Below are 72,089 nucleotides of genomic sequence, written 5' to 3'. Positions count from 1 at the left end.
AGAGAGTATGTTTGAGATTCTCTCCCTCTGCCCCTACCCCCTCCCATGCTCATGCATTTTCTCTCTCTATCTCAAATAAATATATAAATCTTATTAAAAAATACATAAGTGGGGCGCCTGGGTGGTTCAGTGGGTTAAAGCCTCTGCTTTTGGCTCAGGTCATGATCCCAGGGTCCTGGGATCGAACCCCACATCAGGCTCTCTGCTCAGCAAGGGAGCCTGGTTCCTCTTCTCTCTCTGCCTGCCTCTCTGCTTACTTGTGATCTCTGTCTGTCAAATAAATAAATAAAATCTTAAAAAAAAATAAGTAAGTAAAACATAGCAAGGAGAACATTATTAGTTAAATTTAAATGAACAAATTTAATAAAGAGTCTTCACTATGTTTGACAGAGAACAACCTAACACTTAATCACTAACACCATTAAATGTAAAACAAAACAAAACAGGGGCGCCTGGGTGGCTCAGTGGGTTAAAGCCTCTGCCTTCGGCTCAGGTCATGATCCCAAGGTCCTGGGATTGAGCCCCACATCGGGCTCTCTGCTCTTCGGGGAGCCTTCTTCCTCCTCTCTCTCTCTCTGCCTGCCTCTCTGTCTACTTGTGATCTCTGTCTGTCAAATTAAAAAAAAACAAAACAAAACAAAACAAAAAAAGACAAAAAACAAAAAAAAACAAAATAAAAATCACCATTACTGAAAAGAATGTACTTAGAATATCCGGACTGCTAGTTTCCTGAATTAATCACAAGAAATAGAAAATGACTCTGGTTCCAAACCACATACACTCAAGTTTTTCAGGGACAGATGAAAGCAAAGGAAGAATTTTATCCCTTTCTTAATGTACTACCTAAAGTAATATCGAGTTAAATGTCCTAGATGAAGATAATAACATCAAATTCAAAAATATTATTAAAACTCATTACTCCTAAATCCCACCTAAACATAAGTGGAATGAAGTAAAATAGAACTAGGTTTTCCATTTTCTAAACTTAATGAATATATAAGCATTTCCATTAAGCATCAATAGGTAATTATATTATCTTAATAATTGTTTCTTATCATAAATTTTGGCATATTGTAGAGTGCCCTCATTACAATCCATAATCCCTTTAAGAACAAAAATGCAGTTTTTCATAGCATTAGATTCTAAGAAAAATATGGTCATTTCTAGTTTTCTTCCACATAAACTGTAACACCTTTTAGGTTTCACTGTCAAAATATACAATCTAAATTTGTTTTGTTTTGCTTTCTTCCATGTCCCACCATACTTGACTTATGTTTCCAATTATTTTAAAAATTATTTTTATAATTACTTTCCAATTATTTTAAAAATACCTTCTATTTTGGCCATTTATATGCATTTTTGTCTTACTTCTATGCACATTTTAAAATCAATAAAGGCAAAGTGCTTGCCTAGTTTTTTTGTGTTTTTTTTGCATTTCTAACAACATTTATCCTATACATTAACAGCTACTCAGTAAATGCCAAATAAAATAAAATTTAGGTCACTCACGTAAAACCTGATGTGCAAAATCTGTTACTTGAAGACACAAAATTCTATTCTTTACTACCAGTATCACCTTCAGGAAAACAGAGCCTTTCAGAACCTCAGGCTCATCGTCTATAACATCTATATTATAGATTCCCACTCTGTCTGTATGGGTGCATAAGTGAGTTAAAGCTTGTGAAAACACTAGGGAATCATAAATCACTGTGTAATTATAAGAATTATCCAGTCCTAACAGCTCTATATATTACTGATGTTTTTTAAGTTTTTATTTATTTTCCAGTAAGTTAATATATAGTGTAATATTAGTTTCAGATGTACAATATAGTGATTCCACACTTCATATAACACCCAGTGCTCATCACCTCTTCTTTATCCATTCATCAGTCAACAGACACTTGGGTTGTTTCCCATAATTTGGCTATTGTAAATGATTCTATAAATATCAGGGTCCATGTATCACTTTGAACTAGTATTTTTGTATTCTTTGGGTAAATACCTAGCAGTGCAATTGCTGGATCATAAGGGAGTTTCCTTTTTAACTTTTTGAGGAACCTCCATACTGCTTTCCAGAGTGGCTGCACCAGTTTGCATTACCACCAACAGTGCAAACTTGAAAAAGTAAAGCAAGGCTAGAGGCATCACAATTCTGGACTTTAAGTTATATTATAAAGCTGAAATGATCAAAACAGTACAGTATTGGCACAAAAATAGACACAAGATCAATGGAACAGAAAAGAAAACCCAGAAATGAACCCATACCTATATTGGTTAATTAATCTTTGACAAAACAGGAAAGAATATCCAATAGAAAGTCTCTTCAACAAAAGGTATTGGGAAAACTGGAAAGCCACATGCAAAAGAATGAAACTGGACCACCTCCTGATACCATACACAAAAATAAATACAAAATGGAGTAAAGACCTAAATGTGAAGAGAACACAAGCACTAACCTCCTTTTTGACATCAGCTAGAGCAACTTCCTTTTATATAGGTCTCCTGAGGCAAGGGAAACAAAAGCAAAAATAAACTATTGGGACTTCATCAAAATAAGAAGTTTCTACACAGAGAAGGAAACAACAAAACCGAAAGGCAACCCATGGAATGAGAGAAGATATTTGCAAATGATCTATCTGATAAAGGGTTAATATCTAAAATATATAAAGAACTTACCAAACTCAATACCCAAAAAACAATCCAATGATAAAATGGGCAGAAAACTTGAATAGACATTTTTCCAAAGAAGACACCCAGATATCCAAAGACACATGAAAATATGCTCAACACCACTGATAGCCAGGGAAATACAAATGAAAACTACAATGAGATATCACCTCACATCCATCAGAATGGCTAAAATCAATAACACAAGAAACAACAGGTGTTGGTGAGGGTGTAGAGAAGGGAACCCTCAGACATTATCGATTTTTAGTAAAAACTAATACCTGGTTCTGCTAAACATTTATTCATGTATCTATCTTTCCAATAAAAACTTAAGACCAAATATATACATTTATCAACCAGAATGTGAAGTTAGTAGTTATTAATAAGAAATTTATATTTTAGGGGTACCTAGGTACCTCAGATGGTTAAGGGTCTGCCTTAGGCTCAGGTCATGATCTCAAGGTCCTAAGATTGAGCCCCACATGGCCTCCCTGCTCAACCAGGAGTCTGCTTCTCTCTCCCCACTCCTGCTCTCTCTCTCTCTCTCTCTCCCCTCAAATAAATAAATAAATATTAAAAAAAAATAAACTTAGGGGCACCTGGGTGGCTCAGGTCATGATCCCAGGGTCCTAAGATCAAGCCCCACATCGGGCTCCCTTCTCAGCAGGGAAGCCTGCTTCCCCCTCTCTCTTTCTGCCTGCCTCTCTGCCTACTTGTGATCTCTGTCTGTCAAATAAATAACATAAAAACCTTTAAAACAATTTATATTTTATAGTAAAAAGAACAGACAACTTGAAATTAAAAGTTTTAATCATCATCACTCGGCATCAGGGAAATACAAATCAAAACCATAATGAGATACCACCTCACACCAGTCAGAATGGCTAAAATTAGCAAGTCAGGAAATGACAGATGCTGGTGAGGATGTGGAGAAGGGGGAACCCTCCTACACTGTTGGTGGGAATGCAAGTTGTTGCAACCACTCTGGAAAACAGCATGGAGGTTCCTCAAAAAGTTAAAAATAGAGCTACCCTACAACCCAGCAATCGCACTACTGGATATTTACCCTAAAGATACAAATATAGTGATCCAAAGGGGCACGTGAACCTGAATGTTTATAGCAGCAATGTCCACAATATCCAAACTATGGAAAGAACCTAGATGTCCATCAACAGATGAATGGATAAAGAATATGTGATAAACACACACACACACACACACACACACACACACACACAATGGAATACTATGCAGCCATCAAAAGAAATGAAATCTTGCCTTTTGCAATGACATGAATAGAACTAGAGGGTATTATTCTGAGCAAAATAAGTTAATCAGAGAAAGACAATTATCATGTGATCTCCCCGGTATGAAGAATTTGAGAGGCAACATGGGGGGTGTGGGGAGTTTGGGGGGTAGGGAAGGAAAAAATGAAACAAGATGTGATCGGGACTGAGACAAACCATAAGAGATTCTTAATCTCACAAAACAAAGTGAGGGTTGCTGGGGGAGGGGGATAGGGAGAGGGGGTTGGGTTATGGACATTGGGGAGGGTATGTGTTATAGTGAGTGCTGTGAAGTGTGTAAACCTGGCAATTCACAGACCTGTACCCCTGGGGCTAATAATACATTATATCTTAATAAACAATATTTAAAAAAAAAAAAGGAAATTAGAAGTTTAGGTTCACATTTTTACTTCATCATTTATTAGCCATATCAATGAACCTTCCTGAGTTTTAACTCCCTCAGTTAAATATAGGAGATGTTAATAATAATAGTAAGATTTCTCTCAGAAATTTAAGATGAAAGATTAATTATGTTATATATGAAAGTGCTCCATCAACTAGAAGGCATTACAAAAAAGGTGACATTATTAACCTTTGATAGTTACTCAATGTAGAATCAGTAATCATAATAGCCTTCACTAACATAGTGACTACAATGTGCAAGACACTAAAATGTTTTATGCATATTTTTTTTAATTTTCAAAACGACTGTAAAAGATAAGTACTAGTGTTCTCATTTTACAAAGGAGAAAGCTAAGGCTCAAAACACTTAAAAAACTGATCCAAGTATACATAATGTTGCAGTGGGAGAATTTGAACTGAGGATTATGGATACCAAAGCCTATGTCTTTTCCACCATCTGAGACTTTCAAAATAGACTTCAGGCACCTACCACTGGATGTCAGTTAATACTAAGCTCCTGAAGGGGCACCTGGGTGGCTCAGTGGGTTCATCCTCTGCCTTCGGCTCAGGTCACGGTCCCAGGGTCCTGGGGTCAAGCCCCACATCAGGCTCTCTGCTCGGCGGGGAGCCTGCTTCCCTCTCTCTCTGCCTGCCTCTCTGCCTACTTGTGATCTCTCTCTGTCAAATAAATAAAATAAAAAATTAAAAAAAAAAAAAACTAAGCTCCTGAAAATCAGACACAAAAAAGATAACCAGTATTTTTTTTTCTGCTGCATTAAATAGGAAATATTAGTATGTGTTCCACATTAACCCCAATATGCAATATTTCATAAAACACAGTAAAACTGTAAGTGGCAAACTATCGTAGTAGCATAAGAACCACTTAAAACATTGATTCTGATTTCCAGGTGATTAATACAACAGTTAGCAAATAGCTGATTTGGATGCAATATCATGGCCCCTTAGCATCAGCCACACTCAAGAAATACATCACTTCTTTTATCATGTTTTGTGAAGGGGATGAACCTGATTCTGATATTCTAACAATTATATCCAGGTCTTTCTCAAAAATCATGTGTCAAGTTTAGATAAATATAAATTTTTCCTATGTAAACATAAGCTAAAAGTGTATATGAAGACTATGCAAAAGTCCTCAGCATCTGAGAGTTGATTAACCATGCACTAAAGATACATTAAGCTGGGAAATATTTAACAAGGAGTGCCTTTAATGTCATACATCACTACAAAAAGTCCGTTGTCATTAAGTAATGCACCAACAGAAAACTGAATGAACTAACTTCTGTTTAAAGTCAAGGGCAAAATGACACATTTAGACTTTTGTCAAAAATAAAGTATGTAACATTTAAAACACATACAGGCTATGAAATCCTGTATTATCCAAGTCATGGTTTCTATAAGCAACCATAAGTTAATAGATAGAAAATAAAGACTGCCAAACAACATTCATGTTATCACATAAATTTTATGATTACTTAAAATGTTGTAAAGTATCTATTGGATTCTCTGCTTATTTAAGGGAAAAAAGTAAATGTCTGCCCCAGAAAGATGAACAACACAGTAAAATTTCCTTTTGGAAAAAAAAAATGTTCAATTGGAAACACTGCAAGCATACTTTATACACTTCTACCTCACAATTAAAGACTTAGTAGATTTCTGCCTTTACCCTAGGTAACACAGATAATGATCTAAAGACTGCCAGTGTTTTTAATTGTCTTCTTTACATAAGCTAAATTTCATTGAAATTACCTTTTTTTTTCCTTTAACATGGTAAAAAAGAAAAAAGAAAAGAAAAAGTACCTACTTAATAAAGGGGATGAAGTATTTCAGCCAACAGAAAACAAGTCAGTGGCTTTAATTTATACCTTTTTTTTTTTAACTCTGATGCAGGATGAGACCATGAGAAAACTTTTTTTCTTTGATAATGTAAACAAACTACACATGAGGCAGCATCACAACTGTGAGAAGATTACCAAATGGGAAAATAGCATCACATATGAGATTTGGGAGGAACCAAAGTAGGTGACAGTTTTGAGGCAGATCAGGAGTTGAATTAAGAAAGTCATTCCTCACAATAAGGAGGCCACTTACTTGGTCCACCTCATTCCTGTGAATAAAAATGCAAAATCATCTAAGTGAAACCTAAAAAATTAAAGTCAAAAGCACCCCTCCAAAATTATAAGCTAACAAACATAATTAATTATGAATCAGTTAGACCCAACATAAAATTCTTTAACTTATGGGGGCTGATGGAGTCAAAAATATAAAACTGTATCATTTAATTTGCCAGATTATATAAAGGAAGCTGTGCTAAGGATGGTCCTTCTCTCTGTCTTTAAGCACTATTTTTACATTGCTGCTTAATAGCAGCAATATGCCAAAGTTTCATTATATTCATATAAAATATCAGCCAATAGGTTTTATAATTCCATTTTTAGTAAAATGAGGAAGACTCTAGTCCTTAGATGCTTAATAAATGTTTATACAGTGATTACAGAAAGAAAATATACATTTCACTTTTTGAATATTCAAGAACACAGTGTCTACTGCCTACTCTTCAAGAATTATTTAGCCAAATTATGTGTGCTTTGAATTTAAAAATACATTTTTAAATCACCAATCAAAAAAATTTTGTCATTAAAATTGTCCACAGAACTGGTAATGCTGCTTATAGCATTTCTATTCTAGAAGAATTTGGTATAGCTGAGATTCATATATGTGCAAGTAATGTCTAGATCCTACCCTTTTCATTTCATTTCAACATCATGCATGTATTAATTGTTATTTCCTGAAGATTTTTACAGATTATGCAAAGGGATCCCAGGTGTTTAAAAATCACTGTAATTAGTAATTAAATTACATAAAATGACTGTTTACCTAAAAAATAGTCTAAAAGCTAGACCAGTATTAATTATAGGTAATCAGGATGATTTTCCCTTTACTGTTTATTCATAACACCCAGTTATACACCTTGAACTTTTCCCATACATAACATTTGTCACGAGGAAACCTTTAATAGATTTTTTACCAATATTTCAAAAACTAGTTCCAATTTGTGTATGAATCATATTTAAATTACACTGTAAATAAAATTGTACAATAACTAGGAAATGTACATTGGTGACTTAAATCATATTTATGACAATCCAATTATGAATTGTTGAGGTACAGAAAATGGAAGAATATAGGTAAGAAACACAGAAAAAGAATAAAGAGGACAGAAGTCAGCTCCTTCTCCTAAATTAGGAAATTCTTAAAGACAATCTAGGGCAGAAAACAGCCCAATTTTTCCCCATTAGCACTATCCCCAGATGATGATATGATCATAGGGGAGAACAAAAGAACCCTTAGTCTCACTCACTCTCAACAGCAAAAAGACCACAGAAAGTTTTTCGCTTTCCTTTAAGTGTTTTTAAAGACGATACACTTTTATTATTATTAAAGTAATACATAGTTCATAGTTATTTTAGGAAATCTGGAAATTACAGAGTAGCACCAATGAAAAAATGTAAATTGCCTATAATTCTAGAATCTAGAGACAAATACTGTGGGCACTTTGGTATATCTTCTTCCAGCCTTTTTTTCTATACATATGTACATGAATTTTAACCTACTCTGCACTGTACTTTGAGTACAATTGGCATTCCGCTTTTTCACTTAACACACCAGACATTTCCTTATGGTATTTTAAGTACCCTTTGAATGTATCATGTTTAAGATCTAAATAATACTCCAAAATATGGCTTCCCCATAACTTATTTAAAAGTTCCCCCATTGTAGGAATTTAGGTTGTTTTTAATTTTATGTTTACATATTTAATAATGGACGTAATTTTGAAGATTTATCTATAGTTTTATCCATACCTCTATTCTCCTCCTGTAGAAAAAATTTCTAAAATTAGAGGTCTAAGTCAGAGGCATCAACTTCTATTGATATGTATTACCAAACTACCTGATCAAAAGACAAAAAAAATACATTTTTTTTATTTGACTCTGCAGTTTATGAAGGTAATTCCTTTTCCACTTCTAGCTTTATGCTTCAAGAATGTGGTGACTTCAATACAAACTTGTGAAGCATTTCTAATTCCTTTATAATTTACTATTCTAATATTTTGTTTAAATGCTATGAACTGAAAAGCTTCAGAGAACATTTCAAAATGTATTTACACTTAAATTACTTGTAATCCACAGTTTAAAAAGTTGTGACTGTCTTCACCAAATTTTACCATAATACCACCTGGATCAGAACTCAGAAAAGAAAAAAATTAGATTAAGCAATGATATCTTAGAAAGAGTGTGAGATTTTGAGCCATATAAACCTGAAGAAGAAAAAGAATATTGCACCTAATGAGATATGTAACCTTGAAAAACTGTTTTATCCCATTTGACTCTGTTTCTTCAAATCTAAAAGTGGGAATCATATCTACTTTTCTGGGTTGTTACACCGTGTGTGTGTGTGTGTGTGTGTGTGTGTGATTGGGTACTAAAAATGAAAAAGATTGCTTGTCACCATTCTACACATTCTATAGTTAAGCTCATCAGGAAACAAATTCCACCTAAGAAGCATACAGTTATTAGCGTTTAGTATTTCATTCTTAAAATAGTCCTTTAGAGATTATTAAATATGTGAGGAATGCTTCTAACATAAAGGAGAGTAAAACCAAATAAATAAATAAATAGATAGATAAAAATAAAATGAAGAAAGGGGGAATCAAAAGGAAACAGACTGTGCAGAGTAAAAATTATGTTGACAAAATATAGTGTACCCTAAAACAAGAACTGCATACCATAAAATAGGAATGATCACAGAATAAAAAGTTCTTAAAAGTTATAAAAATTATAATTAAAGAAATTTTAAAAAACACCAGAAACAAAAAGAAATGGAAAGTAACAAGAAAAAAAAAGAAAAATATCAGAAAATTAATCCAGGATAACTAGCATTTTTTTTCCAATAGGAGTTGCAAAAATAGAGAGAGAAATCAGAGGAAAGGAAATCACAATAATAATATAACAAAGACAATAATAAAAAGAACAAAAAAATTACCAAACTTAAAGACAAGTTTGAAAAAGCAAACAGGTCCCCAAAAAAGAGATCGTAAAATTTCCTACGAATAGCAGCACCAACCATCAGAATGGCCTCTGACATCCCAACAGAAACACTACAAGATAACATAGGCTTGAAAATTCTGAGAGGAAGCTGCCTATGTCCACCAAAACTACCAATCAAGCATGAAAAGAGAGTAAAGATATTTCAGATAAGTAAGCAGTCAAAAAACTTTCCCAAGCACCCTTTCTGAGAAAGCCACAGGAGGCAGGAATGAGATAAAGGTAACATAGGATCCTAAAATCAAAAGCAGGAGAGAAAAGTTGCAGGATTACAGTGTACAGGGCCCGGAAACAACAGTGAAAACCGATGCAGGAGGATGAAGGGACACAACAGGAATATTTCCAAGACAAAAACAAAAACAGTTTAGTGTAGCTAATAGATTATTTCATGAGTTCTGCCTAAATCCATTCCCTTCTTCACTCCCAACCTTTCTCTGTCACCATCAAGCTCAAGAGGAATTTACTTTGTTGGTGTTTTAGAAGAACACTTTTCCTAGTTTCCTCTGGGTTCCATCACTACTCTCATTTCCTAAGGTAAGGACCAAATTCTTCACTTGGGCTTCTGCTTTCAATAATAAAGGCATTAAAGGGAACGTTTTCCTAAGAACAACAACAAAAAATCATTTTAAAATGGTATCGATAGCCTTTTAATAGATCTGTCATAGAACACTGGGGAACAAATACCAACAGATACAAAGAAAAGATAGAAAAAAAAAATGTGAGAAAGAAAAAAACGAAAAACAATCTTCCTACATGTACTGGTTCAGAAATAAATGATACTCAGTAATTATAAATGTAAAAACCAATAATTTAACAAACAACTCTGATGTAACTTTGTATTTAAAATGGAGGATAATTTGGATGGCTGGGATATGATCTTAGAGAAATACAGCCTCAACTAACAAAACAAGAAGTCAATGGATAATAACAATTTATAAATTAAGTCAATGGATAATAACAATTTATAGATTAACTATATAAGCATAGAACTATCAGAAGAAAAAATTAGAACAGTAGAAACTCATCTCTTAGAGAAGTAGGAAGGAAGAGAAGTATTAGAAGATTGCTATTTTTCTTTCATTTTAAGCCTATATAATTTTTTAAAAAATTTTATTTATTTATTGACACAGAAAGAGAGATCACAAGTAGGCAGAGAGGCAGGCAGAGAAAGAGAGGGAAGCAGGCTCCCTGCTGAGCAGAGAGCCCGAAGCAGGACTTGATTCCAGGACCCTGAGATCATGACCTGAGCTGAAGGCAGAGGCTTAACCCATGGAGCCAATCAGGCACCCCAAGCCTATATAATTTTAAAACTGTTTAGATAATACTTACATAAAATGATTAATTAAAAAAATAATTTAACAAAATTCACCCTAAAATTTTGTTCTTTTAGAAGGAAAACATGGAAAGAGATGACAGAGAAAGAGAGATAAGGGACAGAAAGAGAAAGGGAGAGGGAGAGAATGAAAAGCAAAAAACAGACATTATATTGAGAGGACCTATAAAACACCTTGGAAAATAGCTTTCTCAAAATGTTTTTCATTAAATGCAAAAGAAGTAATCAAAGTAATTTAACCTGATTGCTAATTGCTATCTCTGGAATGTGTTAATTATTGTACTATATTTGTAAATAAGAAATAAGCATCAGTAAAATATAGTTTAATTACTTACACTGTATTTCTTCATTCATTCCCCCAACATACCCACACACAGCCTACTCTTCTTGTACACAGATATCCACAACTCTCCTAGCCAACCATTCTGCCTCTAATCCCAGCCTAGGTTCCCTTCACAGAAGACCTGTCTTCATAATGACACTCCCAGACCAAGAACTTGACAGGGTCCATTGTTTAGATTTAAAGGGCTGTGCCTGGCTGTGAAGACCTTGACCCTACCTACTTCTCCTCAAATCCAGTAACTGTCCAGGACAAATCCTCTGTTCCAGTCACTAAGATCTGCTTCTTGCATTACCATTCTCCCTAACCTTACTTGCAAAGGATTTTTATACTTCACACTGTTGGTCACCCCAGCAAGGTTTCTATTTACCTCTTTCATCTACCCAAATTCTCCCCATCTGTCACAGTCCAGTCAAGCCATATTGGCTCTAACATGCCTTCTCTGAAAATTCCACAGCACACATATTTAACCCTTCTCTAAGGACATTGATAAACATGCTTTCACCTCAAATTAGCACTTATTTAAATATGCTCTTATTCCCTAATTGTATCCTATTTTTTTCAGTGCCAATTTTGTTTTCCTACAATTGTAGACAGTTCTGCAGCAGGACACATATTTAACTCTACATTCCATAATACCTAAAATCATAAATGGAGTCCAGTACAGCTTTTTGAATGCTTAAAAATACATTTCATAGCACCCCATGCATTTTTATACACATGCCACATAATCAGGATATGCTGAATGGCTGATTGATTAACCCACTTTAAATTTACCAAGTAAACATATTTTACTTTTACAGTTGTCAAGTCCCTAAACTATTAACCTTTATGCTACTTAATTATTGCCTTTCATCTTTTTGACCTGAATCTGGGCTTTAGCATATATCAATCAATGTTGGCATACGTTTGAATTTTCTAATTTAGAAGAAATTAGACCAGTATGTTAAAATTTAACAAAAGATTACTCAGATATATGGTAATCAAAAATAATCTATTATAAAATTCTTCACTAAATCCTCTTCATAATTTTTAATTTACTTCATTCTGACTTAAAATTAAATGGATTTTAAAACAAATGGAATGTGGAGCATGGTATAAATGATATTGAGAAGAAGCCTCTGAAAGTTTTCTTTGAAATTTATGTTACCTGAAGTTTAATATTTTAGGAACAAATATTCAATAAGAGTTTGGAATTAGAGTGATAGAGTAATGTGAGAAAAGTTTCGGTTCTACTGTGTGCAAAACCCTCCTTCCAATAGAACAAAATGTGTCCCAGAAAGAAACCACATTATTCCTGTTTTGAGAGAAGTTTTATTTTAATTCTCCCCTTCCATCTCCATATGGCAAATGGCACATAGATGGGTCACAATCACTAAAAGAAGAAAATTCTATTGAATTTTCTATAGAAAAAAATCAAAATACCTATTATTAAGAAAACTCACATGTGATATCCCTAGTATCCAGGCAACAGGTTGTCATGAGTCCTGCTGTATTGCTGGGAAAAGGCTTTATCTTAACACACACACACACACACACACACCTGCTTTTGTCTCAGTTCCTGAAAATCTGCATAGCTATATTAATGAAAAAGAGAAGCCAAATTGAGCATATTAGCATGAACAGCCGTTCAATAAACAGCAATGGAATGGAGGAGATTTACAACCCTTTGCTGAGACAATTAAAAACAATTAAAGTTTTCCTTGTCAACAGCCGGCTTTTAATATCGTGTGTAAAATTCACAAGAGGTCTTCCTGCCAGTGGGATGTGTGACTATCAATAGCTTCCACAGAAGACTGTTTTGTTTTGTCCTGCTTGCTCTGCAAGGTTTTATAACAACTGCCTTTGGTAACTTAAAGACAACATTTGGCACAGAGACTTTGTTAACATGTACATAAGGCTGCCTGCCAAGGTAATGGTATATAGAACAGGTGCTGTCGGAGTTGGAAGGTGGAAGTGAAAGAAGGAAACCAATAGACAGAGCGAGCTTAGGAAATGACCCCGAAACCCAGCCGCCTGTGCTTCGGGCTATTACCCCAGCCTGGCCCTGCCAGAAGCCACCCTCCGGCCACAGGTCCAGCTTGAGGTTGTTTACACATCCCCCTGGCAGGCCTGGCTACATCTTCTGCCTTTTTATTCCCTCTTAGTAGAAGAAATTCTATTTTGTGAACTTTGTATTTCATTCCCTATTCTGAATATATAAGGAGTTGGTAATTTTTCTGATCTGTTTGATCTCTTATTTTACAGCCAAGGAAATCATCATTTTTGTCTTATCAGAAATTCTTATTTGTTGTTAAAAGTGATATAGATATATACACATACCTCTCTCTACATAAAATAAGGTATTATGGATAGGGGGCTGACATCTTTGGGCTCTTTTTTTACATTAAAGAAAGCACAGATGATCCCTGACCTACTACTAAGTCTCAACTTATAATATTTCAACTTTAGGATGGTATGTGAAAGCAAGCCATACACGTTCAATAGAAACCATACTTCAGATTTTGATTTCTAATTTTCTTCCAGGCTAACGATATGCTGTATGCTACTCCCTTCTGATTCTGGGCAGGCACAGCAAGCCACAGCTTCTAGTCAGACACGCGATCATGAGGGTAAACAATCCATACACTTAACAACCATTTTCTACCCATATGGCCATTCTGTTTTTCACTTTCAGTATTTAATGAATTACATAAGACATTCGACACTTTATTATAGAATAGGCTTTAGTTAGATTATTTCACCCAAATATAGATTAATGTAAGTGTTCTGAGTACATTTAAAGCAGGCTAAGCTCAGCTACGATGTTTAGTAGGTAAGGTGTATTAAACACCTTTTGAACTTAGGATATTTTCCAACTTATTGATAGGTTTGTTGGGATGTAAACCCATCCTAAGTAGAACCGTAACTCAATCTTTATTTTATATATTAGAAACCTATTAAAGACAGAGGATCACTTTTGCTTAAAAATCAAAACAAAACAACAACAACAACAACAAAACACATTTTAGAGGCATTATGAGGACATTTAGAATGCCTTTGTGGTTCACCTTTAACTTCCTCATTGTTAGTATATTTCACTTAGACCAGGTTTAGACCAGAGGCAGGACTGCTAAACTGAGATCAGGTTACAAAAATTACCTTAGATCAAGTGCTGACCGAGGAAGTGTGGAGAAGAAATTCCTACGCTAAACACTCCTAAAGTGGAATCCATAATACTTGTGTCTGTGTGCTATGAAGCCCAAGGCCTCAACTGTAGGGAAGGAAGTCTTTTGCCCTCTACACGTCTGAACTTGGGGGCCAGGGCCCTGTAAATGAGGCTGACAAAAGAGAGATCAAGAAAAGAAAACCAAGAAAATTCCTTTAGCATGTGCATTGGGTGTACACAAGGGAACACTCAGAGATGAGTAACTCAAAGGGGAGGTTAGAACTTGAGGTCTATATACTTAACTCATGTAGGGAAAAGGAGGGGGAGAAAGGTCTGCTATGGAAAAGCAAATCATTTTTTGGAAAAATAAAAGGGCCTTAAGGAATATAAATGGAGGGAGGATATGATAGTATTGTGGTAATATCTGTTTGGGTGTGGTAAGCTTAGAGTGGCTTTGTAGAAAGGGATTTAATGACTTTTGAGTTCTTTCAGAAGGCTCTGCTTTTAGGCAGATAAGAGATTTCAGGAACTCAAATACCTTCAGCTCAAATTCTTATGCCAAAGAGGCAAATTTAGGGACAGCATATTCTGATCCCCTTCACAACATTTCCAGTTTTATTGCTCTCATTTCTGTTTCTTTTCTACTCATTTACTTTTCTCCTTTCAATTTCTACTCTTCATTTTATTTGTTTTAATGTGGCTATTTTTAACGTATATTTTGACTGATAGCAAGCCAGATGAATGTCCACTATTCCATAACACTAGGCAGCATTTCTTTGAGAACTGCCTCTTCCTCATTCTGTAAAATACCGCCATTACCTCATGGACAACAGATTATACTAAGGTTGACACTTTGTAAATGCAACCTGGTATCCTTGTTTATATTTTCTTTATCCCTTAAATATCCTATATAATAAGGTTTTGTATTTTTTAAAGTTTTTTTTTTCATTTTGGAAAAAAAATAATTTAAATGTCCTGCCAAAATTATTGGATTTATTGAAACTACCAGCTTGTATTTCTTTATCCTTAGGACACCAAAAGACATGAAAGCTGATCTCCTAATCTGTGCAGCTTTGCATGAGTGTTCACAGTCCTTCCAGAATTAGATGTGGTCACAAGCAAAAAAATTCTCAGAAATGCTCCACTGGTCACAAGGACAATCTAGCAGAAAAAGGACCATAAGACAGCACACTTAAAGGAATAATGCCAGAAAAGCTGGTCAAAGAAAAGTGTCTAAAAGTGGTAAGAAATACAGAATCTACTTTTATAACTGAACGCAAAATATCCATACTATACAATAATATACAGTTGAGCCTTGAACAACATACGTTTGAAATGGCTCACTTATATGCAGTACTGTAAATATATTCTCTTCCTTATAATTTTAATAACCCTTTATTTTATATAGTTTACTTTATTCTAAGAATAATGTACATAATACATATACAAAATATGTGGTAATAGACTTTACAGTATCTGTAAGGCTTTCAGTCAATAGCAGGTTATTAGTAGTTAAGTTTTGGGAGAGTTTAAAGTTACACACATATTTTCAACTGTTTGAGGTTTGACTCCCCTAGGCCAACTTCACACTATTAAAGTAATTGTGTGATTTGTTAATTGACATATTTTTTAAAATTATTTACTTAAGTAATCTCTATACCCAACGTGGAGCTCAAACTCATGACCCTGAGATCAAGAGTTGCATGCTCTTCCTACCAGGCCAGCCACGTGCCCTAATCACCATAATTTTTAAAGTCCCCTCATTAAATTATTTTTGCTTACATAGGAAGTGAAATTTATCTTCTTGATACATTATCTTACAATATATGATTCATAAAATTATAATTACCATTTCATCTCTCTCATTCCAAAAGAAAGCTTTTTAATGTATTTATTTTGACTATGTATTTTCTAGAGTTAAAAATATAAATAAATAAAAATTGGATATATTGTTATTTCTTTTACTAAAAATCATTGTCTTCACTTATTCTTACTTTCCTCCAAACCTTTTTTAGTTTAAAGAGAATTTATTGACATATTTTTTACTTACAAGTTGACATGTTGTTTATTGTAAAAATTGTTTTTTATATTGATTTACTTTGATCGAGTCTCTTATTCTAAATCTAAAAATAAGGAGGAGATGTGGAAAAGAATTCTGCCATTTATGACAAGTGATCAGGGAAAAAAGAGGATATGATCATAAGTAGTCAGTCTTTGCTGGAAGCCTCTGGTAGATCAACTTGTCCATTTTCCAGACTTTTACATTCAATTCTGTTATCCTACATCATAAATATTGACAGCCCACTACGTGAAAACCACTACAATAGATACTGAGAAAACAAGGTGAATTAACCCAGGTTCTCATTCATCAAGACCTTATATTCTAGGAAATATATTTTATTTATATAGGTGTGAAGTTGGAAGAATGGCCTGCCCTCCTTTATTATAAATAATAAGCCAGTGCTGTGAGAATTTGACCAGCCTGATTTGAAGAGAATGTCTAATATGAGATGAAGTCTTTCTAGTCTAACTGCCACTATTCACAACTGTATCTAAATTCCTAAGTATGGGTCATGAGGACATTCATGATCTGCCTCTTCCTTAATTCTTCAGACATAGCTCCCTATCTTAAACACTATACTTCAGACATCACAACTGCCCTGCAACTAAAATGTAAAACTCCTCCCCCTTCTACTGCCACATCACTCCCTGAAAATTCAGCCCTAGTCAGGGTTAGATGTTCACTTCATTTCTCCTACTATACTTCATGCTTTTCCCTATTGTTTTCATTCATCACACTACATTGTACCTGTCTATTTTTTGACAGCTACTACCTCTTAAGGTCTTGAGAATTACATACATATTCTTCACCATCATGTCTTCAATGTAAAGGGCACATAATAGGTGTTCAATAAATATTTGTTAAATGAATGATTACTTCAACTTCTATTTTCCAAGAGAAACAGAATAATTGGTCCATTCCATGACCTTTCAAGTAGAAAGCTAAATAATCTCAAATGACGGCACAATCTATAACTAATTATACTGATTAAAATCTCTTAAAGTATAATTATATGAAGATTTACTTTCCTTTAATTTAATATCCATAATAAAAAATGCTGCTAGCAATTCCTAATTAGTTGCTTTTTTTTCCAAATCCATATTAACTTAGGATTCAAGTACCACTGATACATTTATATAAGATAATTTGTATAATTGCTTAGCACAGTATGTGGCTCAGAATAAGACCTCATTGAGGTTAGCATGATGGCAGTAGTGCCAGTGGACTGTTTTATGGTTATGGAAATAATGAATGTATATCAATAATGTTATATAAAAATCATATAAAGGACATACATATCCAAGATAATATAAAAATCTAGACATCTATTTCAAAATATGGGAAATGCATAACCATATATCTTCTTTAAAAGTAATCTGGTTATTAGCATTATTATTAGATAAGCATGATAACAACAAACCATTGTACTGAAGAAGAGAATGTGAAATATATTTGCATAATTTTACAGTGCTTTGTAATGCATGGAATAATTCTCTGCAGTGTTCAAAAGTGTAAGTAAACGATATTGACATCTGAATACTTTTTGACAAAAACAGCGGTTACAGAGAGAAAGAGGGGGAGAGGTTTTTATATTCTCTAACTGTTCAGTTTTACTAATATTTGTAAAAGGTCACCAATAGAGGGCTTACCTGGGGTCAAATGAGTGAAGACCTAAACCATCAAAAGTTATTTCCAATGTCCAGCTGGGAGATCTAAAACAGAGAATAACAAAGACAGTCTGTGACAAAGCTGACACACAGTATTCTGGAAGGAGTGAAATCAATTGTGACATTTTTCATTTATTTGTAAATGCCTCTTTGGCAGTACACTCACTCAAAACGACAGTTGCTTCTTATAGAACAGGGGAGGCAATGGTAAAATAGAAGAATCCTGACAGTTGCTTTAATAAGATTCTGCATTAGGACTACTCTAACACTTCCCCCAACAAGGAGCTTGCCCTTCATTTTCAATATCATAATTCAGTAATTTGGAAAATGTTATCTCTATGAAAAACTAAACCAGCCCAGTTCTTAATAGCTACTGCCAAGTTTATTCTCCTCTATCTTTCAATTAGAAAAAAAAATTGCAAAGGAAGCATCTAAATAAATGTCAGCCATACAGATCAATTATGTCTTTTTATTAAAAGAGTATTGTTTTTATCAAAAACAGCAATATGGAGTATGACTGAACAAGTCAAGGTACACTCTCCAATAACTCAAAATTTGTTTGATGATATTAGGGAGTGCCATTTAAGCTACATCTTAAAAGTCTGTAATTTTAATGTTTTAAGTTCTTAAGAGAAAGGAAATTATCAGCAAAGTAGTTCCACTAGTCCTTATAATTTGAGCAACTCTAAACTAAGTAGTCTAAAGATTCCATTTCATTTATCCATTCAATGGTTCTTTGATCATATGCACAGTACTTAGCATAGCTGCAAAGCAACTGGAAAAATACTTACTTCTTAAAAAAAGAAATGTAAATTATAATGTGCAGGGAAAACTCAATCCAATCCAGGGCTACCCAGCATCTATTACCTACTAGTCAACTAACAGGTATTTACTGAACTGGGAAGCTGTACAAAATCAAATCTCTGTGAACAGCAAAATAAAAAGAACATGCATTTTGGCATTTTATATGCCAGTGCAACCCACGGCATCATGGATTCAAATTCTAGATTCCAGAGAAGTTAACTAATTAAGAGACACACTGGAGAAGTAACAAGCTTTCATTTCCAATTTTGTTATCCCTAAAGTAGTTAATAATATTTATAGCATGTGATTGTTGCTATGATTAACAAATGTTTGGGGAAGGGATAAAGCACTTAGCACAGTTCCTGGCTCACACATAGTAAGTTGTCAATAAATGGTATACCTATTATAATTATGATGTAATTGTATCATACAAATGTACCTTTCTCAAATACAAGAACATAAGTAGTAACACTAAATAGGAATAATAAACTGGCTATAAGGATACTATTGTAAGAACTTTAGTTCTACCTCTTCCACTAATAGCCTCTTGGCAACTCAGTTCTCTCATCACAAAAATGGGACTGACATTCCTAAATAAAATTAGCTTGACTAGGAAAGCTATCTGGGTACTTTAAGTACCCAAACCGTATACATTATTGGAATATGGCAGAGAGCACCATTTAAGGTTCGCAAATTAACTGTGGTCTAAGATTTCGGAATGGTAATTTTACCCAGCTGGACAATGTTTAATTTTCAGATAATGTTCAAGAAAGCCAAAAAGCGGCTTGAGCAGATCAATGTATACATAGACTCATGAAAGTTTCTGTCTCTTTACTCCATCTTCAGTTTGCCTATAGCACGGGTTCCCAAACTTAGCTATACATTAAAATCACCAGGGGCATTTTTTAAATGCTAGTATCTATGTGTAACCCAGACCAATTAATACAAAATATTTTTTAAAAGCTTCCTAGGTAATTCTAATGTGCACCCAGGATTTAGAAGCACTGGCCTAGAGCTGGATACTGTTTCTCCAGAAGACTCTGTTAGCTTTTTTCCCATTTTTCCTCTTTTTTGCTAAGCAAAGCCTTTGATTCACCTTAGGTGTCTTTTTCCTAAGAAACTCTGAAGAGGATGCTTATGCCTAGATTCAGCACAATCTTGATTTAGGCTCAGTGAATCACAGTGGTGCTAATTGCTTTGCCAGTGATTGATTTACGGGTATATATAAAATTATCCATATCTAGCCAAAGACTGAAAGAAAGGTGTTCTGGGACCTAGCAAAGTTTCCATCCTCCTAACAAAATGTTCTTTTCCCTGCTGTTATATATGGATATGATGCTTAGAACTGATGTAGTCATCTTGTAGGAACGAAGGAAGTTAGTCTGACGACAAAGCCAACATCTTGAGGATGGCAGAGCAGAAGGATAGAAAGAAACAGAGCCTATGATAATGTCATTCAGCTGCTGAATTAACTTGTCCCACTTCTCGACCTGTTATGTGAAATAAATTCAAGAAGCATCAAAGCACTGTAAACTTACATAGCATCGCAAACAGTATGAAACAAACAAAAAGAGGCATATCCCAAGCCTGTTTAGGTAAAAAATTTCTTTCATTGCTTATATTTTGAAATATTTTATGAGCTAAACCAACTGGTGAAAAACGTCCCAATTTTTCTTACAAACTAGACAATTCTTAGTTTTATTTAAACAGCTTTATAACATTTATTTTTACCAAGAAATAACTGTGTAACATGTGATATAAGAAATTTTTTTAAATTTCTTTTCAGCGTAACAGAATTCATTGTTTTTGCACCACACCCAGTGCTCTGATAGAAGAAATTTAATAGCAGATCTTGTCAAACACTTTTTTCAAAAGTATTAATTTGTTCTAGTTTTTTATACACAAACTATGTACAAAATTAAAATATATTTTTCTGCGGCACATCTGTATAAATACGTGCATGTGTTTGCTTTTTTAAATTGTTGCCAACCATATGGTGTTTAAAGTGGAGAAAAAATGTTTTTTAATATCCAACCACAACAATCACATGATTTCCTAATAACTGTTTTTTCTTTTAATTGATTCTATATGTAGCTTTCTTTTTTTTTAGCTTGTATTTTTTGAATGTAGTACATCTTATTATTAAATGTCCAGATCATAATTTTGGTTTCAAAATGTCCTCTCTTTTTCTAAAGTAGTAATTTCTTGACCCAGAAAATACTAGGGATACTTTAGAATGATGCTTTACTGTCAACCACACAGTTGGAACAAGATTAAAAGGGATTTGTTCCAAAATCTACTATGAAGGTCTAAAGTGCCATATACTATAATCACTATGCTTCAGTTTGACATTTTAAATCTGGATGCTTCCAAAATCTCTAAGTTCCTTTGTGTTGCTTCTCCCTCTCTCCATCCCATCTGCAATTTCTGTATTATTTATTCAACAATATGAAAAAATCACCAGCAATCTTGTGGGGAAGGGGAACCAGACTCTTCTCGGTAGTCTTTGCTAGACAGAGAAGAAAACAACATATTAGGAATTTGAACTTCGGGGAGCCGTCAGAAATGATGAGACAGCAGAAAACAGGAAGTGGAGCTGATAGAAGTCTCCATGATGTGATCTCTTCCCATATAACCCACCAAATCTTCAATTAAGTTTACATTTATAATTGCCATGGCATGTATAATGTGATGAATTTCTTGCAAAAGTCAATGGGGGTTATAGTTTGGTGCAGGACCAATTAAGTGTAAAAATGGTGAAACTAAGTGGGTTCAGTGAAAAAGGGAAAGAGTACTGGAAAAAAAGAAGGGAGAAATTCTGAGAACATTCCCTCCCTCAGAATAGATTACAGTGTGAAACGTGTTCAAGCCATTTTTCCCTCAGTACAGTCTGAGAAATCTTAGTGTATAGTTTTGTCTCCCTCACAATTCTATGAGCTCCTAAGTACAATGCTATCTTGTACTCTTCGAATTGTAATAGAACTCAATAAATGACTGAATTTGATTCAAGTGGGAAAGCTCCACCAAAAAAAGGTATTTTTGCCTACTACTACTTCAAAATTTAGGCAATCTCTATATTCAACTGTCCTTTCCTACAGAAAATTTTAATAAGACTGACTTCTCAATAGTGTTAAGAACTTGGCAGAACTGAAAAATCTCATGGGCAAGTTTGATTTGGGGTCATCCCCAGATCACTTACTGCTTAGCAGAGGCCCTAGAAGAGCAAGTACATATTGTTTAGTGTTTTTATTTCTATTATAACTATCCTTAGATAATAATTTCATTTACTTTTTGGACCACTAAAGGACAACCATTAGAATCAGACATTTCATTTCAGAAGTATAAAATTAGCATTGGTTTAAAAGTTTCTACAAATGTTGTAAGAGGAATTTAATATTTTGTAGTTTATTTCTGGAGGCAAGCCCTTATTTCTTGTGAATCCCATTTCATTCATAGAAATATATGAGATGTCTTAAGAACCATTGGTATTTCAATTGTAAATATTAAGGAAAGCTGCATTACAATGCAGACAGGTAATCCTGAGGCCCAGCAGAGCAATAATGATTAATAACACACTCTACAGGGAGTATAAATTTTAATACTATCTCTCATAAAATCCATGTTTCAAAGGTTACAAAACAGAATCAAGTTTACCAAAAAGTAAATAAATCACCTTGCTTTGGGGTTTCTTCTTTCATCTCTGATTTTTAAATAATCAGCACCATCTCCCCAGAGCAGATAAACTATACTTACCTACAAATGAACTAGAAGAAGTTCTGAAATCCTTACAGAGGACTAACTCTCATCAGATTCTGCTTCTAGTAAATTCCACTCCCAGTGTTTATTCAAATTTACATTTAAAAAGAGAAAGGAGACTTTAGGGAAGTGGCCTTCATAAGGGTTTTATTTGCTGATTATAATGATGATCCACAATGCCTCTTCACAAGATTGCAGGGTTAGAGGGTAATCCCACTATCACTTGGGCACTGATGAGAGCTCTGTTTGAGTTCTGATCTCACATCTGGTCTCCAAACTAAGACAGAACTAAAAGAATCCAAAAACTATGCAAAGAGTCACAGAAATTGTGACTAAAAAACGCTAGAACTAAATGAGCAAAAGTGAAAGAGTATGTGATGAAAATTGTGATGAATTCTGAGAAAAAAGCAACCCAGCATACAAACATAAGGCCAAATAAGCACAAACATCAATAGCTTTATTTTTAATGATGCTATTGGGAACTAACTAGATGACGTTCATGATAGCTTATTTGTTTCATTGCTTCTTAATACCCATAATTTTATTCTTTTCATAAATTTACTTCTTTTCAAGTCACAAAAATTGTCTAAGTCAACGTGCTTAACTTCAGTAAATTGCTTCAACAAATCAGTTAATAGTTTCACAAAATAATGTGATCATATGAGAGATGAATCAATTGTCCCATTCAATATATTAATAGCCACATTTTCTATTTCCTATGTTTGTAATATTTTATCTTCTATAAAGATATTCCTACAATGCTAAACATGCTAAAGGAATTTAAAATATAAATGAAAGGAAAAGAATAACAAATGAAACAACACACATTTTCAGTCAACACAGCTGATGCTTTTAGTAAAGTCTAGTGAGGACAGGTAATCTTCCCCACTGAGAAAGTATGAAACTTCAAGTTGAAATAAACTCTCATGGGTGTATTTAGATCTGCCTACTTTACAGATTAGCAAACTTTTTTTGGCAAATGTTCAGATAGTAAATATTTTTGGCTTCGCTGGCCTTCTCCGTTGCAACTATTCAGCTTTGCTGCTCCAGTGTGAAAAAGCCATAGACAATATGTAAGAGGATGGCTGTGTGTGTTCCAACAAAACTTTATGAGAACAGCTGGAGGGCCAGATGTGGGCTGGGGAACGTAGCTTGACAATCCCTAGTTAATTCATTATTTTAAGAAGTGATGGATCCCATTTTCAATATGAAACAGAAAGCAAGAAAAGAACTGAGATCAGTTAGAATTTTCACTGATACACCCTTAAATCCCAGAGCATCAAAAACACTTATATTTAAGTATAATTTTTTTTAAAAAACCTAATGGATATTTTCATTGGCTATTGTTTTATATTAACCAAACAAATTCCTCCCGCCAGTAGGACAGATTCCTTAGAAGCCACCAATAGATAAAACTCTTCCTGTTGTCGAATTTCCTTGGCAACCGAAATAACTTTGACAAGTCCACACATCAAATTTTGACAATTAAAAGCTTATGTACACTTAAAAAGATAAAAATAAAAGATGTTTTTGTATCACTCACATGTGCCCCAATTTTCTACCTCTTTCCTAGAAATCCAGATATTTCACTACATCAGAAAGTAGAACAGAACAAAATTATTATTAATCAAGTACAAGTATCCTTAAGCATCATGAAAACTTCTTCCTTTCAATCCACCTTCAATCACAACACACTCAACTTCTGAACAGAAAATGTTAGTAATTATACTATAGTTCTCAATTATTCCAGGGATAAGCTGCTTAATAAAAATATCAATGTTATAAAATCCAACTAGTACACACTAGTTTTTAAAAACTCAGACTACTAAGGGGCACCTGGGTGGCTCAGTGGGTTAAAGCCTCTGCCTTTGGCTCAGGTCAGGATCTCAAGGTCCTGGGATCGAGCCCCGCATTGGGCTCTCTGCTCTGTGGGGAGCCTGCTTCCCCCTCTCTCTCTGCCTACTTGTGATCTCTGTCAAATAAATAAGTAAAATCTTAAAAAAACAAAAAAACAAAAAACAAAAAAACTCAGCCTACTAAGACTTACTTCTCTATTGTTTCCTACAGAAAAGTTATAAAAAAAGATCATGATCCAGTTTTCACAAATAACAATAACAGTAATAAATATTGATAAATTATTATAGCCCAGGCAGTATTTCAAGTACTATATACTCTTAAATCATTTAATACTCAAATCAATCCTCTATAATGCAGATAGCATTATTATTCTCATTATACAATAAGGAAAAAACTGCCAAAGAGAGGTTCTATAGCTTGTCCAAAATCATATGGCTACTAAGCAGCAAAGCTAGGATTTGAAAGCAAGTGTTCTAGGCTCCAAATGTTAATGAGGTCAAGGCCATGATTCAGTGTCCAAAGGAAGGCTAATATACTGGCACAACCGGTATGCTCTACACTCTAGAAAATGTCACTACTGGGAAAGATGATGAAACGAGAACTGGAGGTAAACGCAGCAAAGTACAAGCTAAAAGTGGATGGCGAGAAAGAACCTCATGAAAGCTTTTAACTGGAGACCCAAAATCATTTATCCAACAAATACTATGAGTCAATAATTCTCCTTGACATGACAAACACATTTATTTCTGGATTTAGAATCAGGCTGTTTAAATCCTAATTCCACACTACTTACTAGGCCATTTTTTCTTTTATTATTTATAATTTATGAAACTCAGACTCCTCCTATGTAAAATAAGGATAAAAATCGGAATTGTTTTTCAGGGATGTTATGAAGATTAAATAAGCTAATAGGGGCCTTCCCTCCCGCCATCTGCTTACTTCCAGTTTAAAGCAACTTCCTTCTTCCATTTTCCCCAAAGTGCCATAGAAATTATTATCATTTATCACTGTCTATGTGTACACCAATGATAGAAAAGAATTGTATTACTGAATGTCATCTGATATATTTGTGATTAAATAAGGAGGTGGTGACAAACATATTTTAAGGTAGCTAAATCATATGCTACTAAAATTTTTAACATGATATTAATGATGTAACATTGGACACAATCACAAAGAAGATCATATTTCAAAGAACTTTCGTTAATTCAAAAGAGAGGAAAAAATAGAAAGACATGCATATGAACAAAAAAAGGAATAAAGAGACCAATCATATTCATGGAAACAAAGTCTTTTTGTTTTGTCATTTTCTCTTATCAGAATGTCCAAATAGATAATTTTCCAAAGAATATGTGCAAATGACCATGGCCAACAAGCACATGACAAGAGGCTCAACATCACTAATAATTACGAAATGCATATCAAAACACAGTGAGATTATCACCCCAATCCTGTTAAAATGGCTATTATCTAAAAGACAATAAATATGTGTTGGTATTTGAAGAAATAGGGAGAAATAGTAAATGGAGAAAAGGGAACTCTTACACATTGCTGCTGAGAAGGAAAATTGGTGTAGCTACTATGGAAAGCAGTGTGGAAGTTCCTCAAAAGATTAAAAGTGGAACTATAATACAATCAACATTTTATCCAAAGAAAATGAAAACACTAATTTGAAATGACATATGCACCCCCCACGTTCACTTTAGCATTTATTTATAATACCTAAGACCAGGAAACAACCGAAATGTCCATACATAGATGATAAATGGGTAAAGAAATATACATATATACACAGACACACAATGGAATATTTTTTAGCCATAAAAAAGAGTGAAATCTTGCCATTTGCAACAACATGTATTGACCTTCAGGGCATTATGCCAACTGAATTAAGTCAGACAGAAAAAGATCAATGCCATTTGACCTCATTTATATATGGACTCTTAAACAAACAAACAATCAAAAACAAGGTTTCAAATATAGAGAATAGATCAGTGGTTGCCTAAGGTAAGGAGTAGGAAAATGGGTGAAGGGGGTTAAAAGGTACAAACTTCCACTTCTGAAATAAGTAAGTCATAGGGATGTAATATACATCATGGTGACTACAGTAAATAATACTGTATTGCATACTTGGAAGTAGCTAGGAGAGTGGATTGTGAAAGTTCTCATAACAAGAATAAAGAATTTTGTAACTACGTATGGTGATGGATGTTAACTGGATTTACTGTGGTGATCATTTTGCAATATACCAAAATGTCAAATCATTACCTTGTACATCTGAAACTAATATAAAGTTGTGCCAATTATATCTCAATACAGAGAGAACGAAGTACATATTGTTCTTTTTCTATTCTGTCCCCAAACTAACTTTGAAAAGAGAGAAAAGTAAAATAATGGTATAGAATCATACCATAATGATGTCTAAAATAATAAGAACATAATGATATTGTTATATTTAAGCCCAAGTTGGCAGTGATCTGTCAACATAAGAGTAGCAGAGTCATAAATAAAGAATATCCCATAGATGAGATAAATAGGCAGCATAAAGCTTCAGGTGGGTTAGAGTTAATGTGATTAGTTCCGGCGCACAGCAAAATCCCATAAGACAGAATTTGTCTTTCATCTGTTTTCAATTCATCCAGCCAGCACTAAGCAGTTATTCTTCCTGTCACTCCATTTTTGTCATCATTTTTAGGTTCTGTTTTTAAACTTAAACCAACATGTTCTATATCTTTGTTACTGGATAGCTTAAACAAAGTACATTTGCACAGAGAGAGGTAGACAAAAATTCCAGGATACTTCATTAGGTGACCATCAATGATCTCCACCTTTAGGGAGGTTATTTTTGATGCGCATTAAGCCAAAATTATACTAAAATGATGGAATATGAGTTATGACTATAAAAAATTGAATTTATTAGGTATAACCAGGATTTATGTATATGAATTGTTTGTTTTCCTCATGGGACTCTACATTGATCCCAATGGTACTGCTATTGTCAAAGCATTTTTTTTTTGTCAAAGCAGTTTTAAAAAAGCAAATGAGTTTGTTAAATATCAATCTCATCACCTAACAGAGCTAGTTGCCTCTAAGTTCACAATTAGTGTGATGTGACTACAAAAACAGTCCATCCATTCAAACTCTGGCTATATTAATATCAGGACAAAGTAGAGGACACATAATAATTCCACTGCATTCTATGGGACACATAGAATGCCACTGTACATGGCATTTTTTGAAAAGGATACTGAAAACAGGCAGGTAAGAGACAGACAATGAAAGAAAGACAGGAAACAGAAAAAGAAACAAACAAAACCTGTCATAAATTCACAAAATTTCAACAACTTGCCAAGGGCTAATCTTGATCTTAATGTTGAAAATTCTGGATGATCTTGTTTCAATAATTTATAAGGAAATTATTTCCTTTGAAAATGTTATTCTTATGTTTAAAAATGTACAATCTTTAAGCTCTCTCTCCAATTGTTGGGGTAAGCCATGATTATTGATCCTAATCAAACTGTCATTAATATATCTCTGTCAATTTGTTGGTGGGTTGTGTGGTATGTGTGAGAGAGACAGAAACAGATAACAAAGAGAAGAAGAGAGCTACCTTGCTAACTCAAAGAAATTATGATATACCTTTGTAGAGTCAGAGATTTTCCTACTCGGATAATTCAAATCACTAAGACTTTGCCTTAAAAAACCCAGAATACAAAGAGACTTGTCATGTAAGGACTGCTTTCTTAAAATGTCTGCCTCTTAAAAAGATGTCCAGCTTCTGGTCTTTGAAAGAGCAACTGGGACAATCATGTGCTCAACTTTTTTAATCAAGTACTGAACTTTTTTAATGTTTTATCTATCCTCTCCCTTTGCACAACAATTTGCTACAGAATGGGTACAGAAAAGAGGCCTAGGTTAGACAACTACATTTATAAAGACCTATTAACAAAAGAAAACATAAAAATTGATGGAATTCAATCTGAAACATGGAATATTGAAGAGGAATGGCAAGAGATGAAGTTAGACATGTAATCAAAAATCAGAAAATAAAGTGCCCTGCAAGTCATGTTAAAGTGATTAAATTTATGCAGAGGTCAATGGAGAATACTTGAAAGATCTGAAGTAGGACTGTGATTTACTTTACAGTTAGGCCATTTCTCTGTTTCAAGTGTGAAGAGTGGATCTGGAAAGACTACAAGCAGAGATAGCAGTTAGGAAACAGTGGCATTAAACAGATGAAATAGGATGGTGGGCTTAACAGAAGTAGCTGAGATAGATGGGGGGATGGATGTCAACTCTGGAAATGGATATCAGAGCAAACAGATATGAAAGATACTAAGAAGACAGAATTAGCTAGATATGTTGATTAACTAGTTTTGAGGAATAAGGATAGCACAACACATTAGAGGCTCAAAAAAAGAAAATGGACTTGGAGATGTTGAAGGAAGAGAGAGATGGTCTCTAACTGGCCGGCCATCCAACCTACCAAACTTGGGCCTGGTTTATATTTAGATAAGTTTTAAAAGTTGGTAATCAAATGTGTTTTTAAGGGAGGCTGGGTGGCTCAGTCGTTAGGTGTCTGCCTTCAGCACAGGTTGTGGCCCCAGGGTCCTGGGATCCAGCACTCCCTTGGGCTCCCTGCTCTGTAGGAAGTGTGCTTCTCCCTCTCCCACTCCCTGTGCTTGTGTTGCCTCTCTCATGGTCTGTCTCTGTCAAATAAATAGGGTCTTTTAAAAAAAAAATGTTTTTAAAAATCACTTTGCATGAAAAAAAAAAACCAAGCCTAAACCATTATTAGATGGAAAGTCTTATTTTTAAAGACAAATCTTTAAATGAGAGATTCAAAAGCAATTAGTTCATAGGTAGTTGACGTGCCAAACAGCATTTGTACATAGAGTATTTTTTGAAAATGTTTTGCCAAAATTTAAAAATCAGGAAATTACACACACACACACGGAGAGAGATTTTTAGCTTCTCTATTTAATTGGAAGATTTGACAACTGTTTACCCACACAGTAAACCCTGGCTGAAGCTTGTTAGTGATTATTTCCCCTAAATAGAGCATCTATTCTCCAGTTTTCTAGAGATTCCCCACAACTCCTCACTTACTCACCAGCATGAGGTTCTGTGTTAGTTACCAGAGATCATCTTTACACTTCATTCATCTATTTTAATTCCATGGCTTCTACAGACATCTGAGTTTAGTTATTTTTTAAATGATAATTCTAGTTTCAGGAGGAAATCAGTGAGTGACAGAAACATACTGGGAAGTTCTAAAAAGAAACATGTACAAGGATGTGAGCAAGACAATGGAATAATAATCCACTGGACCATCAATTAAAGTATAATCAAAAAGCATTTATTTTAGGGGCGCCTGGGTGGCTCAGTGGGTTAAGCCTCTGCCTTCAGCTCAGGTCATGATCCCAGAGTCCTGGGATCAAGCCCCACATCGGGCTCTCTGCTCAGTGGAGAGCCTGCTTCCTCCTCTCTCTCTGCCTGCCTCTCTGCCTACTTGTGATCTCTGTCTGTCAAATAAATAAATAAAATATTTAAAAAAAAAAAAAAAAAAGCATTTATTTTAGCTTGGTGCCACATATCACTTTGTGCCAATCTGGTCTTATAACCAAATCAAGTTTCCCTTCAAGAAAGAAAAAAACAATTCAAAAAATTTCAACTGGAATTTAAAGCTTCTCAAAACTAATCAAAAGCAAAATCAGCTATTCATTAGCTAAGTGGCTTATCTAGACTTTCTTTAGGTATAATGTTTTAAAACTAAGAAAAAAGAAAGAATATCCAACATAAAAGCAGAAACACTTGCCATATTATATTCCCTTACTAGAAAAAAAAATCCTAATATATGTATCAACACTTATTTTCAATTAAATTTAGAAAGCAAACATAATTTCAAGAATATGAAAAGGAACTGCTAGGATAATTGTTTCAGAAGTACTGCAATTAAAGATGAAAATCATATTGCTTTAAGGTTTTATTTATTTATTTGACAGAGAGAGACACAGCAAGAGGGAACACAAGCAGTGGGAGTGGAAGAGGAAGAAGCAGGCTTCATACTGAGCAGGGAGCCTGTTGCAGGGCTCTATCCCAGGATCCTGGAACCATGACCTGAGCTGAAGGTAGACGCTTAACCACTGAGCCACCCAGGTGCCCCATATTGCTTCTTTTTGACAAAATGTTTCACTGGCATAAATGAGCAGTCCCTTTTGTAATATATACTAATGAGCAGATGATAACTCCCCCAAAAAAGAACAAAAATCCAAGTCTTACTTGGAATGTGAAATTTTGTTCATTTTCTCTAATAATACACTAAGTAAAACAGAAAGCAATCTTCAGGTTGAAAAACTCCACATCATAATCAACATTGAAAGCATATGCACTTTACTATAAGAAAGGTACATTCATTTAAAAATAAATTTTAAAAGTAACCACAGCAAGGGAGCTTTTTCCCAATTCTTAGCTAATATGTACATTTAAAAATATACATTAAAAAAAACCTACAGAATAATTTAGAAGTTGTAATACTATTATCAAATACTAGGTTTTTAAATTCATTAATTTCTTGTTTTTTTTTCAAATTTTGTGACTTTTTTTTCAAATTTCAAAAAGAAGTTACTATTAAGTATATAACATTTATAAAAATGACTTAAGTTTGAATTTCATTCTCATTAAGTATAAAAAAACTGTTTCATAATTTTCTCCTTTCATCAAGTGAAAAATTAGTAGAAATACAGCAAATAGAGAACTCTGTATCATAAGGGTTGTTCCCAAACTATACATACCCGTGATTTAAAAGAAAGGTAATAGAAAAATAAACCACTTTTATTAGACAACAGTACATAGATCAATTTTAATCATTTTTGTTCAATAAATAGTTTCCTAGGAAGTCTTTCAAATTAATCCGAATGAATTCTATTAAGATATATATTGAGTGAGGTGGTTCTCCTAGGGCAACTCTAAGAAATGAGTTGTTTGTTCCAGTCATTCTGTAAAGGGCTGATAGGCCCTAACTCTTGGTTAGTAAAGTAGAATTATCAGGTAGGACTGAAGTGTCTGCAAACTGAAGGTGAGCTAATATGTTCTGATGTCAGAGAAGTAATTTCCTTTCTCCACAGGAAGAAAAAAATAGAGTCTGAGGGTGGGTAGTATTCTCTTTGATATATGTAGCAGTGGAGGAAATGGACAGATTCATAACTGATGTCTGAATACATACAATTTTTAAAATATATTAACAGCCTATAACTAAGATTACTATCAGAATACTGACAAGAAGCATGGGGATGGGGGAAGACAATATTTTAAAAGTACCTGCTCCTGGAATGTAATATTTACAAAGTTCCAAGAGAAAACAAAGGGAGACAATATATAAAGCATGATCACAAATATATTTTCATTTGTCAATATTGCAGATTAGTATGAAATCAATAATAAATGTTCTATGGTATTTTGATAACAAAAGTGGTACTTGGATCGACCTGCCTTTTTGTTAAATTTTTTATTTGAGTATAGTTGACACACAATATTACATAAGTTTCAGGTGCACAACATAGTGATTCAACTTCTCCATAGAGTATGCTAGGCACACCACAAGTGTGACTACCATCTGTCACCACACAATGCTATTACCAAACATTAACTATATTCCCTATGCTGTGCCTTTCATTTCTGTGACTTATTCATTCCATAACTGGAGGCCTCTATCTTCCCTACCCCTTCACCTATTTTGCTTATCCCCCTACACTCTCCCCTCTGGCAAACATGAGTTTGTTCTCTTTATATATAGTTCTGGTCTGCTTTTTTATTCATTTGTTTTGTTTTATAGATTCCACATGCATAAAATCATATGGTATTTGTCTTTCTCAGTCTCACTTATTTTACTTAGCATAATACCCTCTCGGTCCATCCATGTTGTTGCAAATGGCAAAAATCTCATCCTTTATTTATGGTTGCATAATACTTGTGTGTGAGTGTGTGTGTGTGTGTGTGTGTGTGTGTATTTCTTCTTTATCTATTCATCTATCGATGGGATTGCTTCCACATCTTAACCATTATAAATAATGCTGCAATAAGCATATAGGTGTATATATCTCTTCAAAGTAGTGGTTTTGTTTTCTTTCGGTAAATATCCAGTAGTGGAACTATAAGATCATATGGTATTCTGGTTTTTAATTTTTTAAGAAATCGCCATATTGTTTTCCACAGTAGCTGTACCAATTTACATTCCCACCCACAGTGCCTGAGTCCTTTTTCTCCACATCCTGGTCAACACATTATTATTTTTTTTTTTTTTTTTAGCCATATCTTATTGTGGTTTGGATTTGCATTACTTGATGATTAGCGATGTTGAGCATCATTTTATGTGCCTGATGGTCATCTGTATTTCTTCTTTGGAAAAATGTCTTTTCAGGTCCTCTGCCTATTTTTTAATTGGGTTGTTCATTTTTTGTGTTAAGTTATATAAGTTCTTTATATATTATTGATATTAACCCCACATTGAATATGGCATTTGCAAATATCTTCTCCCATTCAGTAGAATGTCTTTGCATTTTGTTCATTTCCTTCAATGCTTCAGTTCCAAAGTCTATTTAGAGTACTAAGTTTGAACTCATTTGTAAACATTATTTCTAATAATTTCTAAGTAATTTTACACGTGACTATTTTATGACCTCAGCTAGATACTAACATTCTTGGAAATAGGAAACCACTATTTCTTCTGACTAACCTGATGGTACCTAGTATAGCAATTTACAAATGAGGACATACAAGCAATTATTTGGGGAGTAAAAATCCACACAATAGTAATATTACTGAATAAAAAAGTAGTACTGTTATTTTCCAAACTATAATTTATTCTGTCCAGCAGTTGATAATAAAACATAATATAAGCAAATAAAAAATAACATTTATATAATTTTGAAAAAACAATAAGCAATAAGGTGATAGCAAACATCTCTCTTATGAAAAAAGAGTCCAAGTTTGAAACCATTTCAATGAATAAAATATAGACAATATAACCTCTTTATGCATACAACTCATTGTAATCTCCCTAAAAAAGATTACTGAATAACAACTTAGTAACTAACCAATTCTATTAATAATCAAACAAATTAAAATGTAGATAATCCTCAATTAAATCCATGGGTATAAATGAATATATGCATTTCGTATTAGATGTTTTGAATCAGAAACTTTATGTTGCAATTGGCTATATACTGAAGATATTTTTCATATGGCTCTTCGCATGATTATTTTCTTATGAAACACACAAGACTATGATTAAGGTAGAAGCATCTGGAGTGCCACCACATCCATCAAATCTCCTAGGTATAATATACATCTTCAATTTTAAAAAATTAAAATAGAAATATAAAGCATCATTTTACAAATGCAGTGAGATGAAAAATTCATTATCTTAACAGTGGGCACCAGAATTTAGAAATAAATAATTGATGATTCACTTTGGGTAGAAGCAACCAAAGGGTCTAGTACAGTACATTCTAATACAGCTAAAGAGAAAGCTTAATATTTTTGCAACATATTAGAATTTTAAAGGTGGGTGCATAGAGAGACAAGAGCTGAGAAAAGAAAGAGAAAAGGAGACATTAACAAGACTTAATTAGGCAAAGATGGGGCATGGGGTTAAAAACAGTGGTAAAATAAAATTCTGATGCTGAGGTAATAGACTTTTAAAAACAGGGATGTCTCATATTTTATGTGAAATTGTTTGGATTATGACATCACAATGCTGGTCCTCCAAATCCAGACATCCAATAAAATGTAATCTCATATGCCCTATGTGAATGGATTTTGTAAGTGAAATTGAGTCTCACATCTGGGTCAGTACAGCAGAGCATAAACTAGAAGGCACAAGATGACAAGAAGATCTCTGAACCGATTTTATTCAATAAAAGCAGGAGCTCATAGAAAACAATAGTGACAATATGAAACACTACTTTTACTCTACCTCTGCAAGGGATTATGGGCTTCCACAGGACATGATTTGGGGCTCTAGCTGATCTTACCAATATTTTAAAAAAAAAAGACAAAAAAACAAAAACAAGATATATCCTAAGAAACATCAGAAATTAAATGATGTTAGAAGCATGCTAATTGCATAATTATAAAACTAAATATAACTGAAATATAGATTCATTAAAAGTAGATAAAATAATTAAGTTGATGAGGCATTGGTGACAAACAAATAAATATAAAGGTAGATACTTAGAATGAATAATCCAGAAACAGAAGGAGGTATATATATCAACATATCACTGGAATTCAAGTTCATATTTTGGAACTGTATACTCTGTTCAAAATAAATTCTAGGCATCCACTTCAGTAAAGATGAAGTAACAAAAGCCAGACTTACACTTTAAACAAGAAAACCAGAATAAATATATGAAAACACTGTTTTCAGACATGAACAACAGTAACACTGGACTATGACTTCTAAGAGAGAGGGAACAAGAATGATGAGTCCTAGGTTTGCCCCAGTTGTTACTTGAAAGCAGTTTCCAAGAAGTAGCTTGGAAGGAAAAGGCCAAATACACGGCAACTGTTTCACTGTGTTAAGGAAATAGATTGGAGTTTGGGAAGGCCAAGGCAGCTGATCTGTGGGAAAGACCACCAAGGATACCGACACTGCATAGATAGAGAAAGCTCTAAAAATCTGCATGGAGGTCTCCCTCAGGAGTTAGGTGGCTACTGATCTGCCCTATTTGAGTAGAAATCACTTGAGGCCAGGGAACGAATCACTGGAAAACAGTAGAATAAACAATTCTCAGAGCTCACAGCATTTGGGAGAAAGATTTCCACCATTTATAAATGAGAGACATCAAAGAATACTGAAGGACATCCAGAAGGAACTCCAAAAAGTCTGGCTTTGGTGAAAGCAGTCGGGGGTGGGAGGTGGGAAGACATCCTTAACTACAGAACAAAGATGAGATTTATAGCCAACTTCTCATCAGAAACTGGCAGAACACAATGGCAGATACTTCCAAGCACTGAAATTAAAAAAAAAAAAAAAACAGAAACAAAAAAACACACAAACAATAAATCCATCAATTTTGAAATCTAAGCCTAATGAAAATGTTTTTCAATAATTAAACTGAATAAATACTTTTTCAAATAAAATTGAAAGAATTCTTCACCAGCACTTAAGAAATATAAAAGAAGTTCTTGAGGTAGAAGTAAAATGATATAAGTGGAAATGTATATCTACATAAAAGATGAAGAGTTATGAAAATGGTAAATTTTACTATTTACTATAGGGGTAGAGTATAATATTTCCTATTTTAATCATTTTAAAAGATAATCATTTAAGGCAAAAATAATAGTGCATTATTAAAAAGTTTATAACATATGGAGAGGTAACATTATAAAAGCAAAAGAACAAGAAGGAATGGGGAAATGGAAGTTTATTTTTACATGGTTCTTACATTTTACATGAAGCAACACAATATTTTATAGCTAACCAGTAAGTTAAAAATAATGCAGACTTTGGAGAAACCACTAAACAAATAAAACAAAAAGGTACAGATGGGAAAAACAGTGAACACAAAATGGAATCATAAAATATATTCACTTTATCGAAAAAAAGGAGGAAAGAGGGGGAAAAGTACCAAAGAACAGATAACAAGTAGAAAACAGGGGCACCTGGGTGGCTCAGTGGGTTCAAGCCTCTGCCTTCAGCTCAGGTCATGACCAGGGTCCTGGGATCAAGCTCCAGATCCGGCTCTCTGCTCAGCAGGGAGCCTGCTTCCCCCTCTCTCTCTCTGCCTGCCTCTCTGCCTACTTGTGATCTCTGTCAAATAAATAAATAAAATCTTTAAAAAAAAAAAAAAAGAAGAAGAAGAAGAAGTAGAAAACAAGTATCAAGATGGCTGATTTAAGCAAAAAAAAAGGTTGATCTAAACCAAACACAGGAGGGGCCTGGGTGGCTCAGTCAGTTAGGTATCTACCTAGGGTTCAGGTCATGATCTCAGGGTCCTGGGATTGGGCCCCACATCCTCAGGCTCCCAGCTCACCCAGGAGTCTGCTTCTCCCTCTCTCTCTGTCTCTCCCCTGTTTGAGTTCTCTTTCTCTCTCAAATAAATTAAAAAAATATTTTTAAAACATAAAGTAAATCCATTATAGTTATTATAGGAATAATAACTTAGAATGTTCTGAAAGTGGTCTGAAAAGTCTAAAAGGTAGAGATTGGACAGTAACTATATACCACATACCAACAAAAATTACTCTAAATATGAAAACACATGGATTAAAATTTCAAAGACAGAAAAAGAAGTAACATGCAAACACTAATCAAAAGAAAGCTAGAATGACTAAATCAACACCAGAAAAGAAGATCTGAAACCAATGGATTAAAATTAGGATGAAAAGGATAATTACATAGTGTAAAACGGCTAAATTCAACAAGAAGACATACATTCCTAAAGGTTTATGCATTCAATAGAAGTTCTTTAAAAACATGAAATAAAAACTGATGGAACTTAGAGATAACCAGAAAAATATCAATTATAGAATATATTTCAAAATGTCTTTCTCAATAATTGATAGAACAAGTACAGAAAAAAGTAAGTATAGAGACTTGATAGTATCAACTGACTTGACCTAATTAACATTTGTAGTACATTTCATACTTTTTTAAAGTGCATGTAGAACAATCACCATGAAGAACCATATTCTAGGTCGTAAGGCAAATCTTAGTAATAGTTAAAAAGATTGAAATCATACAAAGTATGATACCACAATGGAATTAAATGAGAAATGAGTAACAAAAATGTATCAAGAAGTTCCAAAATATCAGACACTATTATTACTCTAATAATAATGCTCTTCTAAACAACACATAGGTCAAAAGGGAAAAAATCATAATAGATTAAGAAATATATGAGTTGAAAGAAAATGAAAACACCCTATATCATAATTTGTAGATATAACTACAATAGTGCTTCAAAGGAAATGTGCAGCATCAAATACTTGTATTAGAAAAGAAGGAAACTGTTAAATCATTTTCCTTAAGCTTCTACTTTAAGGAACTAAAAAAAGAATAAAAAAGGAAATTAAACACAAAATAAACAGAAGGAAGAAAATAATAAAGGTAAAAGTAGATATTTATGAAATAGAAGATATACAAACAATAGAGAAAAACAATGGAACCAAAAGCTAGTTATTTGAAAGAATGAATAAAATAGACAAAACTCCAGGGGCCCTGGGTGGCTCAGTCAGTTAAGCTCTGACTCTTGATTTCAGCTCAGGTCATGATCTCAAGTTGGTGAGACAAGGCCCCATATCAGGCACCATGCTCAGTGTGGAGTCTGCTTGTCCCTCTCCCTCTACTCCTCCCCCAACTTGCATTCTCTCTCTTTCTCAAAAAATAAATAAAAATAAATATTTAAAAAGTTGATAAAGCTCCAAACAGACTGATCAAGGAAAAGAGAGAAATGACACAAATGACACAAATTGACACAATTTGCCAATATTAGGGATGAAAGAAAGGACATTACTCAGATTATACACAAATTAAGTCCATAAGGAAATAAAATTATGAACAATCATATGGCAATAGATTCAAAAATTTAGATGAAAACAAAATCCTTGAAAGATATGACTCGGCATGAAATAGATAACTCAAATAGTCCTTTATCAAAGAAACACATTAAATTCAAATTTAAAACTTTTCCAAAGGAAAATTTCAGGCCAAGACATCATCACTAGGAATTCTATCAAATATTTAGGTAAAAAATAGTATCAATTCTATGTAAGTTCTTTCATAAAATAGAAGATGAAGGAAAATCTCCCAATTCGCACGATGAGGCCAATATTATCTTAATCCAAAACCAAACAGACATTACAAGAAAACTAAACTGATCTTTTATGATCACAGACATGAAAATAAGTCCCTAACAAAATTTAAGCAAATTTAGTTCTCTAATATTTAAAATATATAATATGTAAATTAGACATAAATGCATACAATAAACAAAAGTCCTAAAGAGCAATATATGAAAGGCATACAAAATGTGACCAAGTAATGCAAAGTGGGTTTAACATTCAAAAAATGAATTACGAGATTTCTCCATACTAATGTATTTTAAAAAAAGAAAACATATGATCATCCCAAGGATGCCAAAAAGCATTTCACAAAATTCAGCACCTATTCATGATAAATATTTTAAGCTAATTAGAAATAAAAGGGAAGCTTTCAGGTGCCTGGGTGTCTCAGTTGGTTAAGCGACTGCCTTCAGCTCAGGTCATGATTCTGCAGTCCCAGGATAGAGTCCCGCATCGGGCTCCCTGCTCAGCAGGGAGCCTGCTTCTCCCTCTGACCTTCTCCCCTCTCGTGCTCTCTCTCTCTCATTCTCTCTCTCAAATAAATAAATAAAATCTTTAAAAAAAAAAAGGGGGGGGGGGACTTTTTAATCTGATACAGGATCTATGTTATGGTCTCAACTGTGTTTCTCCAAAATTCATTTGTTGAAGCTCCAACCCCTAATATGACTGTATTTGGAGAAAGGACCTTTAATGAGATAATTAAGATTAAATGAAGTCATGAGTGGAGCCCTAATCCAATAAGACTAGTAACATATTTCTCTCTCTCTTTTTCCCTTACCCTCCTCACTCCCTCCTTCTATTCTTTCCTCCTCCCTCCCCTCTCTGTCTCTCTGCCTGGCCCCTTAGACAGAGAAGAGGCCAAGTGAGGACACAGCAAGAAAACAGTCATCTGCAAGCCAGGAAAAGAACCCTCACCAGAAACCAAATCTAACAGCACCTTGATGTTGGACTCCTATCCTGCAGAACTGTGAGAAAATACATTTCTGCTGTTTGAGCCATCCAGTCTGTGGTATTTGATTATGGCAGTCCAAGCAGACTAATATGGCATCTTTGAAAAACCTATAGCTAACATCATTCTTATATGGTGAAATAATGAAAACACTGAATGCTTTCCCTTTAAGATCAAGAACAAAAAAGTGGCAACTGCTTTTACCATGCATACATCAATATTGTACTGAACATCTAAGCTAGCAAAATAAAGCTAAAACAAGAAATAAAGGCATACAATTTGAAAAAGAAAAAAGAAAAACTTTTTTTTTTTCCAAAACGAAAAAAGGGGGGCACCTGGTTGGTTCAGTGGGTTAAGCCACTGCCTTCAGCTCAGTCATGATCTCAGGGACCTGGGATCCAGCCCCACATCAGGCTCTCTCCTCAGCAGGGAGCCTGCTTCCCCTTCTCTCTCTGCCTGCTTGTGATCTCTCTCTCTGTCAAATAAATAAAATCTTTAAAAAAAAGTTCATGTGGAAAATCCTGAGAAATCTACACAAAACTATTAGAACTAATAAATGAGTTAACAAATATGTAGAATAAACTAAATATACAAAAGTTAATTGCATTTTTACACGAGCAATAAAAATTAGAGATTTAAATTTTAGTGTGTCTTCAAAGAACATCAAAATATGAAATATGGGGGTGCCTGGGTGGCTCAGTGGGTTAAGCCACTGCCTTCGGCTCAGGTCGTGATCTCAGGGTCCTGGGATCGAGCCCCGCGTCGGGCTCTCTGCTCAGCAGGGAGCCTGCTTCCCCCCTCTCTCTCTGCCTGCCTCTCTGCCTACTTGTGATCTCTCTCTCTCTCTCTCTCTCTCAAATAAATAAATAAAATCTTTAAAAAGAAATATGTAGGGATAATATTTTCAATTTTGTAAAACTCACACTCTGCCAACTATAAAACTTTGTTGAAATAAGTTAAAGACTTAAATTAATAAAAACATAAACCATGTTCATAAACAGGTTCAATGTTATTCATTGTCAACTATCTCCAAATTTATTCAACAAAATCAAAATTAAGATTTTAGCAGGTTTTTTTGTAGAAGTTGGTAAACTGCTTCTATAAGTTCTATTGAAATGCAAAGGACATTAGCCATTAAGGAAATGCAAACTAAAACCACAAATGAGATACCACTACTCACCCAGTGGAATGGCAAAATTAAAGAGACTGACCCTACTAAGTATTGGCAAGCATATAAAACAATTACAATTCTCATATATTGCACGTGCGAAAGAAAAATGGTACAGACACTTAAGAAAACCATTTGGCAGTTTCTTACAAAAATCACATACACACAATTCAACCCAGTAATCCCAGTCTTAGGTATTTACTCTAGAGAGATAAAACTTATGTCTATACATAGACCTGTATAAGAATTTTCATAGTAACTATACTGATGATAGCCAAAAACTCAGCTATATCCATGATGCCCAGATATCTGTAAGTGGATAAACAAATTGTAGTATATCTATATAATTGAATACTACACATGATTAAAAAGGAATAAACTACTCAAGCACAAACAACATAGATGAATCTCACAAATATAATGCTGAGTGGAAAAAACAGACATAAAAGACTACCTGTTAGATTGCTTGATTTCTATGAACTCTTAGAAAAAACTATGTGTAGAAAGCAGACCAATAGTTGTCAGAGGCCAGAGGATCAACTACAAAGGCCAGATGGAGGTTTGTTATGGTGATGGAAACATTCTCTATCTTGAATGTAGTCACAGCATAAACAAATTTATTGATTATATGTATTATACAGTACGTACACTTATTGTACTTCAATAAAGTTTATATTCAAAAATTAAGAAGAAACTGCACATCTGTAACTACATATGATAATGGATGTTAACTAGAGTTAGTGTGGTAATTCTACAATATTTACAAATATCAAATCACTATACTGTATATTTGAAATTAATATAATGTTATATGTCAATTGTACCTCAGTAAAAAAAAGAAACTGCATTAAAATATGGAAAGAATTAGAAAAAATTCACAGATATTTCAATGAAGATGTAAGGAAGGTAAGAAGAGAATGCCAGTTACTTAGTTTTCCAGATCTTGAACAACATTCCCTAAGAGCACATCATGGAATGCCTAAAACTCCTCAGAAGACAGTGATAAACATGTGTTATGACAACTGAGGCATTCCAAATCAATAGGGAAGAATGGGCTATTCATGAAGTTGTATTATGTCAATAGCCTAGCTATTTGGGAATAAAATAAGCAAGACTCTTGTCTCAAATCATACCTAAGATCAAATTCCTTATGGAATAAACATTAAACATAAAAAAGTAACAGAGGAAAATTTTAAGTAATTAGTCATATAGCTTCATGTAGGACAAGCTTTTGTAAGCATGGCTCTACAGACGGAAGATACTGGAGGAAATACAAATAAAATTAGAATTGACAATATAGAAAAAATTTTAAATAGTTGAGATAAGACTAATATCCTTTAAAAATATATTTATTATTAAACAGTCATAAGAAAAAGACTATACTAATGGGGGAAAAGGCAAGAAATGAACAAGAAATTCACAAAAAGTGTAATGGCTACTAAATATTTGAAAATATACTCAACATCACTAATAAACATACAAAAACAATACTGAGATATCAAAGTTCACCTACCCAACTAAAGAATACCCTTGTAACAATGTAGTGCTACTGGAAGGACATACTTCCATTTCTCTAGAGCATTTTGCAGTAAGCGTCATATGTCTACATCGTCATCATTTCAGTTTTAAATCAGATCAATCTTTTTATTTTTTAAATTTTTTTGTGTGTGTTCCAAAATTCATTGTTTATGCACCACACCCAGTGCTCCATGCAATACGTGCCCTCCTTAATACCCACCACCAGGCTCACCCAACCCCCTTACCTCCCACCCCTCTAAAACCCTCAGTTTGTTTCTCAGAGTCCATAGTCTCTCATGGTTTGTCTCTGATTTAACAAATCAGATTATTTCAATATCTAATATATATAAGAAGTTGTATTTATTTCAGAATTATTTATATGGTAGAAAGCTATTCTAAATGTCCATCAATATCAGATGATACAAACACAGTCTGAAGCCATCAAAAATAAAAATGCAACCAATAATTACTGACATTGAAAGATACCCATGGTGAGGTGCTAGGTAAAATATGAGTATGCCTTCTTTGTGAGCTCATTTAAAACAAAAAAATCTATCTTCTAGGACACATGCATGGCTCAGTTGGTTAAGCATCTGCCTTTGGCTCAGGTCCTTGCTCAGCAAGAAGCCTGCTTCTCCCTCTACCTGCCGCTCCCCCTGCTTGTGCGCTCTCTTTCTCACACACAAATAAATACAATCTTAAAAAAAAACAAAAACAAAAACAAAAACAAAAAAACCCTATCTGGCACCTGGGTGGCTCAGTGGGTTAAAGCCTCTGCCTTCGGCTCAGGTCATGATCCCAGGGTCCTGGGATAGAGCCCCACATCGGGCTCTCTGCTCAGCAGGGAGCCTGCTTTCCTCTCTCTCTCCGCCTGCCTCTCTACCTACTTCTCATTTCTGTCTGTCAAATAAATAAAATCTTAAAAAAAAAAAACAAAACCCTATCTTCCTACTCATCTGTCTCTCTCCTTACCTACATATATACAGACGTACACACAGAGATATACAGGTCTGGAAAGTTACGCTAAAAATCAATAAAAGTTATCGGTGATTAGCAAAATTAAAGGAAAGCTTTCTTTTTTCTATTTGTCTATAGTATCTGAATTATTTATGTGTAAAAAAATAAGACTTTAAATGATTATTTATAATGTAACTTCAAATTTTAAAATGAGCAAGAAAAAGGGAAATTTTCTGCAAATTTCTAGACATGTAAATCAATATTTACACAAAATACAATCTACAGTAGGTTGTTTTTTTAAGCATTAGACTAAAAATCCTAGGAAAATATCCTGAGGATTACTTTGCCACATGAAATGCTACCTAAGGATCTACTAAATAGTGTCCTTCTGCTATCCTTACCCCTCGTGTTTTACATTGTGACTTTATATCTCCAATAAAAGATCTTACAGGCTTTAAGGTTCTTTTCTTTGAAAATTATTTTCTACTAGGTCTTAAGAAAATAAAGTGGAACTGTGGTTTGCATCTTATTTGAGAAAGATAGATAACCTTGAGTCTTAAACCTTCTCTGGCATTTTCTTGATCTTCACTAACCATGACCAAGGTAGAATGGTCTCATCTGCAAATTACTAAAAATAATCAGCTCTGGGAAGTGACCTTGGATGAAGCAATGTTAAATTGGCCAGGAAATTTTTTTGAGGCATCACTGTTATTAACTTGCAATTTTTTCATTTCACTCTGCCACTGATGCTTGGCAGGTTATAATTTTTCATTTTCGCACTTGGATGAAACTCAGTGAAGTAGAGATTATGGAGATAGTAGTGGAGAATTTTCACAAAGGGATTTCCCCCCTCACTCCATAATATTAGGTTACAAAACAGATCTCAATTGGAGACAACTTATCAGCTGAAGATACGTAATCAGACTGTTTGGGTAACAGTAATGACCTATACTATATTTTAAAATTTTTTTAAGTGCTGCCTTCTGTATATAGAGTTGATGTTATGACCAATTTATACACTTGGAAACATTTCCTGAGTGGAGATGGTTTGGGCTGATTCTTCTTTGACAACTTCATGCCTTTATGAGACTGTTTGCTGGGATTAAAGAAAATGTTTGTGAGAACAGAAAACACTTCTTTACACAGAGATGTCCAGTGACACGGGTTGGAAATAAACTTGTACTACTATTAATGAATTAAGAGCTAATCTTAAGTAGATGGCAACTATTTTTGGTGCATCCTTCCTCCTTCTTTACACCTCCATAAAACCAATGCCAGTAGTCTGATGATGACCACTTCTATCCATATTCTTTATGAATCTCTTTTCAGCATGTTATTCACTAACCAGCTTATAATGGGCCCAAATAGGTAAGCTGTTATTCCCTTAAGTAAAAGAGGAAAGAAAATTCATTTTAAAAGTAAAGAATATTGTGGGCGCCTGGGTGGCTCAGTGGGTTAAGCCACTGCCTTCGGCTCAGGTCGTGATCTCAGGGTCCTGGGATCGAGTTCCGCATCGGGCTCTCTGCTCGGCAGGGAGCCTGCTTCCCTCCCTCTCTCTCTCTCTCTCTCTGCCTGCCTCTCTGTCTGCTTATGATCTCTCTCTGTCAAATCAATAAATAAAATCTTTAAAAAAAAAAAAGTAAAGAATATTGTATATGGAATATAGAAAATCACAGAACAAATCTGAGTTTGGAAATATTCCTTAAATCAGAAGACAATGTTTAAACGGGTAGCTGGAATGGGGACTTAAGAGACAAGTCAACTCTAATCTGAAAAAACTAAGAAATGCCTACTTGAATCACCAATTCCCTTAACTTATTTTGATGAGGTCATTAGTATCCAGTTGCACCTAGGGTAGTATCAAGCTGGAATACCAAACTAGGGCAACTATTTGCTACGATAACCATTAAGTTCTTCCCTAAATTCTTTATGTGTGTCATTAATATATTATTTAAAAGGAAAATTAAATTGCTCCTCTCCCCCAGAACATCTGAATTTGGGGTCTTATAAAATTGTGTAAAAAAATATTTTGTTCCCCTAAACAAAACTTAGTTATACACTATTTCACCATAGAACATTATAATTACCTCACAATGTAATTTTGATATAAATGAGACTGTTTACTGATTTTTTGGTCTAGCCACTGGCAAAACATGCAAATTGACTGAAGAGCTGCATAGCAAAGAGCTTCCTTTAACTGACTACAGTATCCTAGTGTTAAGCATCTCGTGGTGATCCCAGGTCCTGGGATGGAGACCTCTCCCTCTACCGCCCCACTCGTGCTTGCTCTCACTCTCTAGTGCTATCTCTCAAATAAATAAATAAAATCTTAAAAAAAAAAAAAAGGTAAAGTTTCTAATCTAAACTTTTTTAAGAAAGAGGACTGGTAAAATGATAATATCAAATATCCATCTTTATTAATCTGTGCAATATATAGTATAGGCTGAAGTTTTAAGAAACTTGATTAAGATAAAATAAGTTATTTTAATACAAATAATAAAGGCAAAATAACAAAGATGGTAAAATCATTTTAAATATAATGAATTAATTAACTAATTTTTAGATGTTTTAATAAACACATTTAATAAGGGGTGCCTTAATAAATGTCCACCTCTTGATTTCATCTCAGGTCATGATCTCAGGGTCATGAAATCGAACCCTGCGTCAGGCTCTGTGCTGGGTGGAGAGACTGCTTAAGATTCTCTCTCCCCTTCTCCCTTGGGTCCTTCCCGCGCCCCTCACACATGTGCATTCAAGTATACTCATGCACATGCTCTCTCAAAAAAGTAAATAAATAGATAGATAGATAGATAGATAATAAAAATGTTTAATAAAATGTTTTTCTGTGATAAATACTAATAGCGAAAAGACTATCAAATAGCAAATAGTTGATAATAAGAACCTTGTTTTTTTCCTACCAGCTACTGAAGTGGGAATAAAAAGGGGAATAAAAAGAAAAGCAGGAGGAAATGGGAGAAGAGGAAGAGACTTCTCCTTTCCTTTCCTTATTTCTTTAAAGCTCTAGAGACATAAATAACAAGGTACCAAAGATTAAAAGTAGGTCTACTCTTGTCCTACCAGGCAGGCCCCATATCAAGCAAAAGGTCAAACAGTCTGGCTTGCTCCTCTATAAAAGCCAGTAACACTGAAAAAGAAAGCCCAGATTTGCTACACATTAAGATAACAGCTTTTGGTGCAGAAGTTACAGAGAAACCTACCTCTAAAATTTCCTATCTTTGAAAAATAACATCAAGATTCATTATTTATATTTTGAAAATTGCTGATTTGACTCTTCCAAAGAAAATACTGAAAATTGAAAGACAAAATAGCATACAATCATTCATCCCAGCAGTAAGTAATAGGAAACATAGATGGCATACACTTTATTAGAAGACCTACTATAAGAGGAGTACTTTATATTCTAATAATAAAAGGAAAATGCTGAGTCAAAACTTGGAAATCTTTTTATTCCTGTAAAATTATTAAATTTTTAAAGGCAATTCATTTTGTTGTTCTTGTATTACAAGACAGTCCACAAATGTTCATCAATTCAAGATAGTTTCATTTCTTCAAAACTGCATTCTTTTTAAAATAGCATTTCTAGTATTAAGGGAAATAAGCATAAATCTTGGGTTTTTTTTAAGTAGTCTAATTATTAAATTAAAATTCCAAAAAGGCATTTTTGAAGCAAAAGTAAATTGGACAATTACATTTCTTATCAATAAGGTAAATGGAACCAAATCAAAAATTAATATTACCTATCCCTTAGGATAAATGTTGGTTTGGGTAACTAACTTTTGTTTGTTTTTATCATTGACTGAGGTAAGGGAAAGGAAAACATAAATAGTTAACGTATGGTTAGATTTCCTTAAGAAAAACATATCAAGGACTATTCACAGCATCTGAAAAGTCCTTATGTGGACAGAATACAGACCTCCTTGGTACTGCTATAGTACGGAGGCACACCACCTGAGGGGGTCAGAGTCAATGCCTCATACCCTACATGTCCTCAATGCCCTACAACTCTTATCGTCAATTTTCAGAAATCGGATGGATTAGGCATACTAAATACTTCCTTATTCCCTTGTACTCCACCTTTTTCTTTTTTTAAGAAAAGCATCTAGGTGCCTTGTTTTATTCATGAGACTATGCCAGAAATCATTAGCAGAAATAAACTTAGGAAATCTCACCCAAGGCCAAAGATTTCTCTGGGCTTCAGTCTTCCCTCTTGAGTGTAGCTCTATCACGTAACCCTCACTTTATAATGCAGACAAGCTCAATGCTAAAATGAGTATATTAATGGAAACTAAGTCATAGCACTCTGCCTCTGAATGTAACAATGGCAATGAAGATTTGTGAAATGGACAAGAGTGCTTACATTTAAGTAGCACCAGAATTAAACAGCATAGAAAGAGGTGATCAAGCTCAAGAAACTTCTCTGTCACAGCTGCTTTGGCATTCATTTTCCCTTAATTTCCCTTGCTTTTCAATGACCATATCACCCCTCATGCACTGTCAAAGTTTTCTGAACATATGAAAAATACCAAAATTATTTTTTATTTATATAAGTCTGTTGAGTGCCTCAGACTTGTGTACAACACTTAGAAAAGCGTAACATGTCACTGAGACTTTGGAAAAATTATTATTCTCCCCAATTAACAGGTTCCCTTATTCAAAACAATAAAATATACTATATATACATAGCAATACCTAGTAATAGGCATGAAAATTATTTACTAATGAAAAATGGAGCTAAGAAAAAAGATTTGGGATATGACCAAATGACCATAAATAATGGTGTTATCAAAAATGCTATATAAGTTATCATAATACATTTACTAAATGTATACAATGGCATTTCAAAAAGAAGTGCTTCAGGTAGTCACTGTAGCAGGAGAAAATTTGAGCAGTTAAAAATAAAAAAGATTTTTGTCTTTGAACAAGTCACAAGTGAAGCTGATGTTGCTGTATGAATTACACTTTAGGAATCACTGACTTGGGGATTCCTCTATGTTCGAGATTGTTCAGCATAGATGAGGTGGACACTCATGCTGCAGAAGACCTGAGGCAGAAGAATATGTGAAAATAGAGATTTTAGAGATTTTATGCCAAAGGTACATGGCATAAATGAATCATGACCAAACGCAACCTAGCATCTTTCCAGGTGTCACATGTGTGAGAAGACGGGTGTGGAAGGAGTCCTTGTGTTCATGAAATTTAGAAGCATAAGAACCTGAAGGAAGTAACCATAAAGACCTGGCCACTGATTTTGCTGTGGCTCTCACCCACTCAACTCAAGAACTGAGTAGAACAAAGAAGATCAGCCTCCCAGATCAAGAAGGAATTCAGCAGACTGCCTTCCGGGTTTATCTGCAGCATTAGTTCTCCTGGGCTTCAAGCTTGCTGGCCCAGATTTGGACTTGCGAAGCTCCATAATCACACCCACCCATCCTCTGTTGTCTGTCCTTAGCCACATTCCTTTATCTCTGCCTTTGACATGTGAATAATTCTGCATGAATTTCTGAATATGAACATCCTTCAGAGATCCCTTGCCATAAACTGGAATTTTGAAAAACATCAGCAAGGGTACCTAGGTGGCTCAGTTGGTTAAGTGTCTGACTCTTGATTTCAGTTCATGTCATGATCTCAGGGTTATGAAATCAAGCCCTATACTGGGCTCCACACTGGGCACAGAGCCTGCTTGTCTCTCTCCCTCTCTTAAAAAAAAAAAAAAAAATGAGCAAAGGGAAAGGAGCAAAGTATAATTTATCCGTATTTTGTTTAATTCCATTATGTTAAAAAAAAAAAAAGCTCTAATCATATATCTGCTTGGTTCTTAGGCCAAAGCATAGTCTATAGCATGTTTTTTATCTTGGTTTGGCTATAACACATTTTTGGATAGGCCTATTTCTAGTAAGGAGACTGACTCAATAATCAAAAACCTCCAATGAACAAAAGCCCAGGACCAGAAGGTTTCACCAGTGAATGCCACCAAAGATTCAAAGAAGAATTAATACCTGTCCTTCTCAAACTCTTCCAAAACACTGGAGAGGAGAGAATGCTTCCAAACTCATTTTATAAGGCCAGGATTATCCTAATATCAAAACCAGACAAGGATACAAAAAAAAGAAAGAAGGGAAGGGGAGATGAAAGGAGGGGAGGGGTGGGAAAGAGGGAAGAGAGCAATATCTTTGAAGAACACAGATGCAAAAATCTTCAACAAAATATTAGCAGAACAAGTTCAACAATACATTAAAAGAATCATACGCCATGATCAAGTGGCATTTTTGGATGTATTTGTCTCACCTACTGAGAACAACCCTACTGAGAACAACAATGGACATTTCTGCATAGCAACAATGCTGATTAAATAATACTTAACAGGCCAAAGTTAAAAAAGAGATATTCACCAATGTAATCCCACCAACACTTTTGCTGAGTTGTGGGAAGAAACAAACCCCATGGCTCTGGATAAATAAAAAATTCATTTAAAAAGTAATTTTAGTTTCTTAAGTTACAGCTCTAAATATTTGTAAGACATCTCAACTCTGAGCTTCTTATCTTCAGCAGCCTGAACATTTGATCATCTTCAGCCAGTCCATTCCCAGGGTCACAGCCTGGCCACCATCACCTGAAACAGCTTAAATTCCCAGCTGATTACAGCCCTCTTCATTCCAAAAATCTCACTCCATTTACCCTGATACATTTGATCTTGAAACTCACTGAAGTTTCTGATACTCTGACCATCTCTACTCTCTTGCAAGTCATCAGCCCCACATGCACCCCCAGCCCTGCCATGTCCCTGTCGAAATTCCTTCTGATCTAATCTAGACTTTATGGTACATCATTTCAACAAAATCCTTGTCAGAATCCATTCCCTCTGCTCTAGCCCTGTTAACTGAAAACATTTCTCAGAACTTTATTTGCCCCCTATGCTCATGTGCCCAGATTTCTAAAGATTAATGTAGAACATCATGCTAAAAATACACTGCCTCTCACCTGAGCTAAGCTCCTATGGCCACTGAGCTACCCTTTGATTAGGCTACCTTTTCTACTGCCTTTAGTGACTCTCCCTAATCCATTAAACTCTCCAGGCATTGTATCCTTTCCCTAACCTCTTCTCCTTCAGCAGATAGTTCCTCATAGTTCTATCAGGGAGAATCTTTCTCACCCTCCTTTCCCCAGAGATATATTTATCTATAATTGTGCCATCTTTTCCTCATGCCCTAAAGGAAAAAAACTTCTATCTTAGGCTGGTCCCCCATCTGTTCTTTAAATACCATTTGCCTTCAATCACTCAAGGTCTTTATATTCTCAATGATCTTTTCTTTCCTGCCTCATCAACTTCCTCTCAACTGGATCCTTCCTACAGCATCACACAAATATGTTCACATTTCTCCCACTGTAATAAAAATTCTACCTTTAACTTATGCTTACTTTTTCCTTTCCTAAGTATGCCTTCTCTAAGAGTTGTTCATGCTTCCTCTCTCCACATACCTTTTTGCATCTTGGGACCTTTTACAATTTGCTGCTACTTCAACTACACTATTGAAATTACTCTTGCTAAGATCATTTAAATGACTTCTAAGTTTCTAAATTTAAAGGCCAGGTTTTCATTGTCTTACTTGACCTCCTACAGTATTTAATGCTCCTGGTCAATACCACCTCTTCAATGGCTCTCTCCTGGTTTTAGAATAACTTATTCTCTTTCTCCTCTTACCCCTCTAACCAGTTTTTCCCAGTCTGTTTCCTAGACTCTTCTACTTATACATATCCAAAAAAAAAAAAAAAAAAAGATGTTTACAAACAAACTGACTGGCACCCTAGTGGAATTTCTGGGCTGAGCCACACATAGCAAGGCTCTGTCATGACAATATCATAAAGGTTGTGAATGCCAGCACTCACAGGCCTTAGAGTTTTAACAGCCTATACACCATAATAATGAAGTTTGGTGGCAATGTTACTTTACACCAAGTCACATATGGTGCTATCAGCTGTCCTGAGAAAGAGAAAGGGGGCCTCACTGCTATGCCAGAGAACAATTAGATTTGGGAAAGTATATACTTTCATACACCTAAGGAAATAAATATTCCCTAGAGAGATGAATGACCTGTACTTTTCCTTCACTCATAAAGCATCGTGCACTTGGACCTGAAGCTGACAAATATTTCGATCAATGAGCAAGATGACTACAGAATTGCTGACTGGCTGCTTCCAGAAGCTGGAAGATCTGCTGTGTTTCCAGAGACTCCTTACCATCTAGACAGCACATACATCCACCCAACCCCAGAGTTCCTGAGAAACCATAATGCCCGGAGCTGACATCTATTCTTTTGTTATCACTGTCCAGCAAATGGCTACCAAAGAAGTAGGTGCCTTACTCAGGGAAGCATCAGTATATGCTATACAATGTAGTGGCTTATAATCTTCATCCATGTCGTTCAGCAGCTGTCTTCACTGACTCTATCTTTGGGAAAAGACAAGAAGATCAGCTGCTACTGATAAGTGCAGAACTTTTGGTTGACTTTGACTGAATTTGGCTAATTTTAAACCAATTGTATTAAGGTAAGTTTTTGTCTTGGTTTCTATTTGTTTTTAAAGAGAATATTTAAAAAAAAAATTGTAGGACAGGTTTTTAGAAAACAATCTTATTAAAAACTCAAAAAAAGGAAGAAAAAAGAATTGTCAGACTATAAATTTGACATCAATTATAAGTATTAAATTTTTATAACAAAAATAATAAATAATAATTTAGAACAATGCTCTTTCGGCATGATAAACTTGAAATTAACTCATATATACTTTGCAAATCAGACAGTGCATTTCAGTTACAGATGTCTACTTTCAAGATGGCATGGAAAATGAATGGAGAGGAAAACACTGATCTTAAGCATGCATTAAAGTCTTCCACACTGCTCCAGAGGAGAAACAAGCAACCTTCTCTTAAGCTTTTCTAATTTTCTTCTTAAGCTGTAATATGAAACTAAACCAAATTAATTAAACTCAGCATGATCACAAAAGATCTGTCCTATAGGAGTAACCTTTAATTTAAAAATGTAATAACTCCTTCAGAAAAGAAAAGGAAGTTAAAACTAAATTAAGTAAAAGAAATGAAAGAATACAGTAGAAATCAATGAAGCAGAAAATAACAGAATTCAATGAAATCATAAACTGATTCTTTGAAATAATCAAGGGAAAAAAAGACTGGGGGAAAAAGAAGACACAAATTCACCATCAGGAATCAGAGATACAGCATACTCCAAATGCTACAGTTATTAATTAAGAGAATATCATGAAAAACTTTATGGCAATAAATTCTACAACTTAGATAAAACAGAAAAAAATAATTTCGAACTGTCAAAATTCACTCAAAAAATAGCCATTTAGGGGCCACTGGGTGGCTCAGTTGATTAAGCATTTGACTTTTTTTTTTTTATTTTATTTTTTATAAACATATATTTTTATCCCCAGGGGTACAGGTGTGTGAATCGCCAGGTTTACACACTTCACAACACTCACCATAGCACATACCCTCCCCAATGTCCATAACTCCACCCCCCCTCCCAAGCCCCCTCCCCCCATCAACCCTCAGTTTGTTTTGTGAGATTAAGAGTCACTTATGGTTTGTTTCCCTCCCAATCCCATCTTGTTTCATTTACTCTTCTCCTACCCCCTTAACCCCCCATGTTGCATCTTCTCTCCCTCATATCAGGGAGATCATATGATAGTTGTCTTTCTCCGATTGACTTATTTCGCTAAGCATGATACCCTCTAGTTCCATCCACGTCGTCGCAAATGGCAAGATTTCATTTCTTTTGATGGCTGCATAGTATTCCATTGTGTATATATACCACCTCTTCTTTATCCATTCGTCTGTTGATGGACATCTAGGTTCTTTCCATAGTTTGGCTATTGTAGACATTGCTGCTAGAAACATTCGGGTGCACGTGCCCCTTCGGATCACTACGTTTGTATCTTTAGGGTAAATACCCAGCAGTGCAATTGCTGGGTCATAGGGTAGTTCTATTTTCAATATTTTGAGGAACCTCTATGCTGTTTTCCAGAGTGGTTGCACCAGCTTGCATTCCCACCAACAGTGTAGGAGGGTTCCCCTTTCTCCGCATCCTCACCAGCATCTGTCATTTCCTGATTTGTTAATTTTAGCCATTCTGACTGGTGTGAGGTGATATCTCATTGTGGTTTTGATTTATATTTCCCTGATGCCGAGTGATGTGGAGCACTTTTTCATGTGTCTGTTGGCCATCCGGATGTCTTCTTTGCAGAAATGTCTGTTCATGTCTTCTGCCCATTTCTTGATTGGATTATTTGTTCTTTGGGTGTTGAGTTTGCTAAGTAAGTTCTTTATAGATTTTGGACACTAGCCCTTTATCTGATATGTCGTTTGCAAATATCTTCTCCCATTCTGTCAGTTGTCTTTTGGTTTTGTTAACTTTTTTCTTTGCTGTGCAAAAGCTTTTGATCTTGATAAAATCCCAATAGTTCATTTTTGCCCTTGCTTCCCTTGCCTTTGGCGATGTTCCTAGGAAGATGTTGCTGTGGCTGAGGTCCAAGAGGTTGCTGCCTGTGTTCTCCTCAAGGATTTGGATGGATTTCTTTCTCACATTGAGGTCCTTCATCCATTTTGAGTCTATTTTCGTGTGTGGTGTAAAAAAATGATCCAATTTCATTTTTCTGCATGTGGCTGTCCAATTTTCCCAACACCATTTATTGAAGAGGCTGTCTTTTTTCCATTGGACATTCTTTCCTGCTTTCTTGAAGATTAGTTGACCATAGAGTTGAGGGTCTATTTCTGGGCTCTCTATTCTGTTCCATTGACCTATGTGTCTGTTTTTGTGCCAGTACCATGCTGTCTTGATGATGACAGCTTTGTAATAGAGCTTGAAGTCCGGAATTGTGATGCCACCAACTTTGGCTTTCTTTTTCAATATTCCTTTGGCTATTCGAGGTCTTCTCTGGTTCCATATAAATTTTAGGATTATTTGTTCCATTTCTTTGAAAAAAATGGATGGTACTTTGATAGGAATTGCATTAAATGTGTAGATTGCTTTAGGTAGCATAGACATTTTCACAATATTTATTCTTCCAATCCAGGAGCATGGAACATTTTTCCATTTCTTTGTGTCTTCCTCAATTTCTTTCATGAGTACTTTATAGTTTTCTGTGTATAGATTCTTCATCTCTTTGGTTAGGTTTATTCCTAGGTATCTTATAGTTTTGGGTGCAATTGTAAATGGGATTGACTCCTTAAAGCATTTGACTTTTGATTTTAGCTCAGGTCATGGTCTCAGGATTGTAAAATCGAGCCCCATGTCAGGCTCCACACTGAGCATGGAGTCTGCTTAAGATTCTCTCTCTCCCTCTGCCAACCCCCAACCCCATCTCACCCTCCCTTAAAGAACAAGAAGAAATAGGAGGAGGAGGAAGAAGGGGGAGGGAGGGGGGGGGAAGGAGGAGGATTGACGGAGGAAGAGGAGGAGGAGGAGGAGAAATAGCCATTTAAATTAACTTTTAGAGAAACGGAATTTGTAGCTAACACCTACCCACAAGTAAAAATCCAGATCCAGATGGCTTCATTAGAAAAGTCCTCTAAATACTTAAGGAAGAAATAATCTCAACCCCAAACAAAACCTTAGAGAAAAGTGAGGAGAAGGAACATTTCCCAGCTCATTCTATTTTTTTTAAAGATTTTATTTATTTGACAGACAGAGATCACAGGTAAACAGAGAGGCAGGCAGAGAGAGGGAGGGGGAAGCAGGCTCCCCACTGAGCAGAGAGCCTGATACGGGGCTCGATCCCAGGACCCTGAGATCATGACCTGAGCTGAAGACAGAGGCTTAATCCACTGAGCCACCCAGGCACCCCTTTCCCAGCTCATTCTATAAGGCTATCATTACTCTACTATTTTTATGCTGCAAGAAAAAGATAAGGCCAATATGCCTCAGGTAAATAAATGCAAAAATTCAAAACAAAATTTAGGCCAACAGAATCCAACAATATATGATGATCAAGTGGGGTTCATTCATATATCCCAGAAATACACTGCTGGCTTAACATTTAAACAGTAATTAATATAATTCATAATATTTCAGACTGGAAAAAGAAACAGATAATCATTTCAATGGACACAAAAAAATCACATGACAAAATCCCTTATCCACTCACGCTAAAAATTCTTAGCACACTGGGAATAGAAGAGGACTGTTGGCATTTACCAAAAACAAAGAAACAAACAAACAAACCTCCATTTAACGGTATACTTAGTGGTGAAAGCATTAACATTTTCTTCCTAAGATCAGGAAAAACATAAAGATGTTTGTCATCACTTATATACAACTAGAGATTTTAGCAAGAGCAGGTATGTGTATGTGTGTGTATGTGTGTATGTGTGTAGTGTGTGGAGAGGAATGAGGAGTTTAAAATAAATAAAAGGCATCAGATTAGAAAGGAAGAGTTAAAACTGCCTTTGCAAATAATCTTATAGCATATGAAAATCTATATAGATAATCCAATGAGATCTACAACAAAAAACTAGAAATAATGAGTTTATTAGCAATGCTATAAGATCCGAGACCAACATACAATATATAAAAATAAATTATATTTCTATAAACTAGCAATAAATCATCAGAAATACAAATTTACAAAATAATGCCTTAAAACACATAAAAATATGAAATAGTTAGAAAATTAATGACAAAAAGTGTAAGACTTATGAAATAAAAACTTAAAATATTGCATAAATTAAAGAAGATATCTGAAAACAGAGAGGCATACCTTGTTCATAGGTCAGAAAACACAATTGTGTTAAGATGTCAATTTTCCCCAAATTGATATAATTCAACATATCCCAAACAAGATCCTAGCCAGATTTTTGTATTAAATTGAAAGCTGATTCTAAAACTCATGTAGAAACGCGAAGGGCCTAATTTAAGCAAAACAATTTTGAAAAAGAACAAAGTTGTAGGGCTGGCTCAGACAGAGATAGGCAAATAGATCAATGGAACAAAATAGATATTCCAAAAAAAGACACACACATATATGGACAATTGATTTTTTTTTTTTAAGGAAAAAAGATAATTCAGTTTTTAACAATTGGTGCCAGATTGTTGTGATGAGCACTGGGTGTTGCATGTAAGGGATAATGACTAAATTCTGAACATGAAACCAATTTACCATATAGGTTAACAAACTTGAATTTAAATAAAACCTTGACATTAAAAAAAATTGATGCTTGAACAATTGAAAATCAATATACAAACAAACAAAAGACAGTTGATCCATGCTTTAATCCACATACAAAAATCACTCATAATGGATCATAGACCTAAATTCTAAAAAATTAAAACTTTTAGAATAATGCATAAAAGAAAACTCCTGTGAGCTTGGTGTAAACAAAGACTTCTTAGTATGATACTGATAAAGCATAATCCACAAAAGAACAAAATGACAAATTCAATTTCATCAAAATTTAAAACTTCTATTAAAAAGACCGTTAAAAAGAATGAAAAGATAAGCCACAGACTAGGAAAATATATCTGCAAGTCACCTATATGATAAAAAATTTGTATCTAGAACACGTGACGAACTCTCACAACTCAACAACAACAAAAAAAAACCCTGAAAATTTGGCAAAAGATTAAGACAAGCACATCACTAATAAATATATATATATGGACAGCAATAAGCAAAAGATACTTAACATCATTAGTCATAAGAGAAATGCACATTAAAACCACAAAGATATACCATTATATTTCTATCAGAATGGGTAAAATTAAAAAAGCCTGCCCACAGAAAGTGGGAGACCTGAAAATCTCATGTACTGCTGATTGAAATATAAATGATACAACCACTTTGGAAAACAGTTTGGCAGTTTCTTAAAAAGTTATACATATACCTCCCATATAGTCCAGGCGTTCCCCACCTAGATATTCCCCAAAAGAAATGAAGGCATAAGTCCAGATATAATTTTGTATATAAATGTTCACAGCAGCTTTATTTATAAGAGCCAAAAACTAGATCTCAAATGTTTATCAATAGGGAAGTAAATTGTAGCACATTCATATAATGGAATATTCTCGACAAAGAAGAAAATGAACTATTAATACACACAATACAAACGAATCCCTAAACTACGCTTAAAGCAGCAAAGATAGCATATACCATATGACCTATTTACATAAAATTATAGAAAATAAAAACCAATATATAATAACAGAAAGGAGATCAGTGCTTTCTTAGAAAATGAAGGCAGGGGTAGGGGCAGGGGCAGGAAGGACGTATTATAAACAAGCACAAGGAAACTTTGGGACCTAATGGATAGGTTCCCTGTAATGTAGTGATGATTCCACTGATATATTTACATGTCAAAACTTTACAAACTTATTTCAAGCATACTTGATATATATATATACCTTATTATAAGTCAATTATACCTCAACAAAGCTCTAAAAGATAAAAAAGAAAAAAGGCTTCTAAAATGTTAGTATTCAGTGATTTTTTTTTTTTAAGATTTTATTTATTTATTTGACAGACAGAGATCACAAGTAGGCAGAGAGGCAGGCAGAGAGAGAGGAGGAAGCAGACTCCCCATGTAGCAGAGAGCCCGATGCGGGGCTTGATCCCAGAACCCTGGGATCATGACCTGAGCCGAAGGCAGAGGCTTTAACCCACTGAGCCACCCAGGTGCCCCAGTATTCAATGATTTTTCACTTGAATCACTAAACACATGTACAATGAAAATGTTCATGTTCGGGCACCTGGGAGGCTCAGTTGGCTAGATGGCCGACTCTTGATTTGGCTCAGGTCATGATCTTGGGGTCCTGAGACTGAGCCCCAAGTCAGGCTCTGCGCTAAACTGGGAGTCTGCTTGAGGATTTTTTCTGCCCCTCCCCCTGCTTGCATACTCTCTCTCTTAAATAAATAAAATAAATCTTAAATCTCTTAAATAAATAAATCCTTTTTAAAAAAATGTTCATTTTCATTCCAAAGATACTATTTGCCAAGCTCATCTTTCAGATTTTGACAAAAAAGACTCTAGCACTGAAAAATGTTAGAATCCCATACATTGTCATTTATTTTAACTGAAGTCCTCTAGTTTTCATAATCATTACAAGCAATCAGCAAGGAATGGAACTATTATTTATTCATTCGAAAAATATTTATTGAGTGTTACAGTCTGTGCCAGGTACTAAGATAACAAGATAAATAAAAATGAGTCACCAACATCAAGGACATCATGGTCTCATGGGGAAGACAGGCATTTTTGAAGCTGACATTCAAAAGATGTGGCAGGTACAATAATAAAGATATGCAGAGGTGTGTTCAAGGCATACTGTGACCAAGGAGGAGGCATACTTAATGAGTTGTGGGTAAGAAACAATTCAGGGTAAGGGAAGAACAGCTTTCCAGAGGAAGAAACTTCTAAACTACATGTAAACAGTAACATTAAGAAAACAAGATAGGGATGCCTCCGTGGCTCAGCTGGTTAAGCATCTGCCTTCGACTCAGGTCCATCCTGGGATGGAGACCCCCAACAGACTCCCTGTACAGTGGGGAGCCTGCTTCTCCCTCTCTCTGTGCCTGCAGTCCCTTTTGCTTGTGCTCTCGCTCTGTCAAATAAACAAAATCTTTAAAAATAAATAAATAAACATGATAAAAATAAAATAAAATGATAATTCAGTTACAAAGAAAAATCTCCTTTTAGAACCTACTGACAAACGTTCCAGGACTGGACAGACGTCAATATAAATATAAGGTGAATATATAGTAATGATATGCTCCTTCAAAAGTAAAGAGAAGGAAATGATTCTGAAAGGTGTTACCTGTGTGCATATCATCTACACTTCCAAAATATTAAAATATTTTAGCAAAATGATAAAATGTTAAGACTCTAGAAAAGAATCTGAAAGTATAGGTTTTTATAAATAGCTTTAATAAATAATTCACTTTTTTATTCATGAGAAAGTAACATAATAGGTAAATAATGGGGCTAGGACAGAGAATGCACCTGTATGCTGGTCTCATTATTTTGATTACTTAGGATAATTAATTCATTAAAGAACATATTCAGTCTAAATTTTACTACCAATAGACTCATGCTTAACTTTTTACAATTATTATAGCCCTTGAGGAGTTCCACAAGAATTTGAACTTCATGAAGGTAAAGAAGAATAGTAATGGAAGTATTTTAACACAATTTGGATTGAATGTAATTTAATTATTTTATTATTATGGTATCCATCAAAATAACAGAACTGTAGCTGATCTCATCAAGGTCAACCACAGGAATAAGCCGAGATGAAAACTAGAATTTAACACTGTTTTAACAGAGGACATTTAAAAGATTAATAATTCCAACTTTGAATATTGAAGAGATCCCATCTAAATATACAGATAGCCAAATAATCCTTTCCTTTACCCAATTTTAAGAGGTACCTGTGTTGATATATATAATAAATATACACACATACATACATACACACACTTATACACACATATGCACACACACAATATAAGCTGGCATCAATGAATATGTACATGTGTTGGGGTATATGTTTATATATGTATATATTTATATTTATACATGTATATATAATATACACAATCAGCTGGCATCAATGAATACATACCTTTAACATGAAGAGAGAAATCTCTGTCCCACAATCAAGGCAAAGGAAAAATAAATCTTTACAGTTTGATGATCATGCAAATAGCCAAGAAATAGTCAAATATTATCAACATCTAATATCAATATAGAGAAAGCCAAATTGCTAATGGAAGTTACATTTTCTTCTTGGCATTTTTAGTGCTTCAAGAGTGTTCAATATTTTTATACTATATCAAATGAGAAAATTTCAGGTAGTAGAGACAGTAGGCACAGACACTGAGCTGAGAAACACTGAGAGGTATCTAATGAGGTTACCGAACAAATCAACACAGCTTGCCTGCTGACTATTCATTAGCCACCTTAAAAGAGCCAGAGAGGCCACGTCTTCCTGCCAACAGCTGCTGAACCAAAAGAAAGTATCACTGAAGTTCAAGAATACAAACATCATACAATCAGAAAATGTCAGAGCTGGAAAGGCTTGAAGAGGTCACACAGTAACTATGCTCACAAATCTGTAGACCATGGTTACACTTCAGTGATTCTATGAACTTCCTGAAATTGTAAGCAGAGTTTTGTGCAGACATAGAGAAGAACCACTTATCATCTAGTTCGATCACTTCATTTAATGGATGGGGAAACAGTTCCATTGAAACTGAGTCACAGCTCACAAGTACTAAATTGGAGACGGGATCTCTTGAGTCCCAGCTACTTGTTTTTGCTATCACACCAAGTTGTCTCTTATTAAGTATTAAAAAATCTTAACTGCAGCAGAAAAAGACAGCTGTAATCCCTAATCCCAGATTTTCTAAAATATTCAATATCCCCTGTGTAACCACTCAATAAACTCTCCGTCAGTCCATTTATACTGCCCTTCCTGTCAAAGTGCCAAACACAACCTGTGTGATATCTGCGTTCTGGCAGCCCTTGCAAGTGGATCGATATCTGACACCAGTAGCTCATGCCCTACTGGCATCTCAGAAACTGAACACAGTCTGCCAGAACACTCAAGGAAGAAATTAGAAGATACAAAAGCTTTTGAGAATATAAGTGTTTCAAGGACAAAGCTATGCAGTAACTTATACTGTCTTGTGTATACTTGATGCTCAGCAAATGTTTGCTGAACTGAACTGATGTACAGAACTATCTAACAACTGGCCACCCTGACCATTCCCAAATAAGGAAAAATTCATACTTAAGAATCGCCTCTCTTGTGAAAATACTAAGGCAATTTTTTTAAGCTAGCTTTCCTTGAGAAACTCCATATATACTGATTAATCTTCCGGTTATTCCAAAATAGCTCTGAATTTAAAAGTAGATGTCAGGGTTTTACAAGTTCAATAAATTAGTAAGACTTTCTCTCAGTGTTGCTGCCATATATATACAGATAGATAGACAGAAATAGATATATAAACATAGATATAGATATCACTTATCTATATAAGATATTTTGGCTAACTAATAAGAATCTCTCAAATTAATAACACTATTACATTAACTTTTAGCGTTTTAAATGGTTTAACAGTAGTCTTTGGGGTCTAATAACATATTGCTGACTCAGGCAAGCTGCCACTGGAGTGAACGTGAGTATGTACATAGTAAATTCTCCATCTCAAATCTAAATAAAGTGTTTTCCCTGCAAAACCTGCTTCTTTCCCTATATTAACTATTGGGATTAGGAGCAAGAAAATTTATCTAGTCCCCAATCCAGAAAGTTTAATAAACTTTCCTCTCCCTTACCTAAAACATCTACTGAATAAGGATACCCAAATATATCTCATAAACATCTCAAATTTACATCATCCTTATTCCTATTGTCATTACCTTCTTACAGGCCCTTATCAGTTTGAGCCAGAACTCACAGCTCTCCCTACCTTTAACTGTTCCCATTCTAGTTTTTCCTTCATATGACATCAGAATTAGTTTTCTAAAAAGTAAATCTAATCATTTCTCACTCTTGCTTGAAACCTATTAGTGGCTTCCTACATTCAAGTAAACTCAGATTTTTACCTTAAAATATAAGGTTTTTGGTAATTAAAACTTGGTGTCCTTTCCATTCTTGTGTAGAGCAACCCATTACATCTCCTACAGGCTCTTTTAAACCCCCTGCTTAGAAACCTTGTCAAGTTCTCCATGTCAGCCTGCTTTTTTTTTTTTTTTTAATTCTCTCAAATTTTAGCATATACTATACCCATACTCCATAAAACACTCTCTCTGACACATTTTCCACTTGGGAATAGAAGCTATCCCTCCTTTATGGCTTAGGCAAAAGCTGCAAAAAAACCTTACTTGTCTCCCCTCCCACAATTATTTGCTTTCCAATTAAGTACATTTTGTCCATATTTCTAGCAATACATTTAAAACAATATTTTATGAAACATACAGACTGAAGCTAAACATATTACCTGAACATAACAAGAATGATTTAAAAATCAGTACCAAAAAGACATCTAGAATCCCCAAAATATGCACACTTCTAACTTCCCAATGACTCAATGGAGGACTAACAGGGAAATTAGGAAACATGCTGCATTAAAAGATCATAAATACATGTTACATGAAATTCATGAAATGGTGTGACATCAGTGAAAATCAGAATGAGAACATCTAAAAACTCTCTCTTACATAAAACCAACAAGAGAGCTGGCAAAATTGTTAGAATCAACTTTTTCAAAACTCAGAAAACCAAAGGCTGGCAGCATTTTGAGGAGTGTTTATTCAAGAAAAATAACTGATTTCAGTAAAAACAGTGATCCTTGTGGAATCTGAATTTGCCCTACTCCTTTCTCCCATTAGTTGAAAACTAAGAGCCCACATTTGTGGTGAATACCAGAAGACAGGCCATCTCTAAAAAAAAGCAGCATGGGTCTGGAGTATCTTCAAACTCTCATTCCCAGGGCAATGTCATGATAGGACTTATTTTGTGATTTCTAGAAGACCCACTTCAAGCTTCTCTGTATTTGACCTAAATCAGTTCTCACCCAGTGGGAAAAGCCTTTTTCCCAAAGGCATTTGTTGAAAACAATTACAAGAACTTCAACTTTACAGTTGTCTAAAGCCTCTCCTTGGCTTACAGATGGCTATCTTCTCTGTCTTGACATGGTCTTTCTTCTATGTCCAAATTTATAAGGATATCAGTCATATTGGATTAGGGCCCACCCTAATGACCGCCATTTTAATCTAATCACCTCTGTGGAGATGCTATACCAAATAAGGACATGTTCTATGGTACTGGGGGTTACACCTTCAACAGAATCTTTTTTTTTTTTTTTTTTTTTTTTTGCGGGGGCAGGGCACACACAATTCAGCCCATAAGATCTATCTTCACACATAAAAAGTTGTGTTTCAGTTATGTTTTTCAGCTTTTTATTTCTAAATAATGAGCCATATTTTTTCAGAGTAGTTTCTATTACCTTTAAAACATTTTATTAAGAGAAAATCCCTAAGGTGTCTAACTATGCTTTTGAAACTCAACTGTTACAGCAAAGTTGAAAGAACAAATGGACTGATTTTAGTCCTGGCTCAGACATTAACCATTGAATTTGCCCTGTACTTAGTACTTAAATAATGCATACTTCAATTCTTCACCTGGGAAAGGAAGTGGTTGGATTCAATCCCTCTGCAACTCCACAAGCCCAAAGACTCTGATTCTATCTTGCCTTATTTTGCCGCAATTGGCGCTGTCAAAGGTGGCCTAGAAATAACACAAGAACATTTATTTAAATGAAGAGATTAATGTAAATTCAGTTTTAGTTTGGAAATGTTTGCACAGCTGAAAACCATGAACCTTCCAGACTTCTTAGACAAATTTCACCCATTCTCTGAAGACAGACTGCTTTTGGATTTGTAAATGCACATGAATGTTGCTTTCAGCACACAAAAATACCTATGGTAGGTATCCCTCATGCCCTTTGCTACTCCAAAATTATTTTCAGCAATGTTGAATATTCCAGCAGTCTTCATTTTCTTGAAAATTAGTTCTAGAAAATTAGAATTTACCAAAACAGGTTATAGGACTTATATGTTTATTTATGAAAATTGCCTTGGATACAGATTCTATGATAAAACTCAAAACATGTAATTGTTCATTTACTAAATGGTGTCCAGATATTCTGAACTAGTAAATTTTAAAAAGTATACATCACTATATCTGTATTTTAAATACACCAAGTGACTACAGACTCAAGACAATTAAATGGTCTTTGGAGAAACATGCATTTGAAAAAGAGTTCTTTGGGCTGCCTAGGTGGCACAGTCAGTTAAGCACCTCACTCCTGGTTTCATCTCAGGGCCTTATCTCAGGGTGGTGAGATCAAGCTGACGGGTTCCATGCTCAGCATGGAGTCTGCCTGAGATTCTCTCACCCTCTCCCCCATCCCCTGCATGCACTCTCTCTCTCTCTCTCAAATGAATAAGCCTTTAAATATATTTATATATAAGAATATATATTAATATGTGTAAATATATTAATACATATTCATATATATAAAAAGAAAAAAGTACATTTCTTCTGATAAAAGTGCTTTTATAAATTTGATACAGAGTTTAATGATCAAAAGTTTTGGGAAAATATGTTGAAAGACAATGACTCATATAAACATTCCCTTTGAGAAATAATCATGGAATATTATAACACAAGACTATAGGATATGGTAGGACAATATGAAGGACAAAAAGAATCATTTAGAAGGGACATCTATGTACAATTACCAGCTGAGACTAATTCTTGAAGATATTGGCTATACATTAAACTGACATTAATTTATTTAAATATAGTATACACGTTGAAGAAAAACAAATGAGGTGACATCAAAAAACAACTGTCAATATGCAACAGTTTACAATTATCATCATAAATTATTTAAAAAGTACCATCAATATGAAATATTTAAGAGTATAAAGTACATATGTGGTTTTTTTTAAATAACTATGTTAATGAACAGCTTAAGTCTAAGAGTGTGCTTTGACTACTGGAAGCTTCTAAGATTTACAAGTTTTGCTCAGACTGCTACTGTTGCATAGTCAAAAGGTACTGGAGAGCATAGTAGAGCATGGGGCAGATGGCTATATAATCATGGACAACAGATACAAGTTTAAGTAACTGATATAATGGTGAAAAATGACACAGAGTTGAAAAAAGAACACCAGTAATATTAACGCAGGTTATGGTGATCAGAGGTTCATAATATGCTTTCTGAGAGCATACCAATCACAAAAAATTGATAAAAATAATTCTTCCATTTAAGCAAAACCCCATTCTACAAGTAATTTCTTACAAGACAGTGTCTCAATGTTCTTATATGGTTGATTCATTTTTTATGGCTAAGTGCTCCCAGAGAATGGTTTACTCATTCTGGTTGACAATAACCCTGGAAAATATAAGTATTTTACATACCTATAAGATACTTTTAAAGTACATAACTCTCCTTTTCCTTTCATAATGCAAAACCCATTTCAAATTTTAATTAAGTCTGGAGGTGGGGAAAAAAAGATTAGAGGTTGCACTAACTATTTTATAAGCATAAGTGTAAAGTATGAAGAGATTAACTGGCCAGTTAATAAATAAACTGGCCAGCTTATTTTTACTAATAATGAAATAAAAACCCAACTTCCACTTTACTCACTGAGAAACTCAAAAAAGGATTCTCAAAGGTGTTTTCTCTGAACAGAAAGGCTCTCCACCCATGGGATAGGAGCTAACATTCCCCCCTTACTTATTTAATTCATTTAATTATTTTCAATTTGTCTAAGTTTTCCTCCTCTATACTCTCCACATTATTGAAAATTATAGACTGCCCCTTTCCTTCAAACTTGAAACCAAGGATTCTTGACTTTTTTTAAAAAGATCATCAAGATATAATTCACATAAAATAAAATTACCCACTTGAAGTATATGATTCAATGGATTTTAGGAAATTCACAGAATTATACAATAATCATAATAGTCATTTGAGAACATTTCCATCCTCCCTCAAAGAACTCATATTCCTTTTCTTCCCATTCTCCCCCTCTCCCAGCCCTAGTAAACTTCTTGTTTTCTGTCTCTATAGAGAATTATCAGTTCTGAACATTTCATATAAATGAAATCACACAGTATGTGTTCTTGTGACTGACTGGCTTCTTTTGACTTACTATAACATTTTCAAGGTTCACCCATGTAGTAGAATAGATCATATACTTCATTCATTTTTTAATGCCAAATAATATTACAATGTATACAGAAGATTTTATTTACCCATTCATCAGCTGATAAACAAGTGGATTTTTCTACTTTTAGGCTATTACAGATAATACTGCTATAAACATTCTTTGACAAGTCTTTGTGCAGATGGACATGTTTTCATTTCTCTTAAATATACAGTTAGCATGTGAATTTCCAGGTCATATGGAAAGATAATATTGAATAACTGAAGGAAATGCCAAACTGTTTTCCAAAACAGCTGCACCCATTTGTATTCCCCTCATCAACCTCTGAGGATTCCAATTTCTCTACAACCTCAACACATTTTGTTTATCTGACTTTTTATAGTCATTCTAGTGGGTATAAAGTAGTATGTTACTTGATTTTGAATTGCATTTTCCTAATGTGTAATGATGTTGAGCATCTCTTCGTATGCTTACTGGCCACTTGTATATCTTTTCTGGTGAACTGTTTATTCAGACTTTTTGCCCATTTTTAGTTGTCTTTTTTAGTAATGAGTTATAGGAATTATTTATATATTCTAGATATAAGTCCCATTTTGAATATATAATTTGAAAACATATTCTCCCATAACATGGATCATTTTTTTTTTCAGTGTTTTGAAGGTATAATTGCTAGCCAAAAGTTTTAAATGTTGGGGCACCTGAATGGTCCAGTCAGTTAAGCAACTGCCTTCAGCTCAGGTAATGATCTCAGGGTCCTGGGATCAAGCCCCTTGTAGGCCTCCCTGCTCAACTGGGAGCCTGCTTCTCTCTCCCCAGTCCTGTTTCTCCCTCTCCCTCTGCCACTCCCCTGCATATGCTCTCTCTCTCTGTGTCAAATAAATAAATAAAATCTTTTTTTTTAATTTTTTAAATGATTTTATTTATTTGAGAGAGAGAGAGCATGAGAGGAGAGAGGTCAGCGGGAGAAGCAGACTCCCTGCCGAGCAGGGAGCCGGATGTGGGACTCGATCCCAGGACTCCAGGATCATGACCTGAGCTGAAGGCAGTCGCTTAACCAACTGAGCCATCCAGGTGCCCCAATAAATAAAATCTTTTAAAAAAATTTAAATGTTGATGTAATCTATCTATTCTTTCTTTTGTTGTGTTTTCAGTGTCATATCTCAAAAAACACTACAGATCTCAAATTTGTGATTTTTTTTATGTGTTTTTTCTAAGAGTTCTATAGTTTTAGCTCTTTTATTTAGGTATCTAATCTATTTTAAATTAAGTTTTGTATATAGTGTGAGGTAGGGCTATCCAAATCACCTGAAATTTTTTAAGTAAATAATATGAGATTTAGCCAGTAATCATCAATGAAGTGGAGAAATGGCTGGTCAACCTCCTGATGACAGATACAACGTATCAAAGAAACACTGACCCTATTTACATCAATATCAATAACAAAGGTGATAATGGACTAGGAGAGGAAAAAGCTGAAATCTCACAGGTAGACAATGATATCAAGTGTTCGTAAACCATAATAATGACCGAAGTCAAGTTAGTTAGCTATGGAAGGATTTTATATAATCAATCTAGTTTGAAGATGTATGAGATGGAGTGTCTGTGAATGTCAATGAGATGAAATGTCTGTGAATGTCAATGACAGTTAAGTAAACAGCTGCATACCCTGATTCAGAATAGGGTTTAGAGACAGTGGAGAATATGAATCAAGATACAAAGGTGGAAACCAAGTTATACAGACAAGGCAAAAGTGACAGAAGTTTGAGGACTGCCATGACATTGTTAAGAAAAAAAAAAAAAGTAGGTCAGAAATGTACTCCAGATACCCTACATAAGAAATTGAGAATACTTGGGGGGCACCTGGGTGGCTCAGTGGGTTAAAGCCTCTGCTCTCGGCTCAGGTCATGATCCCAGTGTCCTGGGATCGGGCCTCGCATCAGCAGACAGCTCGCTTCCTCCTCTCTCTCTCTGTCTGCCTCTCTGCCTACTTGTGATCTCTGTCAAATAAATAAATAAAATCTTAAAAAAAAAAAAGAAAGAAAGAAACTGAGAATACTTGGGGTGCCTGGGTGGCTCAGTGGGTTAAGTCTCTGCCTCTGGCTCAGATCATGGTCTTGGGGTCCCAGGACTGAGCCCCACATTGGGCTCTCTGCTCAGGGAGCCTGCTTTCCCCTCTCTCTGCCTGCCTCTCTGCCTACTTGTGATCTCTCTCTCTCTCTCTGTCAAATAAATAAATAAAATCTTAAAAAAAAAAAAAAAAAGGAAGAAAGAAATTGAGAATAGTTTCCACTTTTTGTTTAGAAAGAGGCTTTTCACACACTGCATCTTTATTAAAGAGTGACTTAAGGATTTGTAAAGACTTAGCAGCACATCAGTGCCTATGGCAAAGTGTTTACTGAATCCTTCTATATCCCAGGCACTCTCTCAGTTGTTTCACATGTATTACCTTGCCTAATTTTCACGAGTACCATAAAAGGTTAACACTACTATATTCATATTATAGGTAACAAAATTGAGATTTTTAAAAAGCTAAATATCTAAGTCTCACAGCTATAAAACAGCAGTCTAGACTTAAAATCTAGCTGACTCCAAATTATTTGGTCTTCTAATTATACAGGTAAAGATAAAGAAAAACTGCATCAGGATCTAAAAGCTTAGTTCTTTACTTAAAGTAATATATAAGTGGTATGTGGCTTGAGTACTAAAGCCTAGAAGTTGACAGGGTTTCTAATCTTCATTGGCTATTAGTTTTACCCCCAAACTAATCACCTGTATCAGAAACTTCCGAGCTTTGGGGTGTCTGGGTGGCTCAGTCATTAAGCGTCCTCCTTTGGCCTCAGGTCATGATCCCAGGGTCCTATAATCGAGCCCCACATCGAATTCCCTGCTCAGTGGGAAGCCTGCTTCTCCCTCTCCCTTTCCACTTCCCACTCTCCCTGCTTGTGTTCCTGCTCTTGCTATCTCTGTCAAATAAATAAATATTTTTTAAAAAAAAGAAACTTCTGAGGTTCCTTTGATTTCTTCTTCACCCAGCATATTTCCACCTGACATCCATCTCATGTCTGTGCTACTTTCACAGATATATTGCAGATCATCATCACTCCTAAGATTGATAATTATAGTATCCACCAAACTAATTTCCTATATGATGGCTCTCCTTACATAAATCCAGGTGATTCACTATTGCAAAACTGATTGTGAAATGCAGCTCTGATAATGGCATATGTACACTCAAAACTATTCAATACTCTCTCCACCATGTCCATCAAATCAAATACAGCAAATCGACCTTCCTATCCCAGGCCTCTACAATATAGCCATGTCTTCCCCATCCAGCCTAGACATCTTAGCTGCCTACAGCCAAACTGTATCACTTATTATCACTGAAAAATATTCCTTGCTTCCAAACTTAATGCATTTCTTCATTCTTTCCTCTTGGGATGAAATGCCTCCTCCATGTCTGCCAACAGAAATCCAATCCACCTCAAATGCCACGTTGTACAAGAAACCTATCCCTGAAAACCAATTCCCTCAACATAATGATTGCTTCCTCTTTTAATTATATTTTTCTTGTATGGTTCATATGACTCTAAATTATTCTAGCTTTGTGGATTTTCCTAATCTCCCTTTCTAGACTTCGATGAAAGAAAAGCCTATGTATTATTCTTCTCTGAATTCCATAAATACTTAGATTATTTGAGATGATGGGCATTAAAAATAATTGTTAAACTATTATTAAAGTTGAAAAAATATAGTGATGTACTAATCAGAAATATCTCGGCTGCAAATGACAGGTGTTCCATCTAGCTGAGACCAAAGGGGGAACTGTTTTTGGTTCATGTGAACTATGGAAAATAAATGATGGAGCTGGCTTCCAAATGACACAGATACTGACAGTACTGTGTACTATGCCACTGTGTTTCTCCTTTGGGTTTGCTCTGTTCCCACTTCTTATGGACTGACCTTGCCTACCTTCTCAGAGACATGGGCACCAGCAGCTTCCTAGTTTCCATTCTCTAAGCTTTGGGGACAGAAAGAAAAGGAATATTCTACCACACTCACCCCTATCCCTGAAACTGTTTTAAAAATACCAGGTAAGGGGTGCCTAAGTGGCTCAGTCCGCTAAGCATCTGCCTTAAGCTCAGGTTATAATCCCGGCATGCTGAGATCTAGCCCCTTATCAGGCTCCCTGTTCAACAGGGAGTCTGATTCTCCCTCCCCCTGGTCTTATGCTCTCTCTCTTTCCCCTTCTCTAATAAATATATAAAATCTTTAAAAAATTAATAAAATAAAATATACCAGAAAAAAAGTTCTCTTACTGGCCTAGCCTGGATCACTGAATTAATGACTATGGCCAAAAGTTAAGCATAAGAGGTATCAACTACTGTTCAGGCCTCATGGATAAAGTGAAGTATTCATACATGTGTATGTTTTTTTGGAAAGCTGACTTTCTCAGAAAATGAGGGAAGATGTATTACATGGAAAAAATATTTGATGCCCACTTTATGCAAGCTATTTTTATATAAGCTAAAAGTTTCAGTGGTAATAAATGATTAACTGCTACAGAGTTGAGTTTAAAAAAAAAAAGAATGAAAGGGAAATGTTATCTATCAGTCTATACACAACATTTTGGAACACTTAATGAAAAAGAAAAAGATATACATCGCATCATCTGCTTTCCCATTCCTCCTATTATTGTTCTTTCTCCAACATTCTTATGAGGGCAGGTTCAGATTTTGGACATAGTTTTATGGTTAAGGCTGTGCACAACTGTTCATAAATATGGAAAAGGAAATGGCTGCTTAGCATAACTATTTGGGAATCTAGTATTCTGTAATGGCTAAACAATGTTACTAAAAGGTTTTTAGCCTTTCTTACACAGTTTATCATTTTCTTCCTTGCATGACATTTATCTCCTCTAATATTATTGTTGGAAATACCCATCATGTATCTCTTAGAGGATCATACACACAGAACATCAAGGATCACAATCTCAAATGGCTATGATGGCCAGCAAAACAACATAAATGAGTAAGAAATACAGTGATCTAAGAAGCGCCTACTCAAAGTGGGCAGCTGCTATGCTGCTCCAGCCAACTGTTCCATTGAAAGAAGGCAAACTAGTGTGGTAAAATCATATGGTTCCTTTTATTTAAAAATTCCAGAAAGTCAGTGTTAAATATGAAATCACCTGAACTTTAAATGTGAGCCACCAACTCAAATATTTTTTCAAGTGCTGTACAGACCAAAGAGACCAAATCTGCAGATTGAATTTGACCTCCAATTCATATCCAATGTAGATATATTCAAAAGTTACTCACTGAATGAATGTTAATGTACAAAACTAATGATTTGAAAATCAAATCATAGTTTTCTATTAATTACATTCTAATTGTAGAGATTACTTTCTCCAGAAGAAAATGTTGGCCTTAGCCCATTAAAACACTATTTAAAATTTTAACATTTACTTTAGGAACTATTTTTCTTTTGTTAATGGGAAGTGTTAGGTAAATGTAACTCTAAAAATGATCTCTGAAGAAGTTAGTCAAATGGAAAATCAATTCATTCTTATAGATGCTCTCTCATATAATATTAAAAGTTATCACATAGGCAGCATTTATTGTCATTCTCATTTATTCCTTATTACTTAAATGTTTAATCTGCTCAATTTAATCCCCTTTATGAAGGCATTTAAAACTACTAGCCATACTGAAACCTTTCTGAATTTCTACATTCCTCATTTGTTGTTATTTAATCATTTGTTTCCAGGCTTCAAGGAGCTCTGTAACTCATCAGTGGAAAAATGGAAAAAAGAATAATAAACTTGTTATTAGAAGAGATCCAGTTGGAATCAAATCTATTAGTTATTAGAGCCTGGGGAAAGGGAATAAATGGCCTGCCATGTACTACAGCAATAACTCTTAAGAAACTAGTCAACTGAGTTAGGAACAAAACAGAAGGAAATCATGCATTTAGTTGTCCAGGTAACTGTCAACTGTCAATTTCTGTCAAAAAAAAAGGAGATATGAGAATCAGAAGGGTAGTACTGATAGAAACAACTATGAATAGATATTAGAAGAAAAGAAAGAGAATAAAAATGGATGACAAGATAGGTGGGTAAAAGATACTTTATCATCTAATAATCTACTTAAAATATAATTGAGATCTAAAGCAACCAAATAATATAACATGGGTTCTATACAATATAAAAATAAGGTCTATGGAAAAAAGCCCAAATGAGATAATGAGGGAAATAGAAATACATTTTATATTAGAAAATAAAAGGAAAGAAACCTCACCTTAAGCATTAAGAAGAAAAATAGAAGATATTAAAAACAAACAAATCATACTATAAAGATGAATATAGTATAATGCCTGAAAAGTACACATCAGTTTATCAGCAGATTACATAAATTTAAAAAAAAAAATT

General features: G+C 34.6%; 1 pseudogene; it reads left to right on the top strand.

The window, feature by feature from the left end:
• Positions 1–24,994: 24,994 nt before the first annotated feature.
• LOC116857928 lies at positions 24,995–51,419 on the top strand (annotated as a pseudogene).
• The last annotated feature ends 20,670 nt before the right edge of the window (positions 51,420–72,089 follow it).

Source organism: Lontra canadensis, unplaced genomic scaffold, assembly GCF_010015895.1.
Source record: "Lontra canadensis isolate GAN:19392208 unplaced genomic scaffold, GSC_riverotter_1.0 scaffold129, whole genome shotgun sequence".
Taxonomy (NCBI): domain Eukaryota; kingdom Metazoa; phylum Chordata; class Mammalia; order Carnivora; family Mustelidae; genus Lontra; species Lontra canadensis.
This window is presented reverse-complemented; position numbering and strand designations above follow the sequence as displayed.